The sequence below is a fragment of the Chroicocephalus ridibundus genome, chromosome 2, assembly GCF_963924245.1.
Source record: "Chroicocephalus ridibundus chromosome 2, bChrRid1.1, whole genome shotgun sequence".
NCBI lineage: Eukaryota > Metazoa > Chordata > Aves > Charadriiformes > Laridae > Chroicocephalus > Chroicocephalus ridibundus.
This window is the reverse complement of record NC_086285.1, coordinates 102,334,533-102,406,399: the sequence shown is the minus strand read 5'-3', so window position 1 is coordinate 102,406,399 and position 71,867 is coordinate 102,334,533. Positions and strand designations below refer to the sequence as shown.

The window sequence follows — 71,867 nt, the reverse complement described above, 5'->3', positions numbered from 1 at the left end:
TGGGAGGTAGGAAGATCCATGCAAAAATTCTTCTTCATTAACATTTCCTGAAAAGGTTTGAAAATCAGCTTCAGCTGAGCAACAAGGAAGAAAATCAAGGAGCAGGGCAAAGATCAGCGAGGTATCATCATACTTCATTAGCAGAGGATACGCGTGCCTTCGTAGCACAGCAAAAAGCAACCTACAGGCAGAAGCTCTTTTCAACAAGGGGAAGAAATAAGGAGATCCGCTTGCCAAGTTTTAAGAAAATTACCCAACCAGGGCTTTGCCCAGGCTGGCAGGGGGAGGCCGAGGACAGTCTGTGTAGACGGTACAAGAGCAGCTCTGGGAAAAGTTTCTAGAACGTCTCATGCAGTGTTGGGTGATTTGCTTTCATAGAGCTGACAAAACTCAGGACTGTCCCTGCGACTGTTGACAACCCTACATCTAAAAAAGCTAAAAGGACTTAGATTCTACTTTGGAGATTAAATTAATTTAAGTTTTGCCATTAGAAAGGTTGCGGACTCAGTGTATTGTGGTAAAAGCCACGCTGAAGGCTGCGCAGCTTCCACCATACACCCCGTGTATAGCACAGCTTACAGAGGGGACACGCTGGCAGATGCAGGGCTCAGGGCACATCACATTCAGACACCTTTATTAGCTCCTTCCAGGCCTTTATAAATAATGCTCAGCAAAACAAACCAGGTTCATTTTAAGCCACACTATACTCAAACAAAAATAAAACAAAACCTACACTTCTTAAGTGCCACCAAAATGATTCGTGTAAGGGAAATGCTTTTTAGTTGAGATGTTAACATTAAATGTAAAAAAATGTTTGCTGGGCTCAGGAAGGGGACCAAAATACCTCTACGTCAGAGCAATAGGTTTCCAGGTAGTGAAAACAAAACCAGTCTCATCTCTCTCACTTGCCTTTGTGTGGGAGGGCACAAACAGATCAAACAGGTCACAGTGCTCAGAAGGGAAGGAGAACATCAGGGTCACAGGTATTACCCAAGTGACGTAGAATGACTGAAATCAATGACTACTTAAAACCGCATGACATTGAAAAGATGGGTATGCTTTTGAGAGCTAGGTGTGCTTGTGCAAATTTGTGTTACGTGTGAGAAGCTCTATAGGTGCTGAGATACAGTGGCCCTGCCTACCTAAGACTGGTACGCAAACACCTGACCATTGAATACAAACTGGATGAAAATACAATATATTTTCTTCACCCCCAATGTCTGTCAATGAGACGGGAATGGAAACAAATGTATGACATGGTTCTTTAATTGAAAACATAACTGTATTGCCTTGAAGGGACTCTGTTGCTTGCTAAATGTAGGAATATCACAACATCTTATGATAAAAGATGCCAGTTCTGAAAATCTGTGTCTTATTATGTAGCTGTTGAAAAAGAAAACATTACAGAAAATAATAACGTTTCTGACATGTAAGAAGAGCCCTCGTTTATGAATGTTGTGTCTTGCCTGGTTATTATATTCGCTGTATGGGTTGAGGGGATTGATCAGGAAACTCAGGCAGAACTTACTTACTGCAGGAATTTAGGAAATAACAAAATGCACCCAACCCACTCCACAACTGGGCTGCAGGGAGCAGCTCTCTACTGCAGAGCCGGCAGGGCAGAAGAATTGCTCCGAAATTCAGTGCAAAACCTGCCATCTTAAGCTGCATTCAGATCATTGGACTTCAGATCCCATTCTGTCTTGTGGGTCAATACATGTATCCCTGGAGCCACAGGAGGACAGGACTGATGCGGTGGGGGAAGGTGGGAGAAATGCGTTACCTTCCACTGCGCTTCTCTTTCTACAGAAAGGACATGGGGATGGGAAGGACGGGCGGTGGCCCGCGGTACGGACAACTGGAGAACCAGGACTTAGTGTTAGGGATTTCAGCAACAGGTATAATACTGAAAAAGGAACATGAAGAACTTGTAAGGGTTGAGAAGAGGAACCAGCTTCACTGGTTGGAGCTGGAGAAGGTAGATCTAATTAATGCTGCTACCATGCGATGTTAGGGTGCTAAGCAACACAGACAGTTCTATGGAGTGTTTCTCCTTTTAAAAATATCTTACAGTGACCTTTTCTTCTCTTGGTAAATAAAAAACCTAGTTTCATTTAAGAAAGCTGTAGGTGACCAACTTGCCACTGACTCTGTAAGGGAAGAACTCCAAACGACCAAACTCAACCAGATTTCCAGGATGGTGAGCAATTGTCATGCATTGATTCAGGCAAGGTCTAAATCAAGGATTTGCTCCGACACAAAAAACTTTCATTGTCTGGAATAAATTATTGTCTGTGAAGAAGGCCAAATGGGGAATCTCTTTATAGAAACATTAAAGTGTAAATCTCTCGATAGGGTAGGAGCAGGGGAAACAATACACCATGGGGAAAATGGAGGCTATAGGAGAAGAGAATATGAAGAATAGGTCATGGTCAAGCTTTACTCAGTGTCTTGCCTTTTAAAAGTCTCTACAGAATTTAAAATTATTTTTAAGCATACACAGAGTTTTGTTGGAAGGGTTTAAGGAGAAGAGAGGTCTAGTGTCAAAATTTGGGGGAAGTGAACTAGGTGAGGGAACGTGTGATCAGAGAAGACACGTCACATGTAACAGAGAGCAGACAGAACAAGACATGAGGATTTTGGTGGGATAATGCCATGAGTGAGAACAACTCACGTCCACACCAGCTGGGAGTTAGCACCTTTGCAAGGTAGGTCACCTCTGTTTTATGTTGTTTAACTTGGATTTGGAACCCAACTTCATGCTCCAAAGATGTGAAAACTTTAAATTTGTATTATATTCCTGTCCTAGAACTCCGAAGAGACTTTATCAGATATGTTCTTGTCAAATGAGACATAAATCAATAGAGTGATCACAAAATGTAAACCCTAAAACAGATTATCTCAGGCTCTGACATTCAAGATGACTTTTGAGTTAAAATGTGATTCTCCTTTTATGGCTATTATAGATATAAATACTAAACGATTGCCATATTATTCAGTTCTGTAGGTTAATATATTTGTAGCTGTGTATAACACTTGTTTGCCACTAGATCTTATTTAGAATTCAGTCAGACTCAGAATGAGGCAGATCACTGAGCAAAACAACAGCTAACGCATTTAAGTCCCTTGGACACAAAAATAACTTCTGAAGCTTTGAAAGGCCAAAATACATACATGCTAAAAGCAGAAGGATGTCCATGCGCCGAAAAGTAAAATATTCATGTGATAACGTGCTTGTAAGAATCAAGGTAGGACTTAAAGTAACTGGAAAGAAAGGAAAGAAAGGGAACTACTATATGAGAAAATATGGACAAAAAGACAAATGATAACCCTACGCTGTTTATTTGAACAAACCAATAGGCTGTTCATACAAATTACTTCCTTAAAAATGTAGATTGATGTTTTCACTGGGAAGTGAACAGTGATGTGAAATAATGGTAAAATGCCCATTAGTAATTCTTTATTAATTAAAGTTTCTTCCACCATATTGTCAAATTGCATCTCGTGATCTCTTTTGAAAAAAGGAATAGTTCTGGACAAATGGAAATCACAATATGTGGAATAATAGTGATGCAGAAAATAGAAAAAAACCCAGGTATTTTACAAAGATACACAAAGATTATCTGTGATAAAATAGGGAAGGTAGATCCTGTTTGTATGTCATAAAAGCAACCCCCTAAAAAAAAACAACAAAAAGGAAAAATACTGCCCAAGAGGCCTCTGATGTTTTTCTTTCAATTTCATGAACGCCCACATAAAATTTATTCCATTTGTTTTTAAACTGCAGCACTGAAAAAGGCAGATCAAATCTCCAACATTCAGAAGAGGATTTTTATAATGTAATAGGGCTACAACAAGATAGCAAAACTGATTTATGTCATAGTTTACCAGGAATATCGAACACTTACTAAAGAGAAGAATAAAATGCCACTTTCTTTCTCACAGTCCAGAGGCAAACCCGCAGAAGATGCAAAAAACCCAAAGATTTGCTCCAATAGATGTATAACAATTTATATCAGCCCAGGACAACTCCTGTAATGCTTTGCATGTCTGGAGAGATCTTAGGTTTATTTTAGGAATTGTCTGAATCATTACTTGATTAGATAAAGGAAAATAACATTTTCCTGTATGTGATGAAAATAGCAAGAAGGAAAATATATTCTCTTCACAGATCTCAGGGAAAAAAGGATCATATTTAAAAAAAGATCATGTTTAAAACATTTTCTTAGCATTTTCTAGAATATCAACATCTTTCATACAGTACAAGAAAATCTGTGTTTACTTCCTAACAGATGTTACATATTTGAAAGAGGATTAGAAAATAATTTTTAGACATAAATTTTGATACAGAAAGTGACAAACATACAAGATAGAAATCATAATGACTCTTACATATCCAAAAGCTAATCGTTACCTCATACCATAATTTTTATTCACATTTATGCCTTTTATTGGGAGAATTTGGAAAAGGCTGTGATAACAATTCCATTGGTATACATTTGGAAAAATATACCTAACCATGACAGGCTTATTATAGATTATATCATTCAAATATGACCAGAAGTTGGCTCTATGGTTTTAGAGCTTACCTGCTAATATTTTAGTTGGTTTTGTATTGTATTATAAAGTAAGAATGTTGGGTTTATTATAATTTAGTTAGTCATTCCTTCTACTAAAATCTCTATAAAGATGACTAACGTTTGATGCATTTGGATGCAGGCTATAATAAAGTCCAAGTAAATAACACAATTTTGTTTTTTGGCTCCAACATGAATGCGCCGGCTTCTTCTTCACTTTTCCTCCAGGCTAAAGCTTCATCCTTCTTTTTTTTTTTCTGTCCTTATTATTACGCCCCGGTGTTCAAAAGGTGGAACAGTGCTAGGGGTAACAACACCATCTATTAAGCTCATGGCGTGTGCAGACTGTTACAGACCACCCCGGGGCTCCTGCTTTTTCCTGATGCCCACCTCAGGTTGTCCTACGGCAGTGTCCTTGGGTTCTCTGCAGGCTTGGGGAGCTGGAGACCCGGGGGTGGAAAAACTTCTCATTAAGAATAAAGTTCTGCCATCTGTCACAAGCCTCATGTAAACAGCTGAACCAAAACGTCTTGGCTCCCCCGGACCCTGAGTGCTTCCAACAAAAGTCAGGTAATGACTAATGACAGCCAGGAAAAAAAAAAATAGACAAAAGGCCATTGAAAACAGAATAATTAAAAACCATTCTCACAAAGTGCTAAACAAGAAGCAGAAAAGAGGGTGGGTAGAAGTCATCTCAGCAGCAGCCCTTTTTCTTGCTTGCTTGACATAAGTTTTTGGGTGACTTGGTAGCATTTATGTAGCACGTGTACTGTACCACGAATAGTCTGGGAATGACACACAGCTTCCCGGCTCATTGTAGCTGGTTTCTGTGTGAGGCACCTGTGCAACTCTTCAGCGCAGGTCTGTCAACTTCTACAGCACTCCCCAGGTGCTGGGCACCCCGTGCTCATGCAGCATCAGATGGAGCCTAGATGGATCTTCCCCAGGGATGCTGCACAGAGCACATCCTGTCCATGGAGAGACGCTCTCCCCCTTTTGATCATTTGAGCTACTATAGGATTTGCTCACAAGAAAACACCTCTATTCCTAAAGGTCATTTGCATGAGAACTTCTTGCTGCATGGTTAGATAAAGGCAAGGCCACACAGGAGGAAAAATCACCGGTACGGCATGGGAGCTGCCTGCAGGTGGCCCCTTGACCATGATGCAGCCGAAGGTGACCTTGCAGCCAGGGGACCTATGCGGCCCGGTGCAGCCTGAGGTTCCTGATGGCAAACAGCCTGGCATCCCCCATGCCCACTGGATGGGCACTGCTCTCCACCCCTTGATCCACACACAATCTACTTTTCTCAATGATGTTATAAGTTACAGATTACCTGAGTAGGCTGTCCAACTAACAGACAGTCTCCCGACAGGCTGGAAGGTTATCTTCCATCTGGAAGGCTGCTCAAGCCTACGTACAAGGCCCTGGCAGAACAGGCATGTTCAGGGTCGCTACCTCCTGGAATACAATGTCTTCTGCAGGGCGTCCAGTGCGGAGGTTAGGGCAACAGGGGAGGGAATAGGAGAGAGGACAAGGAGAGAAGAAGGAAAAAAAGGTTGTAGAAGATAAAGACAGGCTAGGAATAGAGAGAGATATCTGTAAGGAGAAAATGGAGTAGCAGAGCTGAACAGACTCAGAATTTAATGACTGCAGAAAACACGATCAACTGTTAGAGCCACTATGAGAATCATGCAATGGTCTAGACTGAATGGGATCTTTGAAGGTTGGCTGGTCCAACTCCTGCTATCAAAAGAAGGTCTACTGAAAGAATAAATCGCACAATCAGGAAAACATTTCATAAAGGAGGTGACAGGCAGCAAACAGATGTGGCAGTTTGTGTAGCAATTTGTGCAGAAGGGCACACAGCGGCTCTGCTCCGAACAGCATCCGTGTCCTCAGCAATGGTGGTGATGTACTGCAGGGCATGGTCCCCAGCAGGGACTGCAGCAATTTCCGCTTAGGAGAATCACAGAATGGCTGAGTTTGGAAGGGACCTCTGGAGGTCATCTGGACCAACATCCCTGATCAAGCAGGGCCAGAGGCCTTCGCCCAGACAGACCTACAGAAGAAGGATGCAGCTCTCCACATCTTGGAGAGCTGGGAGGAGACTGAGGCATCAGGAGATGGTCTTGTAGCCTGTAGGAGATGTGTGGTCATTGAGGATCTGTGTCACCAAGAGAAGGACCTGCATGAGGTCAGCAGACTGTGAGGCACCAGAGATGGCGAGAGAGAGAGGGACTGAGTCTTCTCTGAGACCCTGCAGCTTCAAGAGAGAATAAAGGCTGGAGTAGAGTGGGTGGATGCAGGTTTCTTAGTCTGTAGAATGTGGTCTGAAGCAAAAAAAAAGTCTTGCTGTTGTGATTACATGGAAGAAATGGGAGAATAGGGGGAGAAAAGATAAGGAATGTTGCAATTTACCTTGCTCAGTACTGCTTGATGAAACAACAATTTTTCAAGTACTGAAAATGAGGTAAAAATTCACTCTAGCCTTGTGCAAGTTTAGGTTTTTTGACAGTTAATGCAGCATGAAAGGTAAACATCTACTCTCTGCTGACTGTGCAGAAGTTTGCTTCTCATGAGTGAATTTCAGCACGCACTGCAGACTTCTAGGTATATGCCTCTTCTGCTTGGTTCTTTCATGTGAAGCTATTTGCAGAACGTCCTGCAGGGCTCACTAGTGCAGAGATTGCTTTTGCCCTCATTTTCCAGACATCTCTGCTTCAGTGTTTTACTTCTTTAAACGGTCATATTTGTGTCTGCAAATGAAACAAAATAACTTGCCTCAAAATCTCTAGCAAGTGAGAGTGAAAACCTGGGTGCTTGGAAATGGGCTTGAGTTCTGTTCTGTCTGATTGTCCAAATGATTAAACTGATGCAGTTTTTCTTCTGTTTCTGTAAAACATTCTTTCATATTTTCACAATTTCATGGTGTTTTCCCGATGTGAACTCATTTTAATTTTTTCTGTTTCATCCAGTGAGTCAAATTAACTATGCCATTTCCAGATTGAGCTAAACAACGTAGGTGTGGGTCCTCAGAAGCGTTTAGGCAATTGAACAGAAATGGGGTTCCTAAGTCACTGTGGTGATTTGGGCCTTGGTCTTAACATTTCTCTTCACCTCTCCAACAGTTACTTTGACAAACCGGGCAGGTTTCACCTCGTATGGTAACAGAATGAGATGCCTAATCCGTGGCATTCTCCGTTGAGGAGGTAGGAAGGAAGAATGGTAAAATAATGAAATATATCTTTGTTTAATGATTACTTCTGGTATTTTGGGTTCTATTGTGTGGCTGTTTGTTGTTTAGTTCTTTTGGTTGCTTTAGCTGTATATTTTCATATGTGAAAAGTATCTGGGTCATCTTGTAAATAAAGTAATTTTGCATAATAAAAAGAACAACATAGATATGGAGTTTATTGATGGAATTTACTATTTTAATTATCAAAATGTTTACTCAATGTCCAAAGAGTATGTTTTTTAAAAGTATTATGCATAAGAGCGAGGCTGAATTCCAGCTTTAGGCACAAAGTAGAACTCACTACCTTAAATCTGAAGATGTATTAAGAATTCCTGGTTAGTGCAATTTCTTCTATCTGGTATACTTTATCTGATTGACCGTTGGGATATTTTTCCCTCATGTTCAGTCAGTATTTTTCTCTTCTAAATGTCTTTCCCATCAACTATTATTCAGTCTTACATCTCTGTAAGAAACACCTTTCTTTGTAACAATGTTTTCTATCTGCTAGTGCGGTAGGTATGAAGTCTGCTTCTGAACTGCTTATTTAAGCTGAGCAACATTAAATAGAAAACACTTTTTCCACCTTTCAAAATGTTATTTCCCCTCTGTCGGCCAGGGCATCTGTCCAGGTTATAGGATGCAGAGGAAAAATACTACCAGGCACCTGCGATGCCAACGCTGACTTGAATGGCGCAGGGCACTTTGTGGCCACTGCGGCGGGACAGGCTCAAGCCTTTTTTACAACCTCATCTATAACGAGTGGTAAAGCAGGCCATTAAATTCTCCAAATAAATTGTCGTCTACCGCAGAAAATTTGTATGTCAATATATACCAATATTCACATGAAAAAAAAAAGTAATTTTAAAAAGTAAACTGTATTTTAACAGAAATTAGAGTTTTTCATTACCTTTCCTAGGAAACAAAGTTTTACCCAATGCGAGCAGACTGCTGGGTGAGCGATGGGCACCCTGTGCTGTGTCGTCCTCTCCCCTGCAGCTCTGAGACGCAGCAGACGTTTGCCTTTGCACGCTTAGCACTGGGAATGGGGGTCTTCTCATACAAACCTGTAACGCTCTTTGTATTTCCTCCTCACTGAAGCCCACGACAGCTCCAGACCGGCAGGCGAGAAGGTTGTTCCTTTTCATACCTGTGCTCACCAAGTTACTGGGTGTAAGACGGTGACAAGCAGCAGGGAAGAGTGACGTTACCATACAGATAAAAAAGGCTGCCAGCTCCTGGTGTCAGTAACCGGAGCCCCGATCCAAAGCCTCATCAAATGCTGGGAAGCTCTTTGACCGCCGAAGGCTTTGGATCAGGCTTATCCTTCTGGAAATGACTAAATATCATGTAACTTGTGCAACAATGCTTCAAGATCAAACCCATCATAAATATATGTATAGTGGATGTGGCTGCATGCAAATACATATGTTTGTCTACAAATAAAATGACCCATCGATATTAATTCAATATGTTTATTTTTAAATGAGCATGAAAAGGTGTGCCAGGAAAATATTACAGAATTTATTTTTGGGTTTTTTTTATGAGATATTCTTCTATAGTGTGGAACAATATCCTATCCAAGTCATACAAGAACTGCTAGAACTGCTGCTAATACAGAATTTAAGCATAAAATATGATCTTAACTATTCAAGATTACATTTCCAAGTACTCTTGTGTGTGTGTCTCTGTGTGTCTGTGTGTGCGAGTCCGTGTGCATACGCCCTCTGGAATGCATGCCTATTATCATCTCTCCTTTTAGAGCTTCTGCTTCAAAAACATAATGCATAATCAGTTTCATTATGTGACAAGCTGTTTCATCCTTTTTCTTTCTTTTTTTTTTTTTCACAAGCAATTTTCTAGGTCATGTTTGCATTAGGTCTTCCTTTAAAAAAAAAAGAAAATCAGAGAGATTTTCTGTGGAATTTCTTTCAGTCAGCAATTACAGTCATTGTTTGGAGAGCTAATTTTGATGCTATTTATAAGTGATTAGTTTATTTTTTCTTTGGAAAATCAGAAATCCATTTAGGCAGTGGGAATATAAGCCATTCAGAGAATACTTAAAATACAGCCTTCAAGAAAAATGGAAATAGCTGTAGTTAGGATTTGTTCAGCTCAACTTTTCTCACCAGCGTCATTCAACTTTCAGTCTTTAGTGACATCAATTAAAGGAGAAATTGCCTATAAAAACTTATTCTAAACATTTTAAATTAAATCTATTCAAGTGACAATGTCTGCTTTTTTTTTTATCTTGAGAAATGTATTTGAAAAGGATGCCACTGGCTTACGTTATGCTCAAGATACACTGGAAATCTTAACTTTTATGGAACGCAAGACCAACAGTAGCAGTTAAAAACTAGTCTGACACTGAATCTTAATGGACCTGGTCAGTCAGTAACTTTAGGAACATCACTTGTCTTTGGTCATCCCTGCTGGTAGTGTACTGGTAGATGCAGGCTCAAGTGAAAGAAATCCCAGCAAACCCATGAGTTAGTAGCATTGAAACACTCTCTGAAGCAGATCCCACAGCTGGCAAAAACGGAGAGGCTGGATCTGTACTCAAGATGTTGAAGGCAAGGGAGTTGTTCCTGGCTGTTGTACGGGTATCCTCTGCGAAGCTGGCAAATAACTTAAACTCATCTTTATGCTTTTGCTCACTATTGTTTATTATTTATTTTCTCAGTGCTCCTTCTCTGATCCCTCAGCTGAAACTCTGGCCCTGCAGAAGCCAACAGGAGTGTCCCCATGCTGGCATCTGATTTTTAAATACTCGTTAAAAAAATCCAGTTTTAAACGCTCGCAGTCCCAACTGGGGGCAACGGGTGCTGTGGGTGGTTAGCCCCTCTCCTGAGTGCTGTTCTGCATCTTCTGCATTGGGCATTTCATCACTGAAGAATTATGGTGCTTTTGTTAGTAATTCTGCTCCTAGGAGAAAATTGCCACCCAGAAAATGAATATAATAATAACCCCCTGCCTAACAGTGGTATTATAAAGAAAAATATAATTCATACATTTTACTGAGACATTCAGGTACTGTGGCAGTAGAAGTCACAAAAAAAAAAAAACCAAAAGAAAAGGCTATGAGGAAAAGGGTAATTCTGTGCTAAGAATACTGTAGAACAAATTAGGCGTAGGGCCATGATATAACTAATGAGGAGAAACTGAAACACTGAATAGCTGCCTCATTCACCAAACACTATTCATCCAGGTTGCTATTGGAGGCAAGCACCCTACAGTAAAAATAGCAGGCAGTAATTTGAGTATGAAGTAACTTCATTAATGATTACTTCGTAAGGCATGTATACAATGAAGACCAACAAAGACATACTAAGTTCAACAACTACACGAAGAACAAGGCCCCCAACTTTTGAGCACTTGGCTTTGCTAATTTAACAACTTTTAAACATTCTTCTATAGAACTGAACTGCATATAATTAAACTTTAAACCTAACATATGATTGTTGCTTTTCATATCATGCAGAATGACTCTTATCTAATAATACATATTCCTTTACACTAACAAGACACCACCCAATAAAGGAAAGCTTAAAACTTTGATTTAATCTATCAAAGACCAGATTTCTTCTCAACATGCATTCAATTAACAATATACGGAATATATATCCAACATCGTATTTTCCTCATAAAACCATACAAGATGAGGCTAAATATGCTGTATAATAGGTTGGAAACGTTCTGCAGGAAGTGAAAACACATTTGCAACGTTATTATATTTTCATATTATTATTTATATATAATTAAATAAATATATTAAATAGTATTTCTCATTTTTTGACTAGTGTTGTATTTTCTCAGTCTCTATCTAAAAGTTTGCAGGCTTGAGTTGTGTAGGGAGCACCTGAAGATCACTAAGCCACCTCCGCCTGCAAAACCTGACTTGTAGAAATGAGTTTACCATCAAAGTGACTGTTTTGGTATTGGAATAAGAAAAGTTTTTCCAATATCTAACTGGTGAATTTATTTTAAGCTAAAGAAACCTTTTGTGAGTATGAATAGGATCTCCCTTATGGGGATTTGTTGATGTAATTCCATTGGCAGAATCAAACTGGGACATGTAAAAGATGTGAACAAGGCTACAGAGTGACTTCTGAAGTCTGCTTAACATCACAACCTTTTCTGATGTTGAGTGAATTGACTTCTTCTTGTGCCTCAAAAATTACAACAAAGGGGGAAATAAGACTAAGATTATTTTAACATATATTTCTGAAAATTCAAGAGATTATTTTCTGGGAAGGTGAAGGAAAACAGCAAGGAGAGATTTGCATTCAGTAAGGACACTAGCCATGAATGAAGACTGGCAGTTGGTGACTAGCCCAGAGTATGTCCTTTTCCATCCTTGGAACATCACTGACAACCACCATTACTTCCTTATAATGCACGTCTTCCTAAAAGGAGCATTGATTCTGTTTTAATTTTACGATATTCTATACTTCTCATACACTATCCTCCAGATATTTCAGTTTGCAGACATAAGAGAAGATCCTGTAACACCAGAACTCACAAAAAACTTTCTTGGGTTAGACCAAAGGCCCAGCGTCCCGTGTGAATGAAGACTTGGTCAGATGTCATACTTACAAAAACTAAGAAATGAGGCTTGTCTAGGCTGATCCCTCCAGATACAGGCCCAGCTTCCCATGCTTTTTGCCTGTACCGCCGTGGTGCTGTTACAGCATTCCCCGCAGCACTTTCAAGTCCATATTCCGTGTTGATTTATTCCAGTTCCCTCACTGTTGGGTGGTGTCCGGGTGGCACAGGGGTGGTACTGACAGGCCTTTGTGGCAGAAAGGAGGCAATCATTGGCAATGCCTGGTGCTAGCAGCCCCCCACAATGTGCTCCCTCAAGTTGCCTGGGAAAGCACCATCCCTGAAGTGGTGGCCTAAGGCTGTGAGGACCATCCCCACAAAACCCTGCCGCACGGGGCTACAGCACCCTCGCACCCTCAGGCATGGCGCGCACCCCCAAATCTCTCTGACACAAGCAGCGCCCAGTGCCCTTCTGTTTACAAGACACAAGCAGCAGCAGGTTATCTACCAGATGAGTAAACTTCTTGTGTCACAGAGGAATCCCCCACCCAAATCCGTCTTGGAAAAGCCTACACTTTGCCCACAATCCCAGTCAGAGCCAGCTTCGTTCCCACAGCAACAAACACAACTCCTACAACATGGCCCAGCTTTTTGGCAGAGCCCGACCTCCTCCTGCCAGAGCCCTGACGCCAAACCTGGCAGGGCATGCTGTGAAGGGGGTTGCTGTGCCCCATCCTCCGGGGCAGCACTCCTCAGTTAAAGCACACTTTGATGACTGGATCTGTGCATTTTTGCGCAAGGAGTCATTTGTTCCCTTAGCAGCTAACATTTCTGGCCGTATCTTGTATGTGATCAGGCGCAGCTTCCTTCCTCTCTCTCATACCCACTGGAAAAAAAGCCGTGCCCAGCTGCAACATTTTTGTGTCAGGTTACAGCGCTGCCGACAGCCAGTATTCATGGACAGGCAGGCACACGGGGAGATAAACGCCAGGCACGAGTGGTTTAGGGTCCAAAGTGTTCCCTGTGCTATGCAGAGCACTTCCCCTGCATGCCCGCTTGCTTTCTGATGCTTCTCTTCCTGCCACCCCATTCCCTGCGCAGCCACGTCGAGCTGCCTTCTCCCCCCACCCACAGCCTTTCCAGCTTTTCAGTTCAGCTTGCATTATTTCAGGATATCCCAGGCGCGATTTGGGAGCTGGAAGCACACACAGGCCAGCTGTAGGTAGCCACATCTCTTTTTCCTCTCACATCCCACGCTTTCTGTCACAGGGTAGTCCATTTATACTTCAGCCTGGACTCTGCTCCTGGGCCTTCAGCATGTGTGGGGTAGAGCGTCTGGAGGCACAGTGGATGTCCTGCAGGTCCTGCAGAGACTCTACGTGGCCTGTGGGACAGCAGGTTGCATCTGCAGCCTCTGGGAACTGGCAAGATTCTTGAGCCTGTGGAGGTTGAAACAATTTATGACACGTCCGTATCATGTAATACCCTCTAATGATCCCGTTTCTTAAGGCCAGTGACCATGAAAGTAAAACTAGAATACTACGGCAGTATTTGTCTTTCTTGATTTGGTTTTAATTTCTTGGGCAGGGTGGGCAATAAATGTATCAATAAATCAAAAAAAAAAAAAAGCAACAGATGGAATTATCTCATCTGCTGCGATCTCATCTTTTGCCTTGAAAAACAGAGGTACTCAAATGTATTCAGGTTACCCCATTGGGGCCCTGGCCATTGCTCAGTTGCAAATTATTATAGACTCATGGAATGGTTTGGGTTGGAAAGGACCTTAAAGGTCATCTAGTTCCAACCCCCTGCCATGGGCAGGGACACCTCCCACTAGACCAGGCTGCTCAAAGCCCCATCCAGCCTGGCCTTGAACACCTCCAGGGATGGGGCATCCACAGCTTCCCTGGGCAACCTGTTCCAGTGCCTCACCACCCTCACAGTAAAGAATTTCTTCCTAATAGCTAACCTAAGCCTACCATCTTCCAGTTTGATGCCATTACCCCTCTTCCTTTCACTAGATGCCCTTGTAAAAATTCCCTCTCCACCTTTCCCGTAGGCCCCCTTTAGGCCCTGGAAGGCCACTATAAGGTCTCCCTGGAGCCTTCTCTTCTCCAGGCTGAACAACCCCAACTCTCTCAGCCTGTCATCGCAGAGCTGCTCCAGCCCTCTCGTCATCTTCATGACCCTCCTCTGGACCCACTCCAACAGGCCCATGTCTTTCCTGTGCTGGGGGCTCCAGAGCTGGAGGCAGTACTCCAGGTGGGCTCTCACCAGAGCGGAGCAGAGGGGCAGAATCCCCTCCCTCCCCCTGCTGGCCGCGCTTCTTCTGATGCAGCCCCATGATTTCTGCGACAGTTATTCCAGGACGTCGTAATAAACTGTTGCATTAAACACAGCCTGAACTCAGCGATTTTAAGAACGATTCTTTACCAGAGGGAGGCTTTGCAGGTCACAGAAACCGATCAGAAATGGTTAATAACACCAACATTATCGCTGGCAACGACCGCCGGCACCGACCGCCGGCACCGAGCGGCGCCAGGCACCGCCCCCTCCCCCTGCCCCGCCAACGGCCGCGGGCCAGCCCCGCCCCTCGCGCCACAGTCCCCGCCCCGCCCCGGGCCGCCGCGCGCGGGGGTCGTTGCTACGGGAGCCGCGCGAGGTCGAGCACGCGGCGGGGCGGGGAAGATGGCGGCGCCCGTGGCAGTCTGTCATGTCGCCTGCTGCGCCAACCGGGCGGGCGGCGGGGCTGTGTCCTGGGGGCGGGGGGGGCTCCTCGCCTTCGGCAGCTGCCGCGACGTCGTCCTCTACGAGCCGGCGGTGAGCTGAGGGCGCTGCGGGCCGGGGCCGGGGCCGGGGCCGGGGCCGGGGCCGGGGCCGGCAGCGCGGCCTCACGCTTGGTGCTTTCTCTCCCGTTCTCGCAGGCCAGGCGGACGGCCGCCGCTCTCCGCGGCCACGCCGGCAGGGTGAATTGTGTGCGCTGGGTCCGCCGGCGGGACGGCGGTGAGTAGCGCGGCCTTTCTCCCCATCTCCCTGTCCCCTCGGCGGGGGGCCGGGGCCGCTTCTCCCCGGTGCAGCGGGCGCTGCTGCTCTGCTCCTCGCTGAGGAGGTGAGGCGGGGGGGTGGGTGGTGGGGAGGTGGTCAGCAGAGGGGCTGCGGTCTAAACTACGAAGGGCTGGAGGAAATACGGAGCTGCAGCACATCCTCTCGCCTTTAAGCCCAGCAGCTTCTCAGTAGGGACTTTACCGGGTGGTTCTGCGGGAATCTGACCCGCCAAACTCAGGTGAGCGGTCCGGTAAGCGAGGGGATCCCGTCGGGCTGTCTTCTCCCGGCCCCGCAGCCAGGCCAGCCGTGGAGGCTGTTTTGCCTGGGGCTGCGCTGGCTCTGACAGGTCGGCAGATGCGCTGCTTGTGCTGCCGCTGGGCTCTTCAGTAAGGAGTTGGACTTGTGCGTGTTCTGACTTTGTAAACCGATTTGTAGTGCTCTTAAGAAATCTCATACTATAAAACCATAAGTTGCATAGAGGTAATATCCACGAAAAAAATAATCCTTTAAGATAAAAATGATCAAGGCGTTTATGAGGCTTTTGCTTGGGAGTAATTCCAGGCTTTAAACTTGCTTAGTGTAGACTTTTCAAAGGCATGTATTCTTGCCCTTGGGCATTTCTCGAAACTTTCTGGAAAGAGAAGTGGGGCTGTTGATTAGGCTGTTAATGTACCAGTAATCTACCAGTTGCTTTCTTTGTGGGGAATTACCAAGACGAAAATATTTCTCTTTGATAGTGATATAAACTGCCATCCTTTCAACTGGTTGCACTAAAACATTTTCTTCTGAAAACGGATTAAAAGAAATTGTTTTCAGGGAACTTGGTAATTAAATTTTTATGTGAAGCTTTGAATTCTGTTGGGTTAGATTTCTCTTGCTTTATTTTCCTATCCTCCAAAAAGACCAAACAAAAAAAGAAAATATTAAACTACAGTATTGGATTTGAGAATCTCTTTGGAAAGATATATTCATTACATTCATGTAGAACTCTAAATATTCTGTGACTTTTCTCTTTCTGTTGTCTTAAAGAATACATTTGCTTTTAAGCTATCTTGCACAGGTGCAACTCATATTTGCCATACATTATTTTGATGGATACTTTGCTTACTGTTGATACGTGATATTTTGTGAGTAGTAACCAATGTAATCGCTTATGTTGTTGACTGCTGTTATAAAGTAAGTGTTCAAAGAACTTACCAAAATGTATTTTTAGCTTCTGAAACAGGGTTAATTTCTGGTGGATCTGATAAACAACTCATTCTTTGGGAATGGTATGGAACAGTAACATGGAATAATCAGGTAAGCAGGAATAACCTCTTCTTAAAGCTTCTCTCCCCTCCAGTTTCTCGCATACCACAAATTATCTGTTTTGTCTGTATTTCTTATCTGTACCTTTTTGTTTTACCTTGACTAACAAACCCCGTGTATATCTCCTTCAAATTGTTGGTATTCTGTCATGCTGTGTTTTACTTTAAATGTTGTTTCTTCTTTTCTGTAGTTTACCTTTTTCAAATCAGTCTTCATTTAGAAATTAGCTAACCAGTCATCAGGTGGATTTGTCTAGCGATGTCTGAAAGATGCTGTTTGTATGTTCTTGAGTCATTAGCTTTCTGTTGACTTTTCTTTAAGCTGCCTTAAAATCTTCGAACTATGAGGTTCATTTTTAGTTGATGTTTCCTGTACGCTTCTTCCTCATTTCTTTATATCCATTTGTAATGATTTCCAGTCAATCTGTGTAACAGTGTAGTGTTTGTATATAGGTAGTCTTATCAGAATGATACACAGGTTGGGGTAGTTTGTGTATATACCATGTTATATTTTTAGAAAGAGATGTCAGGTACGTTTATCACAAAATTTGGATAAATGCTAGACAACTTCTGGTTCACAGAATTAAAAGCTTCTCATTTTGCTCTTTGTGACAAACAGATTACAAAGTGAATCACCTGTATTAATTCATTAATAAAGTAGGTACTTAAGTCCAAATTTAGAGATTTTGTTTTTCATGTCAGTATTTTGAAGGAGTAGAAAGCTGTTTTGATTTGTGAGAACATACTGAACATTGCTGCTAGGTCTGCTGTAGCTGCTACTTCATTGTGTTCTCTGCTCTGTCTCCTTCGCCACTAAGCTTCTCCAAACTTTTATGAGATGTTACTTAGGGTAAGGGGCAAGAGAAGGAGAAAAAGGAAGGAAAATTGCTCTTCTTAACTTATATACTATTTCCAGCTTTCCTCTAGGAATGGCGAGGTTTGTATAGTGTACACAGGAACATTTAATTCTGTTCAGCTTTGAACAAAGTCTTATCAAGTTAATAGTCATTATTGCTGTATCCCTTCTCTGTGTTTCCGTGGAATATGCTACAGCTAAAGCTGTAGCTTGGCAGGTGCTCTGCTGTCGCAGGTATACGACTCATTTTCAATATTATTTTATTTTTTAAAATGGCTTTAAAAATTCTCTCACCTGAGTTACTGGAATTTAAAACTTTGCAAAACTTTCTGTTGTGTTCAGCTTGTGAAAAGCATTCCTCTCAAAGGCCATACTGAAGCTGTTTGTGCTGTGGATGCTGTCTACCAGTCAGATGAACCTGATTTAAATCTGCTGATAGCTTCTGCAGCTTCTGACTCTACTGTGAGAATCTGGTCTCGGCATGGTTCAGAAGGTAACTTTTTTTAACATTAGGGACAACATACTGGCTTAATAAAATGATGAGTGCTTATCCATTGAAGTACTTGGCTAAATGACAAGTACTCTTTTAATGCATCTTTTAATGCAACTCCATTTATTTCTCTTCAAACTTCGGTACATCAAACCACTGTATTGCTCTTTGAAAGCTGAGGGTTATACTAGTTTAACGGCTTTGGGTCAGATTTGTTCCTGCAGAATGATTTATCTTTGTTTTTCATCAGTGATGTGCTGTCTGAATGTTTCGTTTTAACATGTAGTCAGAATCTGGTAATCTGAACCATCATTTTGCCCTGTAACGTGAGGGCAGACAAATTACTTAAAGAAATTGCTAATGCTGGCATTAGAAAGATGAGGTTAAAGTAGTCACTTGTTTGTTACTATTGATTTGAGTTCAATGAAGTTTGGGGTAATAGGATCTTGACCTTCTGGTGAACTAGGCCCTTGCATGGACACATGGGAGAATAGCTTGTTGAAATACATAAGAAATAAGTAGGGTGGATAATATAGATTTAAAGTGTTATTTGCTAGTTGAGTTGTACTGACTGCATCTCTCAAGCTACTTTCTTCCTTATCTGGTGCACTTGAAGATTTCACATTGCCCTGCCTACGTGAGAGAAGTAGGTGGAAATTGCCAAACTTGAGTCCCATGTTCTGGAAGGTATTTCTCATGCTCCCAAAGAACACTATGAAGTCCTGTCCTTTCCTTTTTTTCTTGCTGTTGTGGGTTCTAGTGATGGAAGGACCAGTTCTCCTTCTGTAGAGAGGTTTTTCTGCTCTCCTGTTGGTTATTCTGATCTTGATGGCTTACTAGTTTAACTGCTTCTAGGATCTCAGGGGTCTTTGCAGGTTTTTGCTCTTCTGGCAAATGGATTCAGTTTTAGCTTCCTGTGTAATGAATGCTGTTGCCACAGGATATAATTTGCAATATTTACTGCTTCTAATGTGTTACCACAGTGAAGCTGTACGAGTTTAATACTCGGTGGAGAATGGTGACTCATCTTCTAACTCAGCTAACTCTGGATGAATTTCTGTGGCCCCACAGAACATAATGTCGTTCAGGCTTCTGAAAAAAAGTAAAAGTTTTTCATCTCCTTAAAATAAAATTGAACAGGAAATTTTAAGTACATAATGTAGTAGGAAATGACAGTGTAACCGTAATACTTAATGATGAATGAGATCAACACTATCTTTTCTTCTTTTCCAGCTAAATGCATTGAAATTCTGCAGTTTGGAAATGGATTTGTTATGGATGTCTGCTTATCCTTCTTGCCTGGCAGCAATGGTAAGTACAGCTGCACATCTTGAGTATCAATGCAGGAAATGTCAAATCTGAGAAATCCCCCAAATAGGTTTTCATTTAACCGACTCCAGAACCTTGTGCCATACTTCTTGTTTTCTACAGAATCATCCTAAGCTGCTGCTTGTATCTAAAGATTTTCACTGAACTATTCTTAGCAATTAGAAAAATACTGGCTGATTACAGTGTCTTCAAAATGATGCTCAAATGGAGTTCTTTAGTTGAACTCCTGAGACAGAGAGCTTAAAAAGGGAGTACCAGGGCTGTAAGTGAACAGGAGTGGATGATGCTGTTAGTTTCACCCAGTCCTTGTGGTGCTACTGTGTATGTTTGTTCTTGTTTGGATTGAAGGGCAAGATGCAGAAAAAGAAACTGCAGGCCTGCATCGAAAATTGCAGGTTAATGAGCAGTGTTTACACCTGTTCAGTTTTAAATGTGAAAAAAAATGAGATGCTGAACAAGTTTAACCTGACTGTTCAGTATCATTTGTAGTTTTCTATTAACATAAATGTTCAGATTTTGTAGCCTGCCACAGACACATTCTTCTGTTGCAAACCTGTAGAAGCTGCTTTTTTTTTTTTTTTTTTTTTTTTTAACGAAAGGTATCCTCAAGCTAGATACTTAAACACAAACCTAATTTAATATATGTATCATTAGAGCCTATCACCTGGATGGAGGAGTGTCAGGGTCTGAAGAGGAAAAGTACTAAAGTTTCTTACCGTATCTAGAGTTTTCAGCTATTTGCTGCATATGTTCCGTGCTGCTGTGTTGTTTGGTTGTATGCCTCCAGAGCAGTTATACAGAAGCTTATTTTATTCTTTGGCTAGTGATAATTCTGGGAAGTATGAAAGCTCTATCAAGATGCGTTGTCCCATTTGGAAATGCTAATGTCTGTTTCCAGAGTGTGTCTGATATCAAAAGCAGCATCTGCACCACTGAAGAACTTTAAACCTCTCTCTCTCTATTTTTCCTGTAAATATATTAACAGGTGGTTGTTGAGATGAAGTTAAAAGGCTTGAGGGTAAATTAAAATCATTACCTCCAGTATCAATTTTTGTTAGAAGTGAAATGTCTGTGGTGCCAGTTTCATGAGTATGAAATTCATATTGCAAAGCAATAGATTATTTCTTCATTTATGATACTGTACAGGTAAGAAATTCTCACTGTAACACTCTAAAGTAGTCCATCTGTTTAATGTTGAAATCATCGTATATAAGAGAAGTGACCATTCATTTTGGAAAAACCTTAAATGAAAATTATCATATTAATTCTTAAAATGAAATGCTTCTGAAACCAAAATTGCACAGAGTGCTTGAAGCTTCTTTAAATGATGGGATAGCAAGCATTTTGTTTTGTTGTGAAAAGCTCCCAGAGTCCCCAAAACCCAGTGTTGCTTAGAGTTGTGTTCAGAGCAGGACAGTCCTTTATTATGGCCTCTTCCCATCCCAGTTCAAGTCAATTATCCAAAACAGCACAGTGCTCATAACTTTAAAAAGAGTACTTTAGTTTTCTGAAGAACTGCAAGTATTTTCAAATGAGAAATTATTTCTGTAGGTTTATTATGGAAATTTTAAAAAAGATCCTGTACATTTATGTTTATAATGTCAGTTCCAATATGAATGATCTCTACAGATAAAACTGTCAAGAAGCAGTTTAGATTTTGAACCATAAATGTGTGGTTAGAAATGTTTCCCCTAGAAATCTATCAAGGGGCTTTTAATACAGCATAGCTGTGTTCTGTGTTTTCTCCCTAAATCTGACATAGTAGTCCATACAACTGAACTGTTCTTGTTCAGAAGAGTATGTTAACTCTGAAATCTAAATAAAGTAGCTTAAAATATATTATTAAAAATCTCACTGCTGATAATTTTGTCAGAAACATTAATCTGTAATGGCAATTTGGAATTTTAATGAGCTTCAGGGAAAATGATCTATGATAACTTTAGAAGTTGCTCTGAAATATTTATGAAGGCTATGTTGGCAGCTGTATTAAGATTTAAAAAAGCTTTTCTCTTGAGGACAGTCTGCAGTTCTGAATTCAGGAATTAAATACAGAATTACTTTTCTGAAACTCGTAAACTACTCTCCTGAACTAGAAGCATTTACAGTAACCTCTAATTTCACCAAGCAAAGAAATTTAAAGCTCACATCGAAAACTGATTAATACGTAACGGATGCTTTAACTTTCAGAAGACATTGAAGTTCATGATGCCTAGTATTTTAACTGACTGTCCTTAAAAAGAAATGATTAAAAAAAAAAAAAAAGCTAAGAACCATTTTGGTGAAGAAGTCAAGTGGGGAAAGCCAGTAGACTGCTAATAAAAATAATTTGCTGCTGGAGTATAGCTTCAGCACTTTACTGGCAGCCTGTTAGTTAAGGAGTTTCTTTACAGTTGTTCTTGGAGTCTTGAAGAAGAGCTACTGTTTTGTTTGGTTGGTTGTTTTTTGCCTTGCAGTGTCTGCAGAAACTCTGCTTCTAAAACTCTGGGAACAGGATTTACTATTTTACAGATCTCGATCCGCTCTTTTGTCATATACTGTGATTTTTCCTACCACCTGGATAATTGTGGTGCTGTAGCTTGGCCTCTGACAAATAAGAATTGTCTCCTCAGAAGTGAATTGCACCACGTGAAAAAAAGAGAGAGTGAACTTGAAAAAGCTTTGCCAATCACATCGTCCCCATTGCAATTGGACCACAGTTTCCAACACAATTTTTCTATTTCCTTTGCAGGACTTTATCTCAATCAGATCCAAATTCTAATATTCTTGCACATTTATGTGAAAAGCTATATCTTAGTCTGGTTTTGCCGATTATATATTTCTCAATAGAACTTCTTATGTGAAAGTGTTTGCATTTGTCGGATACTGCAACTAGATAATAATTTTTTCTTGTTTTTATTAGTCAAACTTTTATTCCATTGAGGAACTATGTAATTACTGTAATGGCCCATAAAATGTATTTCGTGAGGAAAGATGATACTGGTTCCAAGAACATGCATTGCATTATATTTTGTGGAAGAAAACCTCACTTTTGCCCAGTTTCTGAAGAAGACCAGGTTGACTTTCAAAACAGCTCATTACCTCCAGTCCAAAGCAATCTTTTTTGGCCCCCTTATAAAGCAAGGGGGAGATGGAGGTGAAGTGTGACTTAGAGGTTGGAGAGGAGAAGCAAGTGATGGAGTGTATGAATGTGAAATGTGACTTAGAAGTGTGAGTGGAACAGCAGATAACTAGCCACAGGTTTGGTACAGGCAGAAAGAGGAAATTAGCATAGAGCATAAACTTATGATGATTATTCAAATAGATTTTTGGTCTATTCATAGTAAAGATAAAATTATCTTTATAAGGGGATGGCATTTAGGTTGTTTTTTTGATGAAGTAGTTGATTTTAGTGAAATTTAGTATTTCGTTTTCTACCCAGACTTGAGAAATGTGAATGTTGAGCCCTGATAACTTATTTCTTAATGATTTTCTAATTTCTTTTCTTTTACTATTTAGTCCCTAGCACTACTACTTCACCCTTATGATTCAAGAAGACTGGAGCAAGGGTTAACTATTTTTCCCCATCGTCTTCTGTGGGAAAGATGAATTAAAACACTGCCTAACTTCACTTGTTTTTCCCTTAGACATAATCTAGTTTGATTCAATACTTAGGTTTTTTGCATGCTTTCTAGATAGCGGGTAGAAGTAAACTACTACTCAAAACTTGAGTAGGTGTATAATAATGTTAATTGCTTTCATATCCTTGTGTATGACCACCAGTGAGTGGTGGTCTGTCTTCCTTTTTTGGTCTGTCTTTTTATTTGCTGTGTAGTAATTATGCTAACTCCATCTGTATGGTCATTTCAGTTGACTTAGGACATCGAACTGTATTAGTTCGGAGTCATTTTGCTGTTGTTGCTTTTGTGTTTAGAGCAAATGTTTGTTGAGATGAATAAAACAAATATAATTAATTAAAAATCTCTAATACTTATCTTCCTACAGATATGTGAGCTTGAAGGAAACTACTGTTTAGTATCTTAAGTATTTCTAGATATTATTTACATGCCAAAATAACTTTGGAGTTTTGTGTTCTTGAGATACTAGTTTAGTATTAGGTGTCTAATTTAGAAAGCATTAAGAAGTGGTATCATGCTTGCCTGTCTGTTTGTATTAATATATTTATTGATACTATATTGATTTTTATATAATTTTTTCATATCTTAGAGTATTAGATTTTGTAACTTGAGTAATGGAGACTTTTTTTCCCTTTTCAGTACCAATACTGGCTTGTGGTGGTGATGACTGCAAAATAAGTTTGTTTATACAGCAGAATGGTCAGGTAATTACAGTTTTTCTCTCTTGCTCAGAGCATTATTCAGTTTTTCTGCTTCTTTTCTTTTCATATGTGCTGCTGATTTTTTTGAGGTTCTTCAATAACTGCCGTCTGTGTCTAGATAGCTGTCACATACAACTACCCCTTTTCAAATAGTTCATCCATTTTTCTAGGTAATGATGAAATGCACATCCAGAATGTTGAAGTTGGATTCAGTGCATAAAAGTGTTAGCTTTTCTTATTTTTTTCCTGTGTGAAGGTAGCCTGTGTTTCTGTTCCCACTGATAAAAAATAGCCACAACTGTCATTCTTTACTGAGTATCCATGCATTGAATGGTTCGTATGGAAATGATGTTACTTTCAGTCTATAAATTCTTATAATAAAACCGATATAATTTCTATCTGTGGAACTGCATATTTGTTGCTAAGTGTGCCCTTTGTGCTGAATGCTTGTGAAAGTCAAAAGAAATATTTGAAGGAGCATCTGATCTTCTAAAAGCACAAGCATTTTTCATATATTATTCAGAAGCTGGCAATCTTTAGTTTTTCATACAGATAAATGTTCCTCTTGAGCACTAGAAAGAGATTCTGTCCTCTCTTGCATCTGTTCAGAAGTTTTGTTAGACTATAGAGCATGTGTTGAACGACTGTTCTCCAAACAGAAGTCAATGTCACTTCTTTCTCTCTCTGACTGCCTTAAACAAAAAAGAAAAACAAACAAAAAAAACCCACACCAAAAAACCTTAAACCACACCAGTGCCCAGAAAGCACCAATGAACCTACCATTCAGAACCCCTCACTGAAGCGGATGAATCTAGGAACCACTTATTCTTCCGGATTTGTTCAGAGACAGTCCCCTTAGGTGTTAAAGAATAGATACTCCTTTTTGCTTTTTGAGAGAGATAAAAGCTGCGTTATACATAATTTTCCTGTTCATGCTGCCACATACAATAGTAAGATTATTTTTTTTTGTCATCAGTAAAGTAAATTCTTCAGCCTTTATCTGCTATGTTCAGTAATTTCTTGACCACTAAGCAGGAAAGAAGGGTTGCTTTCTTAGCTTTTTTTTTTTTTTCCTCCCCCTATGTAGCTCATGAGTTAAATCACTTCAATGACATTCTCTGGGAATTAGCAATGGCAGAATGCCACTCATGATTCTCAGCGTGCTAAAGAAAGACTTTTATCTCAGGGGCTGTGCAGTTGATTTTCCTTGTTCAAAATCTGGAACTTGTTTTCTTGTATGGTTCAGATTGACAAATAATATGCAGTTTGACTGCCAAAAATGTTCAGAGATACATAACTTATTTTGTCATTTGTTGACCAAACTTTTGAGTATAACAACATTCTTAGCCATTCTTAAATGCAGTCAGTCAGTGGAGGATAAAGCAAGGTAACTGCAATAAACTAGTTCCATCTTCAGCTTCATAAGCAAGTTTATGCTGCTGTCTTTTTTTGGAGGTTGGAAACTTTATTCGTACAAGGGGTGAGGAATTTTCTCATATTTTGTGTGCTATTTTTTATACCTTCAATGTTAGGAAGTATTTTCACCTGTTGCCCTGGCAGAGTTGGCATTCACAGTCTCATTTTTTAAATGAGGTGGGACTTCTGGTTGGTGTCTGTCTTAACTTTACAGAACATCTCTTTTAACTAAGTAGGCTGTACAGACCTCAAAGAGAAGAGCCTGAATTTAATTCTATGTGGAGTAAAAGTGCCTTACAGCTATTAACAGAATGAAAACATCCTTGCGAGCCTTCTGACTCCTTCCTAGCTGCTAAAGGGAGCTTTTCCTTTTTAGTCATGTTCTCTCAGATCTGCTGACACCTTTTTTTTATGGCTTCTGTAGCACTTCTAAAGGTATTTGCAGGAAGTGTTACTGTCGTCCTGCCATTTTTTACTAGAACTTAGTGTAGAAGAGTGATTAGAATCTAAACTTCCGTGTCATTCCCTCAGTGGTAAGGGCCTATAGCTCTGTCCTGTCAACTATGACTCTTGGAAACCTTTTCCTTTAGTTAACATCTTAAAAAGGACTGTATGAACACAAAGGTAAAATGTAAGTTCATAATGGGATGTTCTAAGGAAACTTGGAGGGCGCTGTTATACTCTGAGGGAGGATGAGGCATCTTCAGTTAGCCAATTCAGGCTGCCTTTTGGTAAACTCATTAATTTTACAATTGAAATACATTTATTCATAAAAACTGCTTGTTTTTTTGAAATTGAGTGGTCAGGCTTCAAATCCTTTAAGACTCTCTACCTGTAGACCCCTGATAGTGTTAAGCAGTAGAGAGAAAATGAACTCTTTGCTTTTCTGAGCTCTTGAAAGAGGGTGTTGATTTATAAAAGTACCCAGGGAAGAATCTTTCAGAAACCATTATCTGTCTTTCCTGCTTGAGGTATTAACAGGCCTATGGAGGGGAAGTAAGTAAATCAGAGGACCAAAATAGAGCTTTAAAATGAAACATGGCTTCTGTGAGAAGATTTAGCGGTGCATGTTTGACTTTGTTTCCCCCAAATAATTTTGTCTAATTGAGAAGTGGAGTAAGAGACACAAAGATAATTCAGGCTCCTAATTCAATGAGATTAACAGCTGGATAATGGAGGGATATCACATCTAGCATCCAGTGGGGAAAAACTGAGAAGACTTGGACCTCTGTTGCCAAATTTGCTAAACAATATTACCAGCTTGGTCCTGAAGGACATGTACCCAAAATGTAGGCAGAGTGTTGTGCAGAGTGTGCTGGGCATGTCCACAGACAACCTGGCTTCATTAGCTCTGCTACCTACAGAACAGCTTTATTCTTTGCCTAAAAGAGACCAAATTGCTGCTGTGCAGAAATGTTCGGAGATTAGTTGAGAGGCGTGGGAAAACTTGTGAAGTCAGTGAGTCAGACCATGAGCTTTTGCTAGATTTAACTGTTGGTACTGTAACTTTTTATGTATCCAGTGAGGACCAAGGGGAAAACTGAAACTGAGAAGGAGAAATTTGAGACTGTAGAAACAAAATCCGTAAAAATGAGAAGAACAGATCAAAATACTTGTAAATATAACCTAGGCAATAATAAAAACTTTGACTGAATCATTTAAAAATAATGACCATGTGCATCTGATCATTGCCCAACTAGGGAGGGTGCCCTGCTGGATCTGTTGTTTGTGAACAGAGAAGGATCGTGGGTGATGTGACAGTTGGAAGCTGTCTTGGGCATAGTGACCACAAAATTATAAGAGTTTTCTATTCTTGGAGAAGTAAGGAGGGGGGTCAGCAGAACTGCTACCTTGGATTCCAGAGGGCAGACTTTGGCTATTTAGGAGCCTGGTTGACAGAGTCCCTGGGGAGGCAATCCTGTAGGGCAAAGAAGTCCATGAAGGCTGGACATTTTTCAGGAAGGAAGTCTTAAAGGTGCAGGAACAGGCTGTCCCCATGTGATGAAAGATGAGCCGGTGGGGAAGGCGACTGGCCTGGCTGAACAGAGAGCTTTGGCTGGAGCTCAGGTTGAAAAAAAGAAAAGGGAGTTTACGACCTTTAGAAGAAGGGGAAGGCCACTCGGGAGTACTACAAGGATGTTGTGATTGTTATGCAGGGAGAAAATTAGAAGGGCCAAAGCCCAGATAGATTTTAATCTGGCTACTGCTGTAAAAGACAAGAAAAAAATGCTTCTACAAATACATTAGCAACAAAAGGAGGGCTAAGGAGAATCTCCATCCTTTATTTGATGTGGTGGGAAACATATTGACAAAGGATGAGGAAAGGGCTGAGGTACTTGATGCCTTCTTTGCCTCAGTCTTTAATAGTAATACCAGTTGTTCTCTGAGTAACTAGCCAGCCCCCTGAGCTAGAAGACAGGGATGTGGAGCAGAATGAAGCCCCCTATAACCCAAGGTGAAATGGTTAGTTTCACCTGCTACACCACTTAGACACACACAAATCTATGGGGCTGGATGGGATCCACCCAAAGGTACTGAAGCTGCTGGCGGGAGTGCTCACCAAACCACTTTCCATCATTTATCAGCAGTCCTGGGTAACTGGGGAGGTCGCAGTTGACTGGAGGTTAGCAAATGTGATGCCCATCTACAAGAAGGACCAAAAGGAGGGTCCAGGGAACTACAGGCCTGTCAGTCTGACCTCGGCACCAGGGAAGGTTGTGGAACAGATCATCTTGAGTGCCATCACATGGTACATGAAGGACAACCAGGCAATCAGGCCCAGTCAGCATGGGTTCATGAAAGGCAGATCCTGCTTGACTAACCTGATCTTCTATGACAAGGTGACCCAGTTGGTGGATGAGGAAGGGCTGTGCATATTGTGTACCTAGACTTTGGTAAAGCCTGTGACAGTTTCCCTACAGCGTTCTCCTGGTTCTCCAAACTCATGGCTTGGATGGATGGACTCATTGCTGGGTAAAAAACTGACTGGAGGGCCAGGCCCAAAGAGTTGTGGTGAATAAAGTTAAATCCAGTTGGTGGCCGGTCACAAGTGGTGTTCCCCAGGACTCAGTATTGGGTCTGGTTCTGTTTAATATCTTTATCAACGACCTGGACGAGGGGATCAAGTGCACCCTAAGTAAGTTTGCAGATGACACCAAGTTAGGTGGGAGTGTCGACCTGCTTGAGGGAAGGAAGGCTTTGCAGAGGGATCTGGACAGGCTGGATCAATGGGCCAAAGCCAATGGTATGAGGTTCAACAAGGCCAAGTGTCGGGTCCTGCACTTGAGTCACAACAACCCCATGTCAGCACTACAGGCTTGCAGAAGAGTGGCTGGAAAGCTTCCCAGTAGAAAAGGACCTGGGGGTGTTGGTCAACTGATGGCTGAGTGTGGCCAGCAGGACTAGGAAAGTGGTTGTACCTCTGTACTGTGCACTAGTGAGGCTGAACCTTGAATACTGTGTTTAGTTTTGGGCCCCTCACTAGAAGAAAGACATTGAGGTGCTAGAGCATGTTCAGGGAAGGGCAACAAAGCTGGTGAGGGGTCTGGAGAACAAGTCTTACGAGGAGCAGCTGAGGGAACTGGGATTCCTTAGCCTGGAGAAAAGGAGGCTGAGGGGAGACCTTATCACTCTCTCCAACTACCTGAAAGGAGGTGGTAGCGAGGTGGGGGTCAGTCTCTTCTCCCAGGTAACAGGTGATAGGACAAGAGGAAGTGTCCTCAAGTTGTGCCAGGGGAGGATTAGATTGGATATTAGGAAAAGTTTCATCAACAAAAGGGTTGTCAAGTGTTGGAACAGGCTGCTCAGAGAAGTGGTTGAGTCGCCATCTCTGGAGGTATTTAAAAGGCATGTAGATACAGTGCTTAGGGATATGGTTTTATTGTGGACTTCGCAGTGTTAGGTTACCAGTTGGACTCAATGATCTTAAAGGCCCCTTCCAACCTAAATGATTCTATGATCCGGAAGTGCCAGTGAGTGCAGAATCGACTAGCCAAATGAGGCTTAGGTGGCTGTGAGAACACGTTCTTAAGCCAAAACTTTCTGATTTGGAAATTTCTGTTAAGCTATTCTGGTAATGTATCTCTTATACAGATCGTTCTATAACGTTAAGACTGCAAATGCAGAACAAGAAGCTGAGTAACGTTGTTTGATGGGAAGGTGATTTTGGAGAATATCAGGAACGTTTGACCAAAGAGAGAGGCACTGATTTCTGAGTGTGTTTCTTCTTGTGCTCATTTTTCATACTCCTACACATTTTTCCTTTGGGTGAGTTACTGTTGCTCACCATCTCCTCTGAAGCCGAAGACAGAGATTTTGAGAAAGAGCAGCAACACAATCAGAAAGGCTTGTTCTTTTGTTCGTTCTTCCGTTCATTCTTTAATGGATAGGGAAAGTTGCAGACTTGTGCTGATAACAGAGGCTATCATCTAATCTGAACTCTTAGTAGGCCTAGGTAAGGGATTTAGCAGAATACGATGTCAGAAATAATGTGGTAGTTACTCATGATAAACTACAGTAACGTTTTAACTGCAGTGGTTATTTCAAACATTTTAAGTCAACTCGGGATCAAAAAATGTCATGGAAACAAGGCTTTTTCTGGGCAAAGAAAAATAGAAATGTTTTAAATGCTAAATAAGCAGTAAACACTTGTACCTTAATTTAATCAAAATAAAATGGTAATATTATATATGTTATGAATGAAAATATACTACTAATGAAAGTTCTTAAAAGGGAATCCGGACTGCGTTTGCATTCCTGTGTTCTTTAGCCTGTGTTCATGTAGAGTTTTATATCAGCAGATACAGTTCTTGATGTATACCTTCCTTAGAAACTTAGTCAACAAACTTAAGAAATGTAGGGACTATTTCTAGCCCCATAAGTAATTCTTATTAATATTATAATATTACTAATTAATTATTTAAATAATTTCAAAACATCTACTCTTCTTTTTACACTTGATTTTGCCTGTAGTCATTTTCCACATCATCCATTTCACATATGTAGTAGAAATTATTTACCATGTCATACTAGCATCATGTTGTTCTTTGTGTAGAATAGAATAGAATCATAGAATCATTTAGGTTGGAAAAGACCCTTGGGATCATCGAGTCCAACCATCAACTCACTCTACAAAGTTCTCCCTTACACCATATTCCTTAACACCACATCCCCCTGTACTCGGCACTGGTGAGGCCCCACCTCGAGTACTGCGTTCAGTTTTGGGCCCCTCGCTACAAGAGGGACATTGAGGTGTTGGAGCGTGTCCAGAGAAGGGCTACAAAGCTGGTGAGGGGTCTGGAGGACAAACCTTATGAAGAACGACTGAGGGAGCTGGGGTTGTTTAGCCTGGAGAAGAGGAGGCTGAGGGGAGACCTTATCACCCTCTACAACTACCTGAGAGGAGGTTGTAGAGAGATGGGGGCTGACCTCTTCTCCCTGGTGACAAGTGATAGGATGAGGGGAAACGGGTTCAAGTTACGTCAGGGGAGGTTTAGATTAGATATTAGGAGACATTTTTTTCACTGAAAGGGTTATTAAACATTGGAATAGGCTGCCCAGGGAGGTGGTGGATTCACCATCCCTGGAGGTGTTTAAAAAAAAAAGGTAGATGGGGCACTTAGGGACATGGTTTAGAAGTGGCTCTTGTCAGGGTAGGCTAAAGGTTGGACTCGATGATCTTAAAGGTCCCTTCCAACCTCAACAATTCTATGATTCTATGATCTAAATGAGTCTTAAACACATTCAGGGGTGGTGACTCCACCACCTCCCTGGGCAACCTATTCCAGTGTCTGACCACTCTTTCTGTGAAGAATTTTTTCCTAATGTCCAGCCTAAACCTACCCTGCTGCAGCTTGAAGCCATTCCCTCTTCTTCTATCACTAATTACCTGTGAGAAGAGACCAGCACCAACCTCTCTACAATGTCCTTTCAAGTAGTTGTAGAGAGTGAGGTCTCCCCTCAGCCTCCTCTTCCTCAAACTAAACAGTCCCAGCTCCTTCAGTCGCTCCTCATAAGATTTATTCTCCAGGCCCTTCACCAGCTTTGTTGCCCTCCTCTGCACTCGCTCCAGCACCTCGATATCTCTCTCGTATTGAGGTGCTCAGAACTGGACACAACACTCAAGGTGTGGCCTTACCAGTGCTGAGTACAGGGGGACAATCACCTCCCTCCTTCTGCTGGTCACACTATTTCTAATACAAGCCAGGATGGCATTGGCTTTCTTGGCCACCTGGGCACGCTGCTGGCTCGTGTTCAGCCGCTTGTCAATTGGAACCCCCAGGCCCTTTTCTGCCAGGCAGCTCTCCAGCCACACTTCCCCAGGCCTGTAGCGATGCATGGGGTTGTTGTGGCCCAAGTGCGGGACCCGGCACTTGGCCTTGTTGAAGCACATTCCATTAGCATTGACCCATCAGTCCAATCTATCCAAGTGTCTCTGTAGAGCCTTCCTATCCTCATGCAGATCAACACTCCCGCTTAACTTGGTGTCATCTGCAAACTTACTGATGATACACTCTATGTCCTTAGCAAGGTCATCAATAAAGATGTTAAACAGAAATGGTCCCAACACTGAGCCCTGAGGGACACCACTTGTGACTGGCCTCCAGCTGGATTTATCTCCATTGACCACCACTCTTTGGGACCATCCATCCAGCCAGTGCCTGATCCAGCAGATCGTATGCTCATCCAGGCCATGAGCAGCCATTTTTTCCATAAGAATTTCCATGAGAATGGGGGACAGTGTCAAATGCTTTTTGAAAGTCTAGGTAGACAACATCCACAGCCTTTCCCTCATCCAATAATTGGGTCATCTTGTCATAGAAGGAGATCAGGTTCGTCAGGCAGGACCTGCCTTTCATAAACCCATGCTGACTAGGCCTGATCCCCTGCTTGTCCATTATATGAGTTGTAATGGCACTCAAGATGATCTGCTCCATGACCTTCCCTGGTACCGAGGTCAGACTGACAGGCCTATAGTTTCCTGGATCCTCCTTTCTGCCTTTTTTTTGTAGATGGGTGCTACATTTGCTACCCTCCAGTCCATGGGGACCTCCCCAGTTATCCATAACTTCAGGTAGATAATGGAAAGTGGTTTGGCGAGCACGTCTGCCAGCTCTTTCAGCACTCTTGGATGTAACCCATCTGGTCCCATAGACTTGTGCACATCCAAGCGGTGTAGCAGGTCACTGATCACTTCCTCTTTAATTGTGTACTACTATAAGCCTGATAAACTTCAAAGATTTTCATCTGTATCATAGAGAGACTGTAGCCTCTTGAAGGTGAGCACCTTAAATTCTCATGCTTTCCTGCTCATATATGGGAAGTCCCATAATGGGACGTGTTTACCCAATGGTGGCAAAACCAAGAAGGCCTATTTAGAGTCTATCAGTAAATTACAATCCTTAGGAGCAGCTTATTTTTCTGGTTTCAAATAATAGAAGCTGTAAATATGAAAGATTTGAAAATCCAAAGCTAATTGCTGATATGTATGTGGTAATTAAGTGCATTTCTATGATGTAACAAGAATTTCTATTCAGTTTCAGAAAACGTTAATACTCCCCGGCCATGAAGACTGGATAAGAGGCATCGAGTGGGCCACCTGTGGTCAGTGTGATGGATGAATAAAGAGGGATACTGGGTTAATGGCAGTACTACTGTTTTACCCCTCCAACAGATGGCTTTGATGGCCAGTAGTGCCTAAGCTCTTGTGGTTGTGATTTTTTTTTCTTTTTTTAAAATGTTGGTACAAATATTAAAGATCAAGATAGAACTTTGTGACCTCTTAAAACACAAGAATTGTTGAGCCTATACTACAGTTATATTTCAGTTATCAAAATTATAGCTACAGTAGGATTGATAGAGAACACTCATGTGCCTCATTTTGTCTTGCTTGCTTCAGGTATGTTTACCTGACTGGTACCTAAATGCAAACAACTAGGAGTTTTAGGAACTTGTCCATTTCAATTCGCAAATATCTGTATCTGTGTGAGGAAGAGCTGGCTGCTTTTTCAAAGGGGGGAAGGTAGGAGGAAATAGCACTTTTCTTGTTCCCACCCCTCTCTTTTTTTTTTTATGAATAGGAGGTTGAGAGGAGAACCTATTCATATGCTAACCAATTAAATAGTTGTGGCAATGGCAAAAATAAAATAGAAGGAATTAGAGAACGCTGCAATTCTGAAGGAAGAAAAGGAGGAAAGGCGTTCTTGAAGAGTACTGAGGCTGTCAGAATTTTGAGAGCGAAGGCCATAAGTAGTAGGGAGGTGTATCTACAGCATTTACCATGTCTTCCATGTCTTATAAGCAGGGGTATGTCCATAGTCAGTGTGTTACAAACTAGTAGAGAGTTTGAAATGGGAGAGTGAGTTGGTGTTGAGATAAAACAGCAGTTTATGATACTGTATGCAATACGAAAAATTAATAATATTGGTGTATATTGAAACTAATAATTAGTGCACTTTAATTTTAATAATATTAGTGCAAGATAATGCTGTAGTGTGTGTTTGGAAAGATGGTAGGTTAGTGATGGCAGTGGTTGCAATGAAAAAGCAATGAGAACATGGCTCTAATTATTATATTTTTTTTTTTTTAAACCAAATAGGTGAAGACCTTTTCTTAGCAAGCTGTGCTCAGGATTGTTTGATAAGAATTTGGAAAGTGTGTACAAAATCAAAGCAAATTCCAGAAACTGAAGATGATACCGTAAGACTGAAAGAGAATGTTTTTACTGTCAAGGGTAGGTAGCAGTTGTAGAATTCTTTTGCACAACTTTTTGCACAACTTTTTGTGCAAAACCTGTTTGTGTTTTCGGGGGAGCTAACAAGGTGATTACCATTTAATTTGGTTTATTTCTTGTATTAAAAGAATCTGAGACCAGTTTGACTACCTTATTTTTATTCAGCTCTTAGAAAAGTGTAGTTATTGTTTTAAAGCAGTGACTATGTAAAGTTAATGATGTGTTACAAAAAATGGTAAAGCAGTGAGAGCTTAATATCAACATGCATTGTTACACCCATTCCAAATGCAGTACATACATAGGAGAAATATTTGTGCGAGGTAAGCTGTTGTGCAGTTCTCCTCCAGTTTAATAACATACTTTTAATTTTCTTTCAAATTCAATGCATTAAAAGGTGCTACTATTACTTAAACCTTAGAAAAGTATTGGAGAGAACAGGTAAGTATATGTAGGCTTACTTTATTTAACATGCTGTTTGAGCACTGTAACATCAGAGGCTCACAATGCCAACATTGTGAGGTAAATTATTAGGCAACTTAGGTAATATAATGGAGTTTGTATGATGTTATATGTAAAAAGTGCTCATGCTACTTGCTACAAATCCTGACTCATTGCTTGGAGTATGTTAAAGCTTGTACTTACAGTCGCTTGGAGATGTAAATATGCTTAAGAGTATGGGTAGAGCCAGTGTCAGAGCGTTTATTTCAAAATTGCTTGAGAGTTCTCCACGAATTCTGTAATACCACTCTGAGGCAAAAAAACACTGACTGTAATACCAGTCAGTCTGGTACTCAGAGCTTGTGGAAAGTAGGTTTTCAAGGAGCTGTTCAATGTCAATAGGCTATTGAGATATTGGTAGATGATGAAAGCTGTTGATTTTTTTCACTGAAGATATCAGAAATGACCTGGTCTTTCTTGGCTTTTAGAAAAAAATGTGCTTTTCTCTGATTTGTGCTAGATACTGATACAACATATGCAGTTACTTTGGAGTCGGTGTTGGCTGGTCATGAAAACTGGGTGTATGCAGTTCACTGGCAACCTTCATTTTCCAAAGGTAAAAAGATAATAAGCACTTAGCAGTTGCTTTGTGTACATACAGTACAGTCACATGTCTTTGAATTGTGTTTGCGTGTTCACTTGTCACTGTGGAGTATGAAAATCTTAAAATCCTGCAAATAATGTTTTATTAGTAAATGGATATTGTCTTTTACTCGGGTTTTCTTTAATGAATGAAATAAAATAACTGAGCTGCGCTGGCTTTATCGTAATTGATTTGTTGTTTATGGAGTACAAATTAGTTTAATCAGTGTGAATTAATAGCTCTAATAGTTTACCTTGATACATGTATTTGAAATGTCTGTTCTTCAGAAGGTAAGCATTAACTCAAGAGCACTCCTTTCTTTTTCTTGGAGTAGCAAGTAACAAATAGCATCATTCAGAAGATTAATCTTTAGTCTTCTGTGCATTAATATAACACGCCAGGGATCCCTTGAGTATCAGTTTTCTCTAGCATGTAGCTTTAAGACGTTAATGCAGACTGTCATAAAAAAAAATGTTATTTACAGTTTAATTTTGCATTTTGCCCTAGTCTTTATCTTTCTTTATAAATCTTTAAATTCTGACAGCCTTGTTTGCAGTACTGATTTGCTGGTGTGTGTCTGCCTGGCATATAAGGGAGGGAGATTCTTGACTCGACATGCTTGCACAATCAGAATGCTGTTTTGTAATTGTATTGGCACAGGTGCCTTTTTTCTGAGATGTTTTAGAGTTGCCGATGGCAGGTGACTTCATCAGTACAAAGCACAGCTTTGCCAGTGTATATAAAACGTTTGAACAGTAGAGTGCAATTAGAATGTTAAGATACCCGTAGTGAAAGACACAGGACTTCCTTTTGAAATATTGGCTTAGTTATCTGTTATTTAAATTTATTTCTTTTTCAGACACCAATAAAAGATTTTGCCTGTTAAAGCAAGGTTTAGGCACAATATAGACATGTAAGTCTTGCACTGCAGTCTGAAAAACTGTCCTGTTAGACCATGAAGTTTTCCAGGTGTTCTGGAATTATGCTTCTGCATATGTGCAGCTTCTTGTTTTCTGTGGTGTGCCCAATCTTGGGTTCCCCAAAATAGATTTTCTTCTTCAGTAGAGGCAGACTGATCTGAGAGACATATTCTCAATGCAGAAGGTAAGAGGTCTGGTGCTGACATAAGATACCACCTCATGAGATGCCCACCGATGTCTCTATTCTCAAGAAAGGTTCCTCAGTGGTTCTCTTATGGGTTTTGCAACTGGGTGATCAACCAGTTTCCTCTTCCCCGTTCTGGCTGTGTTGGGCGTTTTTCTGGAGTGTTTCGCCGCATTTTAGGGAGCAGTCCTTACTACTGTATGTATTACAAGGTCCTAGAGTCTATTGAAGTCTGTAGTGAATCTAACCCTTAATTTGGAAAAAAACAACCACTGAATACTGGCATAGAGATTATTTTGTTTTAAAGTGTAAATCTCTCAGTAAAAACTTATTTGAGGAATAGAAATGAGAACTGCTACACTGTCTCTCTGTGAAGCTCTAGTTTTCCCTCCAAATTACATTTGTTTCAGTATTGATTTGGAGTGAATAAACAGTAGGATATGGTTATTCTCACGTATGTGTTTTACATTTCCTTTGGGAGATTATGGCTGAAAAATACAATAGCTCATAATGAATGCCTGGCAAGAATGTAGAGCCTGCTAAGTCTGGCATTTAAGTACTGCATTGCATGTCTCTGATTCTTTTAGAAAGTATTCTCATAGGTTGTAGGGTGATAATTTTCCTTGTACTGTAGATGGCAGCATGCAACAACCAATGAGGATATTGTCTGCGTCAATGGACAAAACTGTGATCATCTGGGAACCTGATAAGGAAACTGGAGTCTGGCTAGAACAGGCAAGTGTCAGTCTTTTTCACAATATATGCTGTATTCAGTTTGTGTTTCTAGCATCGTGTGTGTCCTGTAGGGAACAAAAACTCTATAAAATGCTGAGAGAGAAAGGCAAAAGCATTTTATTGCAAAAATAATCATCTGATGCTGTGTTGTGAGTAAAACTGTATTTTTCCAAAATGATGTGATGCAATAAGTTTTTTATTGCTTCTTTGCTTATTACCATATTGGGGAGTTTCTAAGGAGAGATTGTGCTCAACTGTCATTTGTAGTATAGCAAGCCACATGCTGCATAGGAACATGCACTGTGTACTCCTCGTAAGAAGGGGAAGAAACCCTTCTGAATTATTTGTAGCTAATCCTTGTGGAAATGTGCAGCCAAGCAGTTACTACAGAGCAGCTGACACGCAATTCACAAGCCTAGTTTTACTCACAGTAACTTGTTCATGGGCTGTCATTTGGTTTTTCTTCCATTTAAGCTGGATGCTTACGTTTCACTGTGGTATTTTGAATGCTGATCTGATGTGGATCATCCTAAATAAACAAGTAGTACAACCAGATTTATCTAGTGCTTTCCTAGATGTCTTTGTTTTCAGTTGACCTTCTTTTCCAAATTGCAATAGTTCGGCTGAAATTGTTTGTATTGGGTTATGCCAGTCATTGTTCATGATCTTTCCTGGCGCAAAGAAAGTTATAATCCTCTCTTGGGTGAAAAAAAAGAGAATTACAGTAGTGCATTTAATTTTTCCCCTGTTCCATTGAAAAGTTCTTGTGCCTTTCTACTTGATGTAGAAATTACTTCATAATAGGGTGAGATGCCATTTGTTGTCCCTAGTTATAACACTTAGTGGTGGCTAAATTTACAAGCTTCTAAAAATGGGTTGCGCAGTAAAGCTTATTGCAAATTGTTAATCTTTTTACGTTCCATTTGCATTGGTTAGACCTCAAACATGCAGCTTGCAGTTCAGATCAGACATTTTAACTGCAGCAATCCTTTTTGCATTGAGGGAGGGAAACCTAAGCTGGAAGCATGCAGGGAGGAAGGACACAAGGGGAACAACCCATTTTCTTTTTCATTTTGATACGATGAACAAGAAGTCTTCACAAAATCATTCCCTTGGTCAGAGGTGAGACTAGAATTCTGCCTCTAGCATGGCATATCAAAATCACTTCCATATGAGCGATATTTTTTTTGAATGATTGCTAATAAAATGGGTATTCTAGTCCACCCTGCCATTTAGAATGAGGTATGGACTCATTCCATTGTGATCTTAAAAACAGCTGTATAATAATGGGGGAACTGTTAAGAGTTCAGCTTGAAAGGAATTGTAGTCTCGTCTCTTGAATAAAACTTGAAAATGTAACTTAAATAATCTTTTAATGTTATACTGTTATATGTAATGTTATGTAATCTTTTAATGTTGTATGTACACTGGCAAACAATGTTACTTGAAAGAGAAACAGGGAAGTGGAAATATGGTAGTAAATCTTGGAAATTAAGAAAAAAAAAAAAAGGTAATTGGGAACCACTGTTCCTTTGGACCGTTTCTCCATTTTGTGCAACAGAGCAATAGCAAGGCAACAGATGACAAGAAACTGTTGCATCCAACAGACTGGACTGAAACGTAGAAAGGTTAGGTTCTTGTCTCATCTAGTGTAGTGTTTATTTTCCTGTGGGGGATTGAGCAAGATCCTATCCCAAGATATTTATGAAGGGAGGCTCCATTAAAGTGTCATGCAGCATTAATTCACCTGATATTTTAGAGTTTAACTTTGCAATCAAAATATTCTTTAAAGGTATTTTTGTGCATAACGTGAACTCTTGCCTATAGCTAAATTTTCATCTCATGAGATTAGAGTGAGTTTATATGAATGAAAGGCCATTTTCATGGGTAATTCACTTCTGATCATTTATTCAGGTGCGGGTCGGTGAAGTGGGTGGCAATACCCTTGGATTTTTTGACTGCCAGTTTAGTCCAGATGGTTCAATGATTGTTGCTCATGCTTTTCATGGAGCACTACACCTTTGGAAACAGGCTACAGTTAATAAGGTATGTTGTTTTTTAATAGTAGTAGTACTTAAAAGAATCATATGTCACTCGAGATAAGTTCTATTGTTAATAGAAAATTGATGATTGAAATAGTCCTTCTCTGGATATATTATTTTGTAGGAGTCTCACTCCTGCACAGAAGGGAAGTTGCAATCTCCCGGGCTCTAAAACCTGTTGCTTCCCTGTGGGAACCATAAGTCAGTAGAATAGACTGACCTCTTTTGTGGTTGTGCTTTGTTCAGAAGTGGCAGCTGAAGCAATAACACAAGTTTCTTTTACATTGGAACAATAAATCAGAATCTTTAGCCATTCGGAGTTCTAATGATTCGCTGTATCCAAGTGTCTTTTTTTCTGCCTTCTTAATAAAGATGTTGATACTTTTATTTTGGTTAGAATATGCCAATCAGTCAATTGAAAATCCTTGCTTCTTTGGTGACTTTTTTAATAGAAAGAATGGACTCCACAAGTTGTGATTTCAGGACATTTTAACAGCGTAGAGGATGTAAAGTGGGATCCAGAAGGAGAGTTTATCATCAGTGTTGGTTCTGATCAAACTACTAGACTCTTCGCTCCATGGAAAAGAAAACAAGAGACAGAGGTACTGTCTTCAAAGATTGTGCGAGCTTGGTGAAGAGGGCTTGCCTGTCCTGAGTTTGGAACAAGTCACCTGAATGTAACTCAAACCTAAATTTCCCCTAGCCATGATCTGTTCCAAACTGATTGTGTAAAAGCGCGATTTGGTCATTCTGTATGTGGTATTTTCACTTTAAAAATACTAATGGCAGTGTTTTAGCAATCACATAGCATGACTGCTGTTTGATCCACAGTTTGTCTCCAGATTACCTTCAGTTAGTGTTCTCCCAGGATCTTAAAAACCAGCCTCTGCAGTAACTCAGGAGGAGGCATACATGGCTGATTCTAATAGGGAATCGTAAAGAAACTTAACTTTGGTTGCATTTTTTTGCACAAGCTTAATCTAAGCAAAATTCTTACTCTGTTTTTTACACTATTTTGTTCATGACTCTGTTTTACTAGAATGATTATCTAAACTGCATGAGTGCAGTTGGTACGTGTGCAAGCAACTTTCAGGAAGAATTATTTATGAGTAACTTTATGTGTGCCAAAATAAGTCTAAATTTTGGCGTGGGAAATCTTGTCTAGGAATGCAAAGGTTCTCATTTCTAGTGGCTCATGCATTTTCCTCGTCTACAAATACAGCTTTTTCTGGCAGAACACTAGTAATGTTCCACTTGGGAAGCTGGCCGACACTAGGTTGATTGAAGTCATATGAGGCCCTGTGCAAACTGTGCTATTAGTTGGGGGAGGCAAAGGGTGGCTGTTGCAACTGTCTCATCAAAGCTTCTGTTGTATAGACCAGCACAGGATGTCTGATGTTTTTGGGAGAGTGAATTTGGCATCAATTCCTTGATTTCCTTCTTCCAGGTCCCACGGAAGTGGTGGCAATCCCAGCTCAAGTGCTAAGCTTTGTCTTTTATTGTGGAAGGACATCTTCAGTTTCCTTCCCTGCCTTTTCCCCTAATCTCTAATCTGGAGGGTACAACAGCTCTGGGTTTTTGTTTTTTTGGTTTTTTTTTTTTCCTTTTTCTTCCTATTATGTGCTGTGTTCTAAGTATGCAAAAATGCACCTAGTAAAAAGTAAGAGGGGTTTATTGCACTGTTTGTTTGTTTGTTTGCTTGTTTGTTAAAAGAATCCTTTTTTCTCATTGGAAGATAATCAAGTTCTTGTGAAAACATGAGATTTTGTAGGATTTCTCAGATATCCCATTTATGTTCTATCGGAAGCTTCAACATTCAAAACTCAATTGAATTTTCAGTGTGATACATGCAGTTTGCAGTCAATGTAGTGCCTTTCCTTATGCTTGTATGATATCTAGTACAATGTAAATTCTGTTTTGGCTGCAATTTTCCAAGCATTGTAATGCTGAAGTACTCTAATTCTAATTCTGCTAGCACACCGCGTTTTTCCAACTGAAGTATCATGCAGGAGTAGTAGCAAATGACACACTTTCATGAAAAGATTTTTAGTATTTGCCAGAGAACATTTTTTTTTTGTTTGGGTTTTTTTTTTTGAAGAAGCTAATATTCTTTGCTTAGTGTGACTATAAAACTAACTTGTCTGTTTAATTTCTGGTCAGCTGTTAAGTCTGTTTTTCTTGGATTAATACTTGAAGCATGGGTATGAGTATTTCAGGAAACTAGAAAAAAAATCAATACTTCAAATGAAAACACTTCTAAAATAGTCAGGATTTTCCAGATGTTTTTCCTATAAGAAGCTATTTTAATTTTGTCAGTTTTTTGCAAAGCTTCTATTAAATGATCTCATTAAAATCAAGTATTTAAAGAAAGGGGGAAAGTAGGAACCTTTCCCTGACAGCAGTGCTGTTGTGTGAATGAAGCAAGGTAATTATCTTTACCTTTCTTACATCTTTCAGAGCTACAGTTTTTGAAAGTAGTAAGTAACATACGATCCTTCTTTTGCTTAAGCAAATTATGTCCTATTCCTGACCGTGTAGCATAAAGAAGTCACAGTAAGTGTGGTGCGCCCTTAGTAACAAAGGTAAGCAAATGCCTTAAGCATATCTGTGCAGGGACACGGTTTACTAATTACAGGAATTGTTTGGTGGAAAAATAGGATTTAACTGATGTAAGTGAGCTTGCATTAGTTTTCTGAATGTCAGTAGAAGGTTGCTGTTAGCTTTCCTTTATGTTAATAAAGTCAGCAAGTAAAGTATTAGTACCTTTTTGGAACCCAAAGTCTTGCTGCTTCTCTGGTTAAGAATTCTCTTTTAACTGCGTGTCTGTTTGTTTAGGTAACCTGGCATGAAATTGCAAGGCCTCAAGTACATGGGTACGACATGCGTTGTCTGGCAATGATCGGCCGGTTTCAGTTTGTGTCGGGAGCAGATGAAAAAGTGCTTCGAGTTTTTCGTGCTCCCAAGAATTTTATAGAAAATTTCAGTAACATCACTGGAATTCCAATGGAGAAGCTGTGCTCCCACGTAAGTATGCTAACGCAATGCTAAATGAAGACAGCCCTCTTCTGTGTAAATAAAATTAATGCTTTAGAAAATGTCAGATTGCACTAAACTCCGTAAAAATTCTTTTAATGGTTCTGAAACCTTAACCTTGTTTTTCCTTTCCCTTCTATTTGTTTCCATGTGTGTTGTTTCATACGTATTTTCATGGTATTGTCTTATAACACAGGTTGTATTTGAAACTAAACCAAGACCTAGTGTCTGTCTGAAGATTGGAAAGAGTATGGATAAATTTTAAATAAGTCAGACCAAGTAGACTACTGTACACACTTTGTGATTTGAAAGCAAACAATAAAGCCTGGGAATCTGCTTCTCCTTAATTTAAGGGTGTAGTGGTCTTGTCTAGATGTAATTATTGTTGTGTAGTTATGTGTAGTTTTAATTGTATGCTTGGAAATAGAGTAAAGCTTTCTGCACTATAGTTAGTTGTTACATATAAATATTTATAAATATACACTTGCTCATGCTTTATTTCCTCTTGGCATTGAGAATTTTCTTGAGGCCTTTACATTCCAGTTCTTAGTTGTTGATAAGTATACTTTCCTACTCTGTGGAAAGATGTCTGCAGAGTTGCTGTCCTTTGCTCCCCATTTGCTTTAATGCTGTTTTTCTCTGCATTTTGTAGAGCAGACCTCATTCAGGATAGTTGCCTCTGTACAGTACCTTACATGCTCTTTGCATTTCTGTCTCAAAAGCAGTGTTTCCTGTGCAGCTTCTCAGAGATGGATTAGCCTTTCCATTTAATTTAACAATTGAAACATCCAGGAAAGAAATCGATTCATTTTTGATAGCAAGAAGTTACATAAGTAGCTGTTTAGCACTTTAATTCGTAAGATTTTGTAAGCATTTGCGTTAATGATGTTGTACAAATAACATTGTGCTTTTATAATGCTGGCAGATGTCATTATTTTACTTTTATGTAGACTTTCTTTATCAGCTCTTCCTTTTGAGTGCTATTTTTTGATTCGTGATATCACGAAGTGTTTCACATGGGCTTTGTTTAAAGAGGAAGGCTGTGTGAGCTCTAATGATACAGCTACTCTTAAATATCTTTATTGAAATTGTTTTCTGTGAATGCTTTTTTTCATTAGAGGGTAAGCTTTTTCTTAATTTGCCTCAAATGCCTTCCCAAAAGAAGTACTTAAAACCCAAAAAGCCAGCTTTCCATTCAGAAAGGGTTGAATAGGATTATATTCAGTTCAAATCCATGGGATTGTATTATATTTTGGGTTGTAATAAAGAACTATTTTTGTTTTAGAGGCCTTAGACTGCTGTGTTTCTCTCATACATTTTCTTATCAAAATATGAACATTTAAATAAATAATTTTTTAAGCTGTCACCTAAATTATTAATCCAATTCTGTAAAACAGGCTTTCTTTGAACTTTGCAGACACTGTAAGGAAGGGGTTTTACAGCTATTAAATCTTTCCATCTCTGCACAAAGGGCTGCAAGTTCACTTACCCTTTCCAGATTTTGGCTTTTTCCCCATAGCTTTATGGAAGTATTTTATGTCTGATGGTTTGTATTTCCTCTGCGCTGCCCTAAACAGCCACGTACTCCGGCCGTGTCTCTGTGCTATGTACTCTGTTGTGTTTGAGGGTGTGGGCACAGGCACTCACCCTCTGTCCCCTTTTACAAAGTGTTACTTTATTATTTCACCTCAGAACAGACTGTTTCCCAGTCAGTCCTGTTGTGTTAAAAACTGCAGCGCACTCAGTTGATTAATTATCATGTATATCCTAGAACAGTTAAGATTGTGGAAGAAAACCCATATTTAGGGACGAAGATGCATGCTTTGCAGCAAAACCCTTGAGCTGAGGCCTTAGAAAAGCTTTTTTTTTTTTTTTTCTTTCTGGCAGGGTACTGGTTGTAATTTTGTGCAGGGTATGTTCTGGATGAGTTGGGAGTTTTTCAAAGTGCCCCCTTTCACTTCTCTGAAAAAGTCTCTTTTTATCACAGGGATTCCTTAAAATGTGGCCTTTGAAACCTGAACCTACACGACAATCTGTGTGTAAACTTTTTTTTTTTTTTTTTTTTAAATTCAGCAATCATCTGATCTTCCGGAAGGTGCAACTGTGCCAGCTTTGGGATTATCCAATAAAGCTGTTTTTGAAGGTATGGCTTATGAGAAATAATGGTGATGGTGCTTCATGTGGAAACGTTTTTTAAAAATGATTGTTTTACCGTACGCCTTTTTGGTAGGGCTGTCATAGAATCATAGAATCTTCATAGTTGGGAAGAACCTTTGAGATCATCGAGTCCAACCATACACACACAAAAAACCCCCACAATCTCTGCCACTAGAGCATGCCCTGAAGTGCCAAATCTAGACGTTTCTTAAATACCTCTAGGGATGGTGACTCAACCACCTCCCTGGGCAGGCTGTTCCAGTGCCTGACCACTCTTTCAGTAAAGTAATTCTTCCTAATATCTAACCTAAACCTCCCCTGCCGCAGCTTCAGACCATTTCCTCTGGTCCTGTCATTATTCACCTGGGAGAAGAGGCCAACCCCCACCTCTCTCCAACCTCCTTTCAGGTAGTTGTAGAGGGCAATGAGGTCTCCCCTCAGCCTCCTCTTCTCCAAGCTAAACATGCCCAGCTCCCTCAGCCTCTCCTCATTGTAAGCTTGATTGCAAGTTTAGAATCTAGAAATAGAATTGTACGGAGTGTTTATTTCTCTGGTAGCCCCTAACTATGGTGCTTAAAAATAAAAATGTGAGAATCATTCCTCCCTTTCTCTGCCTTTGGTTTCTCCCCTAAATATCCGCTAATGTCTAGTGCAAACCCAAAATGCCCTTTCCCTGCCTTCCATACTGTGTTCCAGCCCCTGTGGGAAGTAACACTGCTCAGTCTGTGCAGAGCTCCCCAGGGCCTCTCCTCTTGATTCATCTTGATGCATTTCACGTGGATGCTGGGGCACATCACTCTCCTGTGATGGGTCTGGGAGTAGCCAGGACAGGATATTATTTGAATTCCCCCATGAGCCATTGTTCCTCTGTTTTCTCCATGCTCACTACCTGTGCCCCCCCACCAATGAGTTTTATGAATGATGAATTTTAGCAAAAAAAATTGGTATTGAATAGTGTACTATGAAAACTAGGTTCAGGGTTGTTAAAGCATGGCTACCTTTAGCTACTTTTTGTTGCTCTGTAAAATACCTTGACCTCTGAAGATGCATTCTGGAGTCCTTTTCACACTCTCCTCAAATGTTGACGCCCTTGTAGAAGCTTATAGAAGTAATGCTGCTTTGAAGGGGGATCAGTCACATTTTCTGTTCCAGTGAAAATAGCCATAAACCTTCTCCAGGTAAATGGTGCTTTGTGAAAGCATTTGGGAAGGAAGAATTAGTTAGCCAACAGGAACTAATATTCCGTCGGTGAAGGCTGGTGAGGCATCAGATGAATTTCTTGGAGAGGTGGTGGGGTTTGCGTTGTGGGGGAACAAGAATGGAGGAACAAACATCTGTCTAGAATGATAAAAATAACTGAGTAGTTTCTTGAGACTGGGGATGGGACTGGTGATCTGGTGCTTAACAAAGTCTCTGGTAAAAATGCACTTATACTGGAATGTACAAATTAGGTCAGACCTGGTTTTTCTCTGCTTAAAGCATTGTCAGGAGGTGTGAATTAAAAAAGGAAGCATTTTAATAAGCTTTGTGTCCAGGGTCTTCAGTGGCAATACAGCTAAATTTTCCTAAATCTTCTGTGAGAGAAGAGTAGCTTTGTTGTTCTTGAAGTAACTTATAAAATATGTTTTGGCAAAACCTCTTTTCTCTGCTTTCTCATGAGTACTTCCACTGAGAGAGGGAACAAAACTTCCTTCTCCTAGAGTATGGTCACACACAGAATAACTGATTTCCATTGGTTTGTGTGGCACATCCAGAAGCAGCACTCTGAGTAGAAAAGCTGTCAAATTTTCCTGCATGATCCACCATTGCCCACCCAATGCTGTCAGCACTGATGGCTTAGGTTAAAGCCCCACAGACCTCTCTTCTTGCTTACTCTGCAGAGGAATCTTCATGGTGAGCAATGATCAGATAGTGGTCTCAAATTAGATAAATGTTGCTAATCTCATTTTCAAGGGGAGAGAAGACAGGATGAATGAGAAGATAGTCTTTCTATTCTGCTTTTTTTGTACCTGCTCTTTTAAACTGCTGTATTTGAAATGTACATTTGGCAAAAAGTTAGATTCTGGCTGAGAGCAACTGTTCTCCAACACTGTGTCTCTTTCTTAAATAATACTTTCAAAGTGAAGGACAGAGTTGAACTTAAAATTAACTGAGTAATTTCAGTTACTTCTGGTGTTTTTGTTTAAAGCCAAGGACTGAGTCCTCAGCGGTTTTGCTGAAGTCTGCAAATCTAGATACACTTCTGCAAGTATGGCTTTTCGTGTATTTATGTGTACATAATGTGTACATATGTGTACATAAATGTACATTACATTTAGGAATTCATCACTTGTATCTGAGATTTTGGCTCAAACATTTTCAAATACAGAGTGAAAGGTTTAACGTTGGGGAATCACAGGTTCAACTATTGGTGACTGCTTCTTTCAGATAAATCAAGGTCTCTTTAAGAATCTCTAAAAGAGACTGTGCTGATGGAGAGAGGTCAGTCTTGTAATGGAATTAGTCCAAAGATTAGATTTTTTTTTTTTTTCTCTTCTCCTCTTCATTACCATGTGCAGTAGAATAACTAGATTCTAATATTCGTATTATTGTAACTCTGGAAGCAGAAAAACCTAATCTCAATTACTTACAATGTAAAAAACAATAGAAGATTTTTACTTGTATAATAAGTGCTCATGTTTTCCTTCCTGTCAAGCATGTTCTCTTTAGCTAATGAAGTCCTTACTTTGAATAGGAGATATGGCTGTTCAACCAGCTGAGGATGAAGAAACATTTAATACCATTTCAAATCAGTATCCTGAGATTTATTTTCAACCCTTGATCCTTACAGGTATGAAATTAATTTCTATTGTAGGAAATAGCAAAAGAGGTTAATTTGGTATAAACTTGAGGCATTATTAAGCTGATTTTTAGATTATGTAGTACCAAGTTTGAATATGTTGTACAAATGTCTTTTAGAACCTCCCCCAGAGGATCACTTGCTGCAGAATACCTTGTGGCCTGAAATTCAGAAGTTGTAAGTTTTATTTTTCTTTTTTATTTAATTTACAAAACTTACAGAAAGGTATTGCATTACATTAATGTAGTCTGGTCTTGTAGCTCTTCCTATTTTACTACCTGATTTGACTTTTTGTGCAATATATTGCTTGTAAAATAAATAAGTTATGTGTATATAAAAATTAGGAAACAATGCAGAAAGTGGTAGTTAAGACTGCTGTGTCTTAAAACTTTGGTTTGCTGTTTTTTTCTGTACCACTGGAATATGTATGTTTTTTAGCACAAAGCTATTCTTTTGAATTTGTAATGATCAGACTTTCATTGTCCCTTGGGATGTTTGTCTTTTGAAGGTCTGTTTAGGGCACCAATCCCTGATTTGTTCATTTTCCTCTTTGTTGCAAGAGAAGAGCAAGGTTTCTGGTGTGCTATAAGGAACTGTGGCACGTTTTCGGGGCCTTCTCTGTGCTGTGGAATGTGATGGGGCTCTCTTACCATACTGCAGCCTTTGTTTATGTCTGTCTGCTCAGCACATCTGCTTAAAACCTTGCCGATCCTGAAGGTCTCTCTGCGTAAGGAGTTTTCTGCATCTTTCCACTTTGCAACACAGACTTGCAGATCAAATTTGTCTTTCTGGTGTGGAAGTAAAGGCTGAGGCATCAAAGAAGGAGCTTCCCTTGAAGCTTAACAGAATCGTGAGATGCAATAGGTGGAAGCAGCAGCCAAAATAGGATGTCTCTACTGGTAGAACGAAGTGATGAACGTTGGGTAAAATGGTTACAAGCCCACTTTGGGTATTGAATGCTGACAGAGTGGGTTGTGGATTGCAAAGATAATAGAGTTATGCAGTCATGACAATAATTGTTCTCAGGTTGCAGGGCTTTAGAATTCTTCAGCGGTGTTTTGTTCCTTCTTTTCTGAGATCCATAACAATTTGAAAATGAAGTTTGCCACCTTGTTTGTTCCCTAAGGATCCCGGTAACATTAGGCTACTCTTTTCAACATCTTCAGAGTTTTAGTATCAATCTTCGAAGTATAGCACAAAGAAATGAATTGTCTCAAGCTCTTAGGGGTTTATTTATCTGAGTCCCCTAAAAGAGTGGTCTCACGCAGGAACAAGAAGAATGTTGAGCCTTTGCTGATGACTACAGCTACCTTCATACGTTACCAGTTTTGTGATTTGAGGTGGGGGAGGTGGGAAATGAAAAACTTCAGGGAAAACATTTTTCAGGTTGCTTTCATTTGACTGAGTGGGAGATTTTGTGGGAGTTCATCTTTACATTCAACTGGGCAGTTAATCAGTCTGCTTTGTATGCTTTTAAGCTCTTTTACTCAAAAGTGCTTCTAAGAGGGGAAACTGGTGGGTATTAGACCATATCTGAACATTTTGTAATTTCTAACTGTTACGTTAACTGTTTCTCCTGTGCATGCTATGGCCGCTAATGCACCCACTCACATAATCAGTTTGATGAGGAATCTTTAAGTAGTGAAAAGGAGCCAAGGCCAAAATTTTTCTTCATTTGCCTTTGACTTTTCTCAGAGTCTAGTGAGACACTAATCTTTCGTATTCTGCTACAGGAGAACTGCCTATCTGATTTTATATCCTGCATTCATTAAAATAACTGCATTTTATGATGGTCCTCAGGTGACTTATCTGAGAAATTCTTCCTGTCTTTAGAGACACTGCTAATGATAAGGGTTCTTTTATGCAAGGGCAACAAGATGTAAAGCATTCATAGGCTTTCAGGTTTTTTGCTCGGGATGATCTTGAAAGAAGTAACATGAGATTACATAATGTAGATTTCAAGTTGCCATAGCAGCAGAAAAACAGTGTGAGGAACTGACTTGCTAAAAATAGCTTGTTTGTCATTGACATTTGTATATTCCCAGCTCTATCTTGACACCAAATTTTGAAGGGATTAGTGTTTGGTTTTGAAAACTGTTTGCATGAGTAGGTTTTAGTGTGAGGAAGTTGCTGAATTTTTTACATAATCTAATAACTTTAAAATAAAAATATGATAAATCTTGTGAGAGTATGCTAATCTTTATCCTCTTGGAAAATAACCATAGCGAGTTTATATGCATCAGGCTGAGATTAAAGCCTGAGTGTTGACATGAATATATGTGTTTATATGTATGCACATTTCATGTAAGACACTTGGAAGTCTTGAGAGATCCTTTTTGACACTAGAAAATTACTGTAATCATTTGTTTGGACACTTTGAAAGTCCAGTCACTTACCTGTGGATGAAAAATTGCTATGAATTGCACATTGCTAAGGCAAAATCGCTTGTGGTTGTATGGTGGGTTGACCTTGGCTCGACACCAGGTGTCCACCAAAGCTGCTCTATCACTCTCCCTCCTCAGCTGGACAGGGAGAGAAGATATAATGAAAGCCTCATGGGTTGAGATAAGGATGGGGAGATCACTCAGCAATTACCGTCACAGGCAAAACAGACTCAATTTGGAGGAAAATAATTTAATTTATTACCAATCATATCAGAGTAGGATAATGAGAAATAAACCAAAATCTTAAAAACACCTTCCCCCCACCCCTCCCTTCTTCCTGGGCTCAATTTCAGTCCAGTGGCACAGCGGGATGGGGAATGGTGGTTGTCTCTGCTGCTCCTTCCTCCTCAGGGGGAGGACTCCTCACACTCTTCCCCTGCTCCAGCTTGGGGTCCCTCCCACAGGAGACAGTCTTCCATGAACTTCTCATAAACGTGAGTCCTTCCCATGGTTCTTTACAAACTGCTCCAGTGTGGGTCCTTTCCATGAGGTGCAGTCCTTCAGGAACAGGCTGCTCCAGCATGAGTCCCACCCAGGGTCCCAAGTCCTGCCAGCAAACCTGCTCCAGCATGGGCTTCTCTCTCCACGGGTCCACAGGTCCTGCCAGGAGCCTTCTCCAGCATGGGCTCTCCACGGAGTCACAGCCTCCTGCTCTTGTGTGGGTTCCTCTGTGGACTGCAGGTGGATATCTGCTCCACCATGGACCTCCCTGGGCTGCAGGTGGAGAGCCTGCCTCACCATGGTTTTCACCACAGGCTGCAGGGGAATCTCTGTTCCAGTGCCTGGAGCACCTCCTTCCTCTCCTTCTTCAGTGACCTTGGTGTCTGCAGGGCTATTACTTTTGCATATTCTGACTCCTGTCTCCAGCTGCTGTTGCTGTTGCACAGGGTTTTTTTTTTCCGCTCCCTTCTTAACTATGTTCTCACAGAGGTGCTACCACCATTTCTGATGGGCTCGGCCTTGGCCACTGGCGGGTCCGTCTTGGAGCCAGCTGGCGTTAGCTCTATCGGACATGGGAGAAGCTTCAAGCAGCTTCTCCCAGAAGCCACCCCTGTAGCCCCACGGCTACCAAAAGCTTGCCATGCAAACCCAATGCAGGTTGAAAGTGTCATTTTATTATTCATTCATGCAGTTGCTTCTCTCTGTTGTAAAACTCTTTTTGGTGTTGCGCTACATAATGAAGGGATTGGATCGTGTGTATGGGGACAGGGGAAGGGGTTGTACTGGAGCTTCTATACTTGCAAGGCTCATACAACCTTGTAGACAGCATCTCCTGTTGCCACTAACTTTATTCTCTGTACTGGAGGCAGCACCGGGCTATGTAGGCTGTCAGACTGACCTGCAATAGTCCTGCTTGTGTGACATTGCAAAAGGTGGTATTTTAGGTTTTATTTTAGAGAGAAAGATTTCATTTTAATGCTTCTATTTAGCAAGAATAAAGTTGCATGCAGAAACTCAAGATGTTTCTGTCAAGTGTTCTTCAATACTACATTTAGGAGATAAAACCAGAGTAACTGAAAACTTGTTTCACATGTTGTTCCACAGGTTGTTTTTCCTTCATTGAATTTCAGGAAATTTGTGCTTCTTATGGGATAAATACTTTTCAGTTTTAGAAACTTGACTTTCAATGGTGTTCGCTACAAAATCGTCTCCAGGAATGTGCTTTAAAAGCAAGCATTGTGATAAAACTCCTGCTGGTGGCAGAGTGAGGGGAAGACACAGAGTAATACCTTCATCATTATAAGATACAGTCAAACTTGCAAATTAACATTCCAATTAAGTGCAGCCACCAGTCCCTCTGCCTGCTGAAGGCCCAGCTACAGTTACACTTCGTGAAAAGCCCAGTGCATCCCCAGTCTTCAGACATGAGTGTGGGAGTCTGTCTGTGGGGATATGCCCAGCAGTGACTCTTCTGGGCTCCGTTCAACAGAGACGGACAGTAATTTGTCATTTAAACAGATGTCCGTTTTGGCTGCAAGTGAAATTCCGTGAACATCAATCCCATGTAAGAACTTCTTTGCAACACTGCAGACCAAAGGAGTTTATTAAGAGAACTGCCCATCTCTTCAGAGCTAAGAATCAAAGGAACCCCTCTGCAAACTGGCGTTTAGCTGATAGTTGTTCGCTGTATATAGATTGCCTCTCCAGTTTTACTCTACTTCCAGTCTGGTTTGTGACTGATTTTAATTTGTCTTAGTCTGTGTGGCATTCCTGCTTATTCGTTAAATCCCAGTCTGGATATGTGAGCTTGAATTCCAGCAGAACTCATGCAAGGACTGATTGAAAATGTATTTCTGGAGGAAGCTAGATGTTTTTGTTTCTTTACAATGTTGGTTTCCTTTTCCGACATGACTCTTGTTCTGTAGTTCAGAAATCTTCTTTCAGTATTTCGCAGAATAGGTATCCTGTGGATGGCGTTTGTTGTGTATTTCTTTGGTGATCTTCAGCTATGTGGCTTCTCATTTTTATTGGTAGCATTAAAATTGCTTTACAGGAAAATAAGAATACAATAAATGCTGCTTTAGTCTGCTTTGTTAATCAATAGTGTAGCTTCTGCAGTGCTGATGCTTTAGAACTATCAAATGGGCTGTAGAGATTGTTCTGTAGACCATCCCTAAATATTAAAGAATTTATGCAGATGGTTAAATTGAATGTCGAACATTTTTAGGAATTATTTAGGGTGTAATACTGAAACAGCGGTGAGAAGTTCCTGGCAGGTGCCTTTCATTTTGGAAAAAAAGGATTTAAATTCACCTAAGAACCTTGATACATACTGCAAAAATGACTGTGATGTGTTAAATGTCTTTTCACATTTATTTCAGGTATGGACATGGATATGAAATTTTTTGTGTTGCTTGCAATAATTCAAATACTGTAATAGCCTCAGCATGTAAGGTAAGACGAGATTCTAGCACCATCTAGTGAAAAGTGCCGCCAGATGTCTAGGGCTGACAGAGCAGGAGTCAGAATTCAGTTTGGGCTGAATTCTGTTCTTTCACTTAAATGTGAAACATTTTGTATAGATGACAGTTGCCTTGCAAAGATGAGAGTGCACGCTGATAAGCTGTTATTCATAAATTATGTATGATTCATTTGAAAATATTAGTAAGGTAAGTTCTAACAAATGCGGGTATGAAACAGTTTCTTACTGATATATTGTCAGCATTAGTAGGAAGTAGTGAAACAATGTTGAAACTTCGCAGAGGAAAGCTGATTCTAACTTGATGGTAAGCCTTAAAACAAGCCCCCTAACATCTTAGTATTTTGAAATGTGTGACTTTTATATTTGCTTTCATTAATTGTCATTCATACTTTTTTCCATCAATGCAGGCTTCCAAAAAAGAACATGCAGCAATTATTTTGTGGAGCACTCGTTCTTGGAAGAAACTGCAGAGTTTGTTGTTTCACAATCTGACTGTTACTCAACTGGCATTTTCTCCTAATGACAAATTTTTATTAGCGGTTTCTAGAGACAGGAGTTGGTCGCTGTGGAGGAAACAAGACTCATCAGAGACAGGTAAGATATGTGAAGTGGATATACACGTTTGAAGACTTTGCAGTTTGTTCAATATTTTTGGCTTCAAAATACTTGAAAGAGAATTGTTAAAATATTTTAATGCTATTTTTCTTACAACTTTTAAGAATTAATTGTGTTCTAGGCTCCTGTGGCTTTAAGAAGTGCAATTAATGGTGTATAGGAAAGCTAGAAAAGGAACTAAAATGTGGAGAAGCATATAATCAGGCCTTAAATGCTGTTTGATTGATGGATGTAATGAAGTCAGCTATTTGTCCTGCTGCCTTCCGCTTCTGATTGTATCTTTCATATTTACTGAAATCAAGTATACATGCTGGAGCATAATGCCTGAACTTCAAACTGGTGTTCTGGCAAGGAAACCCTTTATCTCTGTGATCTGTGCAGGCTGGGCTGGAAGGTTCATTGCTACACCCATGTCCTGCATAGAGCTGCCTTGTCCCTGTTTGCAGAGTGTGATGCTTTGAGGCTCTTGACAGGATTAATCTCTGTCTTTGGTGTGGCTTTCTGATAATCCTACACGATTGATTAATTGGACTAGAACTGGCTCAGTCTGGAGAAAGAGCTGATAGTAAAGATTCAGTTGACTTTCTCATTACAACTTTGAGCTTTGCAAAATCATGAGGAGATTGCTATTGAACACTAATGGATTCCTCGAACAGATGCTTGTACTGAAAATGATTATCATTGCCCTGTTGGCTTAGTAGCACATAAACACTACTGGGCTCTATAGAGTTTTCCTAGAGACTTGGCAGTGAGTTTTGGCCCCTTCAGACAGGGTCTGGCTGTATACTGGCTTGAAATTTCTGTTCTATTCAGACTTCTATTTTAAAGTCTGGCGTATTGTCCACAGTAGTTACACAATGTTTCAGGATAAGGAGTATGAATTCTCATCGGAAGTAGAGGAAATCCTCTTTTCATCTGTTCATCAATAACTTTTCTGTCTACAAAGAGCATCATTATCAGTGTAAAGCAAAACTGCTGGTATTGGCATCCCAATAAGTGGTTATTCAAAGTCTATGCTCCAAAATTACAGCCTTTTCTGCTTAGGAAAAGCGTTCCGATCTACTGATTAGATTTATTGCCTGATTGTATCCATATTGAAATGGCAGCCTGTCTCTGGGAACAGATGAATCTTTACAATTGGATCATTATGATTTGAGCTCTTGGGGCTTTACTGGTAAATAGGAACTGTAGTGAAATCACTGGGGATAGGTGTACACATGGTAAACTTTGCACTATACTAAAACTTTTGAAGCCACTGTTCCTATGAAAAACTTGTAGAGAAAGAACTTGAAGGTCTTAAACATGGACTTAAATTCTTCTGAAACGGGTATGCATGTAGAAGATCAAACTGTTCTTACTGTTTAGTGCTAGAAGGGTTGACTGATAGGGTCTTGAACAAGTGCTAATTATCATAGTGATAAGTGTTGGAAAAAAAATACTTATGTGGTGCTAAGTATTCCCAATTGCTTTAAAGATGAGTGCAATAATGTCTGAGTTTATTACTGGAGTTCTTACATAAAGTTGAGTAATAATTACTTCTTATATGTAAAGTCGTTGAAGCAAGGGTTTTCCTCGTTATGTTTTATTCCAGGACCAGTCTTCAGTTGCTGTGCATACACAGACAAAAATACAGCTGTTCACAGTCGAATCATTTGGTCTTGTGATTGGACACCAGATAGCAAATATTTTATTACTGGCAGTCGGGACAAAAAGGTAATTAATATTAAAGGAATTTTAAAAGCCCAGAATTATTTAAAACACATTTTAGATTAGCAAATGCTGTGTTCTGATGAGCCCATATTCTATAAATATACAAAAAGCTTGTTGTGTGTATTACCACAGAAATCGGTGAGACTTTCATATGCTAAATAAAGTGCTTGAATATGTATGTACAAGACTGTGGTCTGCCAGTTGGACTTTCTCTCTTTTCATACAGTAAGACAAGCATATGTCATGTAACTCTTATTCATCTCTAAGTTTTTCTTTCACTCTCATAATAAAACATAACTGTTTTTGTTGTGAGTATCTTTAATGAAATCGGACAGACTGGCTAAAAAGTTGAATCTTTGTAGATAGACGTTTTTTACTATTTTTGAGGTCATCCACTTTGTTCTCTGCCCTGGAAATGTTTTAACTGAGTTATTCCTTACGTTTTTGTAAATGCATTTACAAGAAGTTTAAAGTGAAAATTCCTAGATGATTCTCTTTGTTACAGGTCATTATCTGGGGCCAGTGTGATTTACCTGTGACTACTGAAGGGAATATGTTGGATTCAGTCAAGCCCTGTTCAGCAGTACTGGATGCCGGGGATTCTGTTACTGCTGTTAGTATCAGCCGTGTGCTTGCTCCTGATGGAAGGTATTACTGTTTTTCTGTAATGCCATTTTGTGTTTGAAATTGGTATTTTTCCCCTTTAGTCAGTTTCCTGTGGCTAAACAGCTCCTAAAATCTACCTGTCAAATATTTTGACCATTCTTTGACTGAACAAACTACTTTTTTCTTTCCTAGCCTTCTTTTTAGGTGTATGGTGACTTCTCCAAACAGTTTAACAAAAAAAAAAACCAACAAGGGGTGGAGGGGGGCATGAACACATCTGAAACACATTCATTCTTCCAACAATATTGACTGATCTGATGTTGTAGTAACCTCCTTATTTTTTGCTAAAGAAATGTATTTTGCAGGTTTCTGCTTTGCTCACTTCTTATGAAGAAGCTTTGATTTAAATTGTGCTTTTTTTTTTTTTTTTAATGGAAAAGTAAAAGTTGATTTGAAAGGCAAGGTGCAACACTGTTTGAGTGCTAGTTCTTTCTAGCTTGCATTAGAGCCAGCTTCACTGAGCTGCCTACTGCAGTCTCTTCAGAACTAATGCCGTCATTCTCTTGGTAGATATATTGTTGCGGTAGGCTTAGAGAGTGGGAAGATTATCTTGTACACATGGAAGCAAAGTGGGCAAGAGCCAGCAGTAGCTGATTGGACCACTTGTGTGGAGATGGATAACAGGTATGTCTTTTGAAGTAAGTTAGGAGCAAGGAAGTGTTACTCTTGAGACTAATAGTTCTGGAGTTTTGTTCTTATACTATAAAATGATATGAAGCTGGTTTATTTGTATATCGGGATTGTTATCCTTTTAGGAAAAGGTTGATCCCTGAAAGTCTAAACATGTCTTTAAGCAAAACCTGGAAATAAAAATATTGGTTATTTAGACTTATTTAAAAAAACCACCAACAAACCCCAATGAAAACTAGGGGGCGTGTTAAATCCCAAAATACTTTGTGCTATGCAAATGCATGCTTGAGAAGTATTACCCTTTGTTGGCCCCACTTCGGAGGAGAAAAAAAAAGGCTTTATTACCTTTAGCCATAAAATAAGATGATAGAAAACACTGAAGGGGGTGAAAAGAATAACTGTCTATATACATTAGCAACACATTTTGGAGTGGATGACAGCAAGTTTTCAGGAGCAGCTTCTAGAATAATCAAAGGAATGACAGTCTAGGTGTGGTAATGCTGCAGCGACAGCTAGAGAGTCTCTGTAGAAACACTTTGAATATTTCACTTGGAGCAGTCTCCTAGATTCTTCCTTCACATACTGGCATTGGCAGTACCAGAAATGAAAGATGATTGTGACTTTGGCCTGTGTGTGCTTAAAGGGAATTAGAAAGAGACACCAGATAACAGGAAATAGCAGGCTAAAAGCTGGAAATCTGTCATATCTCAGTAACTGAGATGCTAGACCTGCAGCTTAATGTGATAAGGCTTGAAATCAATAGCTGTTTAAATTATTGATGAGCGAGAGGATAAAATGTCATTAGTGTTAATGGCCCTACTTATTTTAAGAACTTAGTACCTGCTGGTTGTCACAAATCATTTTTTCCTCAGTTGTTAGTGTTAAAAGAAGAGTACTAATTACATAAATGTTGATGTTTACACTCACACGCCCAACTGTGTTTGACATTTTGCAGTTTATGTATGGATTTCTTTTTGTTGCAGCCAAAGTCATGCTCTTGCTGTGAAACGTTTATGTTGGAGACACCATGCGGGCAGAGCTGGACATAATGATCAGAACAGCAGTGAGTGGTTGCAGCTTGCAAGTTGTGGAGCTGATCACTGTGTTAAGATATTCAATGTCAACAGATTTGCTCTGTAGCAAAGGCAGCAGGCCTGTCTCTGCAGAAAGAATTCACAACATTTTATTTCAGCTTTAACCATTTTGATTGTTGAATTTTCTGTTTTCTGCTGTGGAAGGTGAAACAACTGAAATATAACTTATTAAAGCAACTTTTGTGGTAGTTTGAAATGTCAAATATTTTTCTAATTCTGCAGTTCCAGGAATATGAAGTGTTTTATATGTTTTAGTTGGTGAATATCCTGGAGCTGAGGGCTGGGAGGTGGGGTAGGGCATGGGAGAAGGATGATGAGACAGCTTTGTTCTCTGTGACTCTGGGGGTAGGTGGGAAGCTGCCAGTACTTGGGGCATTCTGTGCTTGGGATTGCGAGTGGAGTATTGAATTGTTTTGAACTCCTTATTCCTCTTAAACTCAACTGTCAGTTGACCTGCCAATGCTGACACTGTGGGTTTAAATGTGTGCAGTTAACCAGAGATCAGAGTTAAATATACCACTTTCTCTGATTGCTTTCTGAATGTATATTACGGCCCTGATCTGAGTCTTAGACCACCTTACTTTAGAAGGAGTAGTTTGTGTCTGCATGCTTGGACAGGCCCGCTTGTTTGTTTTTCCTATGTATATTCCTCTTCCTTCTGCTGTGCAGAGTGCTGGGCTCATATTTCTTGGTCATGTGGGGCTTAAATCCTAACTCGCAGACCACTTACATCTTCTGGTGGTCTCCCCTGTGGACCCGTGAGTCCTCTCTGAGCAGAGTGCCTTAGAAGAGCCACCTCTTATCTCCTTGAGGGCTGTCCTCTACAGTTTGGGCTGGAAAAGCTTACAGACATCGGTAGGCAGGAGCTGAAAGGTGGTAGCTATTCCTTATACTGCCTTTGGACTCTTCCTGACTTTTGAGTGCTCCTTACCTGTTCTGGTGAGAAGTTGAACTGGTTACCTTATTTGTCTGATTGTCTTGTAATTTAAATAGAATCATAATAGACCTCCTCAGGTCTGTCTCCAATTCCAAAGTCTAATTATAAATCAGTTAAACTTTGGGAGTGAAATTATTTTTGTTCCTGAACAACTTGCTACCCAAACTGGTAGTGCAGAAATAATTGGAATTGTGCTTAACTTTTTACTGTGTTATATCTTTAGCTAAAGAATACAGTTCATTCAGAATGGGCCAAATTCTTTTCAGAATAATTATAGTTTTTGTTTTAAAGGTTTTTTATATTTCAGCTTTTTATTTTCAAATCTGTTTTTCAGCATTAAAAAATTCTTTAAAATTTGTTAGGGGAATAAACCCCCAACTTCTTAATAAAGATGCTTTCCTACATTTCACTTGTGCTTTCCTTATCTGCGTGCTTAAACATTTGAGTAGTGTGTTTTACTTGTCCGGGAATTTTTAAAGAACCATAGGCTGTATGCTGTCAAAAACAAGACAGAACTTATCATTCATGAGGCATCAAAAAGTTGCCAATTGTGGAACTTTATTCTGTGTCGCAATTGTAATTTGGAATCTTACCTACAATGTGATGATAATGCTGGATAATGCTTTCCAGTACTAGTACATTTTGCCATGCAGCCACTCTTGCCTGTAGGCAAAAGTGAAATGTCATATTGTCCCTCTCTTTTTATTTTGTGAAATATTGTCATTAAACAAGCATCAGTTATTACATGATTTAGTAATCCATTCCATTACCCCAGGGATTTTTGTGACTCAGTCCCATTGTAGAATATACCTCATTGTTCCAACTTTAAATACATCAAATTAGTCTGTTGATCTCCCAAGTCTAAATGTTTGTAATAGACGCTTTATTTTCAATTAAGTTAGAGGTTGTCAGGAGACACCTCGACATATGATTAATTTATTTTTTTTTTTAATGTACGGTGTTGTCTTTGTTCACATATCACTTTACTTTGCATTTAGTGGGTGTGACTTTTACATTACGCCTCTATCTTCTCAGTAAATCCACTAAAGTCTTCTCAAACCAGCATGTAAATGAGCTTGGTGGTAGCAAGTCAGATACTGATTTCATTATCTCAACTAATATCAGAAAATTATTTGGATCAACGTAAGTGTGATGCCAAGAAAAAATCGGTGTAATTACAGTGAGCATTTTGGGGGTAGCATTGTCTGCCTACTGAAGAACAGAGTTCTTTAAACAGCAAAATAGTACCCCTTAAGATTATTACAAGAGTCCCTAGAAATTTGTGTTTTGTTTGGTAACTTTGTTTTAAGAAAAGGAGAAAATCAAGCATTTGCCAGACATTTACCATATTCATTCTACTTTATTATTCATGTTTTATTGGTTTGATAAACACTGCTGGAATCAAGTGCCTTCATGCTGTATTTCCTGTTTGCCTTTTTCCCCCAAACTGTCTTAATTAGGTTTTTATTTGAAAGAATCTACTGTTGGTTTTGTCCACTGAATAGCTACTGCTTTTATTTTCTTCCATGTGCATTTCTTTTGTATATACTTACTTATTCATTAAAAGGAGTGCATTTATTCATGAACTATTTCACACATTAAAAAAAATAAAAATTATCGTTTCAGTCGTATTCACTCGACTGACCTGACCATAGTCCCGTTTACCTACCAAGATGTCTAACTGTGTCTGTTCTTATTTTTATATTTTCTTCTATGCTTCCCTGGTGCTCTGTCGTTGCTGTTCTCTCTTGTGAAGTGCCGTGCCTCTTTCCATTTTTTTTTCCTCAAAATGTGATTAGTTTTCATGACCTCCCGTAAGTGAAAACTCTAATTGTACTGTGGAGTATTGTGGAAGATGGAGTTAGCCTCTATACTTTGCAAGTTTCTTGTATTTCCCTCTTTATAGCAGATGGATAGTTTAATGTCATCCAATAAAAACAAAGTTGAGGTAGGTGTAATCTTATTTGTTTCCTCCCGTTTATCCTCAGGACTGTCAAATAAGCCCTGCCAACTCCAATCTTAGGAAGCCCCAACTTTTCACAACGCAGTCTCCGATATTGCATTTGTTTTCCCTTAACAGTGTGGTGCAAGATCATCTCCAATAGTCAGAGGTAAAAACTTGCTGTCTGGAATCATCATGATCCCAGCTCTGCACTACTCTTTCCTGGTAGTCCTCAGCTAAGCTGTAAGGACACTATTCCAGTGTTGAAAGTCCGGATGCAAATGGTACGTGTCAAAACGCAGCTGTCTATAGCAGCCTAATCCTCCGCGTGAATTTCTAACTCTAATAGTACGTATTTCTGAGTTTCTGTCTTCGTTTCTGTAGGTTGGACAAGGGCAGTGTGTTTATTTTAAACCTTTGTGATCTACCAGGCTACAAAGCTGATGCAGCATCCCCTCTAAACCGAGGCTCTCCTTCGTCCTATTTACACTTTACCGTCTGGGGTTTTTTTTTTGTTTGTTTGTTTGGTTTTTTTACTTTTTTTTTTTTTACCAACCTTTGCATCCAAAACGGTCAGAACTGGGTCTGTGCAGGTTTAGAGCTAAGCTGCTTAGCGCCTCTGCAGCCCTCAGGTGCTGCTTTCTGAAGTACTGTGGGCTGATTGACGTCCACGCTCGTGTACCGTACCACTAAATAACAGTGTGCATTTAATTAAATGTTGCCAAAAGCACTGACGCAGATGAGGCCTTGTTTCCCACAGATATGGGCGCTTTGCTGATTGTGAGTTTTCATTAGTTTTCCTGTGGTTAGTTACGTTTTAAAGCCTCCACATGTGGATTTTCGCCTCTAGCGTGTGAGCTCAAGGTGCAGCTTCTTGCCTAGACACTGATGGAATTTTCTTCTATGTCAAGCCTATAAAATCTGTAGATTTTCACCTTTGAACACTCTGCCTTTCAGACGGACTCGGGTTGAAATGATCCAATTGATTAAAATAACACGTAAGGATGTGTGCCCGTGTATGTAAACTGAGAACTTAAGACTGGTGTGCTCCTAAGAGACCAGAGTAAGCACCTAAACCCAATTTACAAATAAGTAACTAAAACTCTGACAGAATGTCAATGCTCAGCTTATGTTTTGCACTTAGGCAATTAATGCTTTAATTGTCTTTTTTTATGACGGTCTTTACCAATAGATGTAAAGCTTGTGTCGTACCAAGAGAAAAACAACACAGAACATCTATCTTTAAAACCAGTTTATTGTTTTGTCCATATGGTTGCTATTGGAAAATACACCAATAGCAATATCAGCTTTTGTCCTAAAATCTCAATTCCAGGAAGCAAATTGCTTCCTACACTGCAGTTGGTGGGTAAGTTTCCAAATTTTATTTTATTTTTTTTTTCACTTTAAAAGATGAGCTGTCGCATCTTTCTGCATCAACTATAGCCATAGATATGTTTCAAAAGCCTGTAATCAGCACACTCTGAATCTCTGTGGCATCTGCTTTCAAATACTACATGCCATAGGGTTTATTCCCTCTCAGGTTTTCATTGTATAGTTACGCTGCTGCTTTAGCCCCCCCTACCTGAGTCAAAGGCAATGCAGCTAAGCTGGTGCCATCAATATCTCCAAGGTGTCCCAGTAAAGAATGTCCCATTAAAGAATTTCCCACCTGGAAAGAGCACCATTGGAGACTGTTGTGTTCTGCAGTGCAAGTTCTGGCATTTTTATGTGGACAAAATGGTCCTTTTATCGCAGAGAAAGGATGTTTAAGGACTTCTTTGAACTTACAAATTGAAGAGCTAATATACAGCAAAGAGAAGGAGAAAGCAATTCGTAGTTTCTCTGAGGCTTTTTCCTTTGTCTTAGTGAACATGTAAGAGCCCTTATGCATCTTCTGCTGCTGCAAGTGAAGCTCTAGAATTATTTAAAGATCAAAACTTAAAACACTTGACAAATAGTCAAGTAAATAGCTGAATTCAATTTTTTTTACTGTTTATAACACATGCACTAGAAGAAAGTGTAATAAACTGTAGTCGTCTGGACTAGTCTGTATTAAGAAATGAGTTGTTGGCAATGTACACAGTGCTCCAAAATTCCCTGCTCATTGTACAGGGCCATTGGGAATGGAGTTGGGAAAAAAAAAAAAAAAAAAAGATGGAATAAACTTCAAGTTTTGCAAAGAATATTCTAATACCTCGTGATACATTTGAGGTAAAGCCACCCCGTCGATATTTTGGATGCACACTATTAAAAGTATTTCACCGGCTTTATGCTTGTTCTGAGGAGACTTCATGGCTGAGGATATGAAGAAGCTGGTGTCTGTGTCAGACTTAAAGGAATAGGATTACCTCCTACAGTAGAGGCACCTCTGAAAGGAAAGCAAGAAATGGCCTGGGTCGTCTTGTTTATAATCTGAGGTCTGTAACTAAAATCACAGGTTTATTGAGATTATTCAAAGCCATCTTAAATCCGTCAGTCCAAAATGCAGACATCCTCAAGTCTGTTGGACCAAAAAGGCGTGCTAACGCTGACTTCGGTGGCGAGGATGCTGTGGAGTCCACTGGGACCCGGAGGACAAAACGAGCTGCTTGTGTGAGCTGGGGAGATGAGAGATGCTGACATTCAGCCTGAGGAACACCTGCCTGAGCCCCGCGTGGCTCCGAACGCCGCTGCCAGCGGCAAGCTATCGATTGTGCCCATTTTTTAGTTATGAACTGGGAAAGAAGGAACAGGTTCCACGTCATGCTAAGCCTTAAAAAAAAAAAAAGAAGTATATTCTTCTGCTGTCATCTGTCTTGCGGGCTGGTTTCTAGAAGTAACTAGAAGCTGGTGAAAATTTCAAGGAAGTCAATTATTGAGCTCTCAGCTATTGAAAACATCACTTTGGCAACTCTGAGTAATCTCTGTTTTGCCAAATATTTTAACGGGAAGAGATGAGAATGCTGCGAGGCTCACTGCCGATTGCAGCTATTGCGGAGATGAGGGAAGAGGAGGAAACAGCTGTGTCCTCATTTAGACTCCGATCTCACTTTAAAGAAGAAGTGGCTGTTGCAAATAAGAAAAATTTAAAATAACTGAAATGGGCAGCAAAAATACTGCTTGCTCTGTTTTCAGGAGCATCTGGAGCTGTACAAAGGATGAGACAAAATCTCTGACAGTACAGAAATCAGAATTTGCCTTTAGTGCGTGAGGAAGCCGTCGGAGGTGGGAGTTGTTGAGCACAGTTTAGCAACGCTCTACTACTGCTGTTTTACCAGCAGCACTTTCTCAGGATAATTTTGAGGTGGCAGGGCAGCGTGTTTACCCCATGACCTTCCCAGCCCTTGACCCTCCAACCATTCCCGCTTTTGCCCTGTGTACCAGCACATCCTCGTGTGATAGTGGGACCTTCAGATGCTCCTCTTGCCCGGTCGGGGTCTGCCTTCCTGCCCGTGCCAACCACCAGATTCCCCTTATCCTGCTTCTGCCCTTTCTGGCAGAAAGCCTGGGGGGCTGTGGGCTCCCTTTGGCAGCCCCAGATGCTCACGCTCAAGCGCGGCTCCTGCTCTTGCCTTGCGCGACCGGCTCTGCTGACTGTATTCGAGTAGTCTGTGTCCAATGGCATTTTCAAAATTTGCTAGCATCATCATCTTATTTTCTCCAGTAACTAATCTGTGCTGTCATGCAGCAATGATACTAAAAATGATCTCTCGCTCTTCCTAGAAGGAATTTAGGGTAGACCATGTGACAAAGCCCGGTGCCGTACCATAATAACGGGACTAGCTCCAGTACCCCTGGGTAGCTGTGCCGACCAGGTACGATCCGGACTTGAAGTCCTCTAAGAGAGTTGCTTCATGTAATTGGTATTTGCATGATTCAGCCAACACCACTGCTGTACAGACGAGAGGAGAGGAGGTGTTATGCCTGAGGCAATTGCCGTGTTACGGTAGCGTCACCCTTATATAGACTCCAGCTGATCCCGACTGAAATAACAAGGGATGCAGCAACCAGAATTTGTACTGCAGTGGAGCTCTTTCCCCTTGAGTCAAGTGCTTGTGCGAACAAGGATGCCTGATCTTGTGGTCTTTTCTAAAAAGCCCTTTCTCCCTTTACTCACCTGCTCTTCTTCTACGGAGGCTTTTTGCCTTAGTCCCTTCTGCATTCTTGCAGGCTCCTAAATCCTCATATAACGAACCTTATTTTCTCAACATCCTCTTCCTATTGTTCTTGTAAGATAATCCTGTGCTTTTTAATACATAATCCTAAGAGAGTTTATCCATATCAAGTACAACATCCTCTTGGTATTTTTCTCTTCTGCATTCTATGTCTCTGTGTCTGATTCTTCCTATGCTGGGTTTTGGGCTTTTGGTATTTACACAGCCTGTCCAGTCTCATTACCTCTTTTTTCCCTGGCAGCAAATTACTGGCGTGTGTGTGAGCAGCATACCCTCCCTCCCTTGTTAAGGCATAAGTTGTCTACCTGCCACTGGGGGGAATTTTTCTCCTCTACAAAAATGAATTGACTGCAGTCTCCCGAAGGGAAGCTCTCCTAGTACTTTTCAAGGTAAAGCAATCGTTATGTTTGCCTTCCCGTTTCATAATCTTGGAGATTCTCCATCCTAGGAGTTTTCATATAAAGATGTACCTCTTGGAGAGAACATCTGTACTCCACAGACACTCTTTTTACAGCATAGGAGCTTTCTGCTGTTAAAGCTCTTTGCTTTAACACAGCCTGCAGTCCTAGATAGGGCAGTCGCCTATCGATTGGCTGGATGCTATGGGTCTTCACCACGGTCTGCAGAGAGCACCGAGTTGTGCCACATGTTTCTCTTTCTCTGCCGAAGAGGTTCATCCGGGGAGGCTGTAAAAGCTGCAGTGCAGGGAAGCACCTGAGATGTCTGTATGTTGCTCTGTGTAGGTCTTCAGGGTGGGTCCGTCTGACCTACACAGACGCTAAAGGTGTGATGTAGGAACCTACCGCAAGTGCTTTGGTCAAACTTCTGCTTCTTAGGTGTGTGCGTACAGTCCCTGTATTACAAACATTGCTCTGCCTTCAGTAACGGTTCCAGTTCACTAAACCTATTGGGATTAGTCAAGGTGGGCAACTCCACCACTCTACAACTGGTGAGCATTGATTCAGAGTGGTAGACCACCCCAACAGATACACCTACACAAAATGCAGTCTGTTAAAGCCAATAAAAAGGTGAAAATGCTGGGTTTGGTTAGCTACTACTAGGCAAAGGACTGCTTCAACTTTTTCTACCCATCAAAAATAATTTGGGTATGTTTTATCATGTAAAAAGTATTATCATAGCTCAAAACAGGAGTTACGTCTGGGATGTGAAATTCTGTAATTCCCATTGATTGCCCACGGGTGCGTTTCTGTAGGTTAGTAGTACTGCAAATTGTTAGCACAGAGCTTTTGTTAGTTAACTGAAATAAAAATAGATTGTGGTTCACAGAGCAATAGGATCATGGGATTATTAAAACTGGAAGGGAGCTCAGGAAGTCTCTAGTCCAAAGCTCTGCTCCAGGCAGGGTCAGCTATGAGATCAGAAGCTCAGAGCTTCATCCAGTCTGGTCTTGAAAATCTCCAAGAACGGAGACTGCGCAGCCTCCCTGAGCAACCTGTTTCACTGCTGACTGTCTTCATGGTGAAAAAGTTTTCTCTTATATCAGCTCTGAACCTCTCTTTTTTCCGCTTACGCCCTCTCTCATCTCCCTGCAACTCACCACTGTGACGAGCTGGGCTCCACCTTCTTCATGGTCTCCTCCTAGTTATCAGAAGGCTGCTACCAGGTGCCCCCAAAGCCCTCTCTTCCCCAGACTGAACCAGCCCTGTCCCTCTGCCTCCCCTCACAGGGCAACTGCTCCAGCTCCCTCACCACCTTGTTTGGCCAGGGCTGCACTTTGTTGCAGTTTAACAATATCTTTCCTGTATCGGGGGACCCAAAACTGGACCAGTTCACGTGGTCTCATTGCAATGGACCAGTCTAAAGTCTATTGTACAGTTTCCTCTCCTATAAATTCCAAGTCTATGATGCTTTCTTCTTTAAACTAGCCTTATAATGTCCCTTTTCTACAATATTCTTTTGCATGCACTTGACTGTGTGTGGTGGGAATGCAAGCCCAAGACTGAAGGCTGCAGATTGTAACACCTTCCCTGTACCCACTGGGCAATGTACTCCGACATCTCTGTGAGACGTGGACATCGCTCCGGCCATGTGGCTACGCTGCTTCTGGGAGCAAAAAAGCCCCCTTCGTACTAAACTGTCCTTGCGCCGTGTTTCGACCGCTGGTGAGGTGGAAAGGGCAGAAGAAAGAGAAGATGGTTTGTCCCTGGCTGGAAGGTCTGCTGGCCCCCTGCCTCCATCTGAGCGTGGGGCGCCTGCCCGTGGGGAGCATCGCACCCAGCCCAGGTGGGTGTCCAGAGCTGCAATCCATATTAACCATTTCCTTGTGACTTGGGGTGGACAGTGCAGCCATTTATTTAGGTAATCACGAGCTGACAACACTACACATAAGACCTATCGTATCGGTGGTAAAACCAAACAGCCCCTCAACCCTCCACATTCTATGTTAAAAAAGTACTTATCTTCTGTCTTAGAGGAAAAGAAATGGATGCTATTTGAAATGCTTAAACTGTGGTCGTTTTACTGAAAACTCGGTGAGTCTATTGCTGCCGTCTGCCTAGGACCACCAGGTGGCAATGTAAGAAAAAGGATAAGTGCGCCTCTCCAGCACCTGCCATGTATACCGGAAAATTCGAAAAAAATTACAAATATATTCAGGTATTTGGTCTTCTCTGAGTTGTTTAAATGCAGTGTTTCAGTGATAAGCATTTCTCATCATGAAATGCTGATTTTGGAAGCATTCTTTCTTCTGTTTTGGTCCTGCAGTTGGGAAACTCTCTGTACAACTTCAGAAAATAATGAGCACCTCCTAATTATACAGGGTCTTCTCTTCTGTTATATAAATTCTTCCTCACCCCAATATCTCCGTCTGAAAGAGATAAAAAAATGTGTTAATTTTCTTACTTTAAGTTGTTGAAGTTGTCATACTGTCACCATATTGTCATATGGTGAAACTCTCCCAAAATCCAGTGACTTACGTTTCAGAAACATCTTAAACCAAAGGAATCATCCTTGTGCCTATTAGCTATCGATGAATTTCTTTTTCCTTCCATGGGTTTGTCCAACTGCTTTTTGAAAACATGCAAACTCGCAGTTTCCCCGTTGATTAGTGGGGAAGAATTCCATAGTTAACCCTGTGACAATAAGAAGATGCATCTCTTGTTTGTTTGGAACATTTAATGCCTGCTTGTTATTGTACTAGAAAAGAAAAGGATTAGTTGTTTTTCTCTATCTCCATGTCATTCCTGATTTTATAGACCTCTGGCATATTCCCCACCCATGGGGTTCTTTTCCAGCCTGAATAGTCCTGCTGTATTAAGTGTCCCTTTTATGGCAGCTTTACTTTTCCTTTCATCAGACTTACTGCCTCTTTCCCAGCACTACAATATTTCTACCAATAAAGAAGTAGTTATTACTCTTTTGCACCTTTTCTTTTATTAATATTTGTCTGGCAGCGCCTAGTAAACCAAACTGCTTATTTAAAGTACTGGCAATTTTTTGGGTCTTGTTTTGAAATAACTCAAAACTTTCTTATTTGAAGCACTTAAGGCACGTGACGTGAATTTAATGCTGTCTTTTGGGTATTTGTGAGAGAGTGCAGCTTCTTGCCATTGGACTTTTTATTCTTTCCTCATTTAAGTCATAAATTGATTTTTCTAATATCGTTCTGGTCTGCAGTGACAAGTGTCAGGGGCCCCAGAATCACCGCGCGGTGTGGAACGATTAGCACTCGCTGTTAAAGGATAAAGCTAATACTAAAATAACAGGGTAGCTGCAGTCCAAGACTGAAGGTACTGGCAGCATATGTTTGGGAAGTCTGTGCAGCAGCTGATATTATGCCTCCTGCGTCTTTGCAGCTCTGACAAAGAATCAGTCAATCACGGTGGTGAGAATTTCCTTTATTGACTCAGTAAAAATAGAGGAGGCTGGTGAGTGACTGCTGTGGTTCAGCGAGAGCCTTTCCAGCCACGTCAGGAGAGGGGTTTTCACACCATGTAGAAGGCCTCCCAAAAGACATGACAGATGCCGGAAACCTTTTCCAGTTGACCTTGCCAACAAAATTAGCGGAGAGGAAAAAGTCTCCATAGGATTTTACAGATTTAAAAACAAACAAATCATTGATTTTTTAAGTCGAGAGGAAAGTGCTGTAGCCGTTCAGCTTGTCCTTTTGCATAACATAGGAAGGAATTATTGTACCCTGCTGAGTTACTGAGCAGCGGGTTTTGGTTTTTTCCATGGCAGCACTTTGTTAACCAGGAAGATCTTTTAAAAAGCAAATGAAGTTTGAAACATCTCCTTGCTCCTCCACAACTCACTCACTATAATGTGGCTAAAAGAGGTTCTTCAAAAGGAAGGAAGGGCTTGCAAGATTGCGCTGTTGGTCTTAGAGACTTGTTCTGTTACGGTGGTGTTGGGGTTGACCAGTCATCATCTGTAAGACACAAAAACGTGGTCTACTGTCCATTAAGAGAAGTCATGTAAAAAAGCAGTACCCACTTGTCTCCACATGTCTTGAGGAAGAAAACAAAAGTTTGGTTTTGATTTGCCTCTAAGTGGAAACAAATATTAGAAAAATGTTGCTCGGAGTTGTCCCTATCCCTCCTCCCCAATGGCTGATTGACTGTGAGAACTGGTATAGAATCATAGAATCTTCATGGTTGAAAAGGACCTTTGAGATCATCGAGTCCAACCATACACACACAAAAACCCTCCTACAATCTCTGCCACTAGAGCAAGCCCTGAATCGCCAAATCTAGACGTTTCTTAAACACCTCTAGGGATGGTGTCTCAACCACCTCCCTGGGCAGGCTGCTCCAGGGCCTGACCACTCTTTCAGTAAAGTAATTCTTCCTAATATCTAACCTAAACCTCCCCTGACGCAGCTTCAGACCATTTGCTCTGGTCCTGTCATTACTCACTTGGGAGAAGAGGCCAGCACCCACCTCTCTCCAACCTCCTTTCAGGTAGTTGTAGAGGGCAATGAGGTCTCCCCTCAGTCTCCTCTTCTCCAAGCTAAACATGCCCAGCTCCCTCAGCCTCTCCTCATATGACCTGGTCTCCAGACCCCTCACCAGCCTGGTAGCTCTCCTCTGGACACGCTCCAGCACTTCAATGTCCCTCTTGTACAGAGAAGCCCAGAACTGAACACAGCACTCGAGGTGAGGCCTTGCCAGTGCCGAGTACAGAGGCAAGATCACTTCCCTGCTCCTGCTGGCCACGCTATTCCTGAGGCACAGGCAAGGAGCCAGCCCAAACCAGGCAAAAATGCCCCATTTCAGCCTGAGCACAGCTTCAGTGTGGCAGAACAACAACAAATGAAGATGTCACAGAGGTTTGGGATTTGCCTAAGAGCTCAGTGGTTGCAAACCCCGCCTCCCTGCCTGGGAGCAGACCGTACTCTGCCATGGCAATGACGATGATGTGTGTGTGGAGCCTGTTCTGCACCTTGTGCTTCTGCGTAGGTGTGGGAGAAAGGTGAACATATGCTTCTGAAGAAGCTCTTGTATCCCTGTTTTCTTCTGAAGGTGCCATATGCACTGTCTGAGTCACTGGGATGTAGTTTACCCTGTGATAGGAGTAGATCTTGACAGTGCTGCCGGTGCAGCAGGCTCGGAGGTTAATATGGAGGTTGATGGGCTTTTGGATCTGAGATTCATATTCTGCACCATCCCCTCAGCTAGCGGTGGTGACAAGCCTAGTCTTCCTACAGCTGGGCTGCAGGGGCTTGTGGTCATTCTTCCTTGGGGTCTTTTTCTTACAGACATCTTCCCACCTTGTACCGCAGCTGCTCACTCACCTTTCTGACCAGTGGAAATGCTTTTTGAGGCCTGTACAATATTTTGGCAACAGGGTGGCATCTGAAACCAGCCAGAGTTATGACTTCAACTGTGACGCCGTTCCCATGTTCAAATCTCAAAGCAGCTTGGCGTGTCTCATGGCAGCGTGTCTGCAGACGACCAATTCACTTCGGCTCCAGAAAGCACACCATGTCCCAGGCAGTCGTTCTCTTTTTGTGTCATCGGCTGTTGGCTAATACAAACAATATTCACTTCCCAAGTGGCACAGATATGCAAATGAACCTTTCATAGGATAATGGCCATATGAAGCTTTGCTAGCAGGCATTCACGACATGTGGAGGCATGTTGGTGCCAGATGCTCGCAGGGTTTTGGCTGTGCTGTTCTCTTTTCCAGTAGGATAGTCAGTACCAGGCTATTTTGGGAGATCCACTGTGGGCCCAGATCAATGATTGGTGCTTTTTTAAAAGCATCAGGCAACAGCGCTCTCCAGGTTGCCGCAGGATTAGCTGGCCCCTACACGGTGTCATTCTGTTTCCTAAAGCCCGTGGCTTGTCTAGCTGCTTTTACAAACACTGAACCGATGTCCTGTTGCAACATCTCCGAGATGTGATAGTCTTTCATGACACAAACAGAGTAATGCATCATGCTTAGTGAAACCTTCCGGGGAATCATGTTGTGATGGGATGAGCAAAGCTGTAACAAAGTCATCAGATCCTTTTGTTTTTTCAAACCAGGGTAAAAACCTGTATCGCTGTATATAGTCTTCTCTAATGAGGTAGAAGCCAGTCATACCAGCACTCATGGAACCGCACAATTTTTGCTTCTTTATTTGTCAGGTTAAAAGGCTGTCTGATGCATATATTGAGGTCTGCTGCTTTATCAGGTATAGTAAAACATGACTCTGCTTTCCCTTTTTCTTCTTTGAGGCTTAAAGCTCACCTATAACAGCTGAATGAGCTGATTCTGGGGCTGGCGACCAAGCCAAACTCATAGCCTTTGCTTGCATTCAAGTCATTTTTAAAAGTGACAAGGTCGCACCCTAACTGTGGAAACCCAGCACTTCCCTCCCACCCACTATAAACACTGTGGGGCAGCAGCCGTGGCAGGATGAGATAGCTCAGATAGTTCCAGAAACTGGAACTGAAGCCAAATGCCCACTGCACAGAAGATCTTCCCCTAATTACCAGTACTGTGTATTGGGAGGGGGAAAGCAGCAGCAATTGCAACCCCATGTGGTCCATATGGACTTCTTGGATGGGGGACCCCTCCCAAGACATCTGACTTTCAGCAAGTTTGTCGTCAAGAGGACAGGGACAGCCCTCCTCATGAACTGTCTTCCTATCTGAGTGGCCACACATGAGTTGTCCTGGGTTTCACCTTGGCGTTTTGGTCTGAGAAAAAAGGAGTTAAAAGAGGCAGTGGGGGCAGCAGCAGGAGAGCCAAAATGTGTTGTGGATGACACAGTGGTTTTCCGTGCCCAAAGCTATCTGGAGCTTTGGACTCTTCTTCGTTCTTCTCACCTTCTTCTCTAAGGCTTGCAGGCTAAGGCTAACAAAAATTTTTCCTGCATAGAGAAGAGATCTGTGCTACGGCACCCTCTCACTGGAAAGATTCCTGTTCTAACGCCTCTGCCCGTGGAGCTGGAGGACCAGGGCTTTGCCTGTTTTTGTGTGGGATTGTTAGGGGGAAAGGAAAGCCCTGAGTCCTCTCTCTCCTCCCTGGTCCACCTGCGCGTCCTGCTCTTGGGCAGCCGGCCTGCTATGGCTGGTCCAAGGGTCGAGTCCTTCACCAGTGCACGGATAACACCAACTTTCTTGTGACTACTGTTACCCATTCATGCCTCGCAGTGCTGCTTTTCACTGCATCACGTTTGCTCCACAGACATCTATTTTAAATCGACCAGAGCTGACTGTAGGTAGACAGAACGTTTGAAGGGCCTTTACTTGCATTTCTGACAATGCATGCAATTACTCCAGTGCCAGCATGACTGTTTTGTTTGCCAAGCACTGATCTGATTTATCTCTACGTTAGCCTGAAAAGCGGTGTAGCTAATGACAGTCAGCTCCAATGTCTTTTTATGATTCCCTATTATTGTCCTGAACGAGGTTAATTTTCTTTTTTATTTGTTAAAAGTCTAGAAGGAGAAAAGAGGTTGTTT

At 40.8% G+C, this 71,867-nt stretch overlaps 1 protein-coding gene across 1 annotated transcript; it reads left to right on the top strand.

The window, feature by feature from the left end:
* Positions 1 to 15,006: 15,006 nt before the first annotated feature.
* ELP2 (elongator acetyltransferase complex subunit 2) lies at positions 15,007 to 59,626 on the top strand. The gene is made up of 22 exons (XM_063326325.1): positions 15,007 to 15,177; positions 15,282 to 15,360; positions 16,616 to 16,701; positions 17,908 to 18,058; positions 19,289 to 19,366; positions 23,638 to 23,702; positions 32,651 to 32,717; positions 33,712 to 33,846; positions 34,805 to 34,900; positions 36,666 to 36,766; positions 38,681 to 38,812; positions 39,261 to 39,410; positions 41,644 to 41,832; positions 43,915 to 43,984; positions 46,733 to 46,828; positions 46,957 to 47,014; positions 52,104 to 52,176; positions 52,612 to 52,798; positions 54,411 to 54,532; positions 55,035 to 55,177; positions 55,706 to 55,819; positions 56,809 to 59,626. The coding sequence occupies exons 1-22, from the start codon at positions 15,046 to 15,048 to the stop codon at positions 56,963 to 56,965; spliced, it is 2,481 nt and encodes an 826-aa protein (XP_063182395.1). The 5' UTR covers positions 15,007 to 15,045; the 3' UTR covers positions 56,966 to 59,626.
* Positions 59,627 to 71,867: the final 12,241 nt, after the last annotated feature.

Excerpts from the sequence above, each read along its gene's own strand:
- ELP2 (XM_063326325.1), top strand. The coding sequence starts at position 15,046 with ATGGCGGCGCCCGTGGCAGTCTGTCATGTCGCCTGCTGCGCCAACCGG. Across the intron at positions 19,367-23,637 it reads CTTCTTGCCTGGCAGCAATG|TACCAATACTGGCTTGTGGT; the intron begins GTAAGTACAGCT and ends TTCCCTTTTCAG. Across the intron at positions 33,847-34,804 it reads GAATGTTTTTACTGTCAAGG|ATACTGATACAACATATGCA; the intron begins GTAGGTAGCAGT and ends GATTTGTGCTAG.